This window comes from Schistocerca serialis, chromosome 2 (genome assembly GCF_023864345.2).
Source record: "Schistocerca serialis cubense isolate TAMUIC-IGC-003099 chromosome 2, iqSchSeri2.2, whole genome shotgun sequence".
Taxonomy (NCBI): Eukaryota; Metazoa; Arthropoda; class Insecta; order Orthoptera; family Acrididae; genus Schistocerca; species Schistocerca serialis.
In genome coordinates, this window is record NC_064639.1 from 789889420 (window position 1) to 789961508 (window position 72089).

A 72089-nucleotide genomic window follows, 5' to 3' on the forward strand; every position below is an offset into this window, starting at 1 on the left:
ATGCTAGGCGTTTACTGGCGCCAGATAATTCGATGTTAGTTGCATGCCGCCTTCGTGGTGTTGTAACTGTAATCGCCAGCAATGCATTCGTAGAGAAAACAGGTTCGCTGTTGACCAGAGTGGCAGTAAAAGATCTGTCTGTCGAGACAATAGACACTGAAGTTCTTGCCTACGTAACTCGCGCGCGGAGAAAATAATAGAAGGCAAACGAAATAATCTCCGATCTCATCGCAGCTGCCTGTTCTGGAAGGGAGTTTTTAACCATCTGACGTTTCTATGTACGGACATACGTCGACGACGCGCGTGGAGCAGTCAGTGAAAGCCTCGGCATTGACCCAGTTGGGGCCGCCGGTCGCAGACGCGTTGGCGCGGTGAAATGGAGAGTTGCTGAGGGATCCCCGCCGCTTTCTTCGGCGTCCTCCAGCTGCCAGCCAGTCGACTGCTGTAAGCCGGCCGCGGTGACCTCACGGCGTGACGTGGCGGCCGGCGCGTTATGTCAGCACTACCTGGGTCACTGACACGGCGCAGCCGCGCTGCTGCAGACGCCGAGAGATCGCCGGCACAAGCGGCAAGTGCCTCAGGGAACAACCTTGGATTCACTTCGTGCGCATGGAAATCTGCGTCGAGAAACGAAAGAGAGTGATGCTTGCTTGAACACTGATCATATTTGAAACTTCCTGGCAGATTAAAACTGTGTGCCGGACCGAGACTCGAACTCGGGACCTTTGACTTTCGCGAGCAAGTGCTCTACCATCTGAGCTACCCAAGCACGACTCACGCCCCATCCTCACAGCTTTAATTCCGCCAGTACCTCGTCTCCTACCTTCCAAACTTTACAGAAGCTCTCCTGCGAACCTTGCAGAACTAGCACTGCAGAGTGAAAATCTCATTCTGGAAATGTGGCTAAGCCATGTCTCCGCAATATCCTTTCTTTCAGGAGTGCTAGTTCTGCAAGGTTCGCAGGGAGCTTCTACAAAGTATGGAAGGTAGGAAACGAGGTACTGGCAGAATTGAAGCTGTGAGGACGGGGCGTGAGTCGTGCTTGGGTAGCTCAGATGGTAGTGCACTTGCCCGTGAAAGGCAAAGGTCCCGAGTTCGAGTCTCGGTCCGGCACACAGTTTTAATCTGCCAGGAAGTTTCATATCTGCGCACACTCCGCTGCAGAGTGAAAATCTCATACTGCTCATATTTGTATGTTCCCTGACCTCCGTTTTAAGAAAAATGTGGAAAGTAGAATACTCTTTAGTTAAGACATGAAGTCGCCCAGCAGGTATGCGACAACGTTGTAAAATTGAGAGCACTTCTTACATCAATGTTAAATGGCTCGCTTGATATAAACTGGTCACTTGGTGCTCAAACTGACGCATTTCGGGCGCGGAACATATTCAGAACGTCCGCTAAACGAATACAAAGCTATAAGCACAAGAATAAATTACAAAAGTGTTAAGTTATCGAAGGTATTACAAATACGTTTAAAAATAAAATAATCATACCAAATAGAACTGCCCCTCACACAGTATATCGTCATATGTATGGGTCTTCACCATCAGTTCTCAACTAATGAAGGGTCGCCATTATACAACCTAGCTAAAAAATATGCCACCAGATAACGTGACAGTATGGACATAGTGGTGATACTAGCGCCCACAGAAATAAATCAGCAACTTAGTAAGAAAATAATACTGGAAATCAGTACAGAAATAGGAACAAAGAACTATCTTTTCTTTCTTTCTTCTGCTTGTGCCGTTTTTCCCTCGTTTATGCAGGGTCGGCATGGTTAATCGGATGTGGCAATGTTAGTTGAAGGGGTGGCCGGATGTCCTTCCTGCCACCACCCCGTACCCCCCAGGAAGGAATCAGCGTACCCCAACTGTCTGCGACTAGTGTAATCTATGGAATAGTGCGAAAGTGTTCAGATGTCTGCGAGCCGTGTAACTGAGGCAGGACGCGAGGACCAGCCCGGTATTCACCTAGGGGGATGTGGAAAACCGCCTAAAAACCACATCCAGGCTGGCCGGCACACCGGCCCTCGTTGTTAATCCGCCGAGCGGATTCGATCCGGGGCCGGCGCGCCTGCCCGAGTCCAGGAAGCAGCGCGTTAGCGCGCTCGGCTAACCGGGTAGGTCAAATAGGAACAAAGAACTATATATAACACTAAATACAATAATTTAAAATTTATACCCAACAGTGCAGTAATGTTTCATGTGGTTCATTTTGGAGCCGGTAGCGAAAGGGAAGAGAGAATAACAAGGGAGGAAAGGGGGAAGGAGAAGTATATTGGGGGAGTAACAAATCAATCGCAAAACAAAATTCATGCAAAGAACAAAAATACGTAAGGTAAAAAACTTTTCTATGTACTAGATGGCTCGCCGGGTCGTGCAGTGCTAAATAAGACAGTGGGTTTCTTGCGGGAGAGAAGTGCCCGGGCATTCAGGCTCATATTCCTTGGTTCCCTAAGTCGCTTAAGTTACACTCCGGATGGTTCTTTACTCTTGATGATTTTTGTAAGTTATTATTGTCATTATTATTATTATTATTATTATTATTATTACTATTAGTGGCAGCAACTACAGGATTAATGTTATTAGTTCATAGTCAGTGTTATTTACTCACATTACCATTTCAGGCACTCAAATCATTTTAATAGCTCAGACCATGATAAATAAAACAAGTATGTTGGGCTGCCCTACGGCATCGTAAATCTACCTGTTCCTAGCCTGATTTCAACCTCTATGACAACATTCCACAGCCAATGAAACTATTAATTTTGACGTACAAATTTTGATCTTTGTCTTCTCCTACAGTTTCTGTAACTAGTGTTTGATCCAGAGAAAAAGGGAATTATACCTAAATGCCGAAGTAGATGCGCTATCAACGTCGCATTTTGTCTAATCAGTGTTTTCCGTAGACTGTGTTATTCTTATGTTCTTTCTAATTTCTTCATATCGTACTTTATATTTAAAATTAATTTGTAACAGATTTCTAGAGAACAAAATTTCAAATGATCCTAGTTTTCAGTTTTTCCATTGCTACTGACGATGATGATTATGTTTTACTTGTAGGGCGCACAACTGCGCAGTCATCAGTGCCTGTACACATTCCCAATCTATACACAGTCCAGTCTAGTCACTTTCATGGATGATGATGGAATGATGAGGACAGCACAAACATCCAGTCCCCTCCATTGCTACTGTCACTTCTATACAGCGTTTCAGAAACTTCTTAAATTCTGTACCAGTGAATTACTAAGTATAGACTACTTATCTTGTTGACGTAACCAATTTCTGACATCATCTGTTTGGCTGTAATCTCTTCATTGCTTTGATCTTCCTGTCTCGTCTTATTGTCAGTTGACAGAATTGTTTCACTCTTTATTTGCGGCTTTTTGTTTAACAGATCATCTAATTTATTTTTATTGTCACTCGTGCCTTCGCTGTATTTTCTGTGCACTTATATTCGTCTCCTCAAATTTTCTTTCACTGCTTTCTTTCTTCCTTCGATACAAATTGTAAACGGAAATTACTTTACACTCTTTTTTAATACGCACTTGTCTTTCTTGTTTACCTGCTAGGCTAGTCGTGCGCAAAATTTTATTTTTGAAACGTGCAACTTTAAACGTGCCTCTTGTCCTCGCCGGAAATCTCTGCTGCCATAAACTGCAATACCTTTTAACGCAAGATGCCACCACAAGGGAATTTTAGAGGTGGAATTTCTAGGCTAGACTCTTAGACATCCTGGCTTCATGCTCTGGAAACAAATTATTCAGTTACACTCTGCGCGAGATTTACAATCCGTCTTCTCAACTAAGAAGTATTTCTACTTTCGCAATGCGGCTTTTGCTACTGCGGACTGAACATGTGTGAGCAGTGGATACTAGGCAGCTGGTTCCAGGTTGGGAATTAACATTTCGATCCCGCCGCCCTGATTGTCAACGATATTACTCGCTGCATCTTTTCGGCGAGGAGAAAGCTCACGTTTAACAAAGCAAGCTCTGTCCGCCACGCAAACGGCCTGAAGTAATACCTGTTGGAACGCGCTCGTTTGATTCCGGGTAACGCCGTGTAAATTCGCAGATGCCCTTTAGGCTAATGGCGTCCGCTGACCACTGCCCTTATTACCAGCACGTGCTCACCGAAGGCGCAGGGTGGGGCGCGCTTTGTCTGGAGAATGGAAGCGGCGGCGTTTCACATCCAGTTGGACGGGCCAAGCGATCGCCTATATAAGAGCAGGCGGGCGGCACCGCGGGCAGACACCACCGACAACCACACAACAGCATGGCCTGCAAGGTGAGGCAACCATATCTTTTCTCCTGGCGAACTTTACGTGCGGGCTGCTCTACGAGTAGGCAGCGCGTGAGCGTAAAATTCTGGGGCGGCGTATTTTGGAAGGGTCTCTTATAATTGGAGAGCTTTCTCTGTAGCGTATGGATTTGTGAAAATACTTATGTACGCCATTTACGAGATCAAAGTATCAGGCAGAATTCAAGATTTGGGACAACGTATATGTATATTTGATACAGACTGCTTTGTGATTAGCTCTCAGTGATGCTTGTGTTAGTGGCACTAGTTACCATTATAACAGTTTTGATTACTTTTGCAATGTTTATACGCGTCCCACAAAATATACGTACGAAAGGGAGCAGAGAGAGATACAGGGTTTAAGTCTACGGATACAAGAACGTCAGTTAAGTTATCATGGTCTCACAATAAAAAAAAATAAAAAATAAAAAAAAAGGAAAAGGAAAATACCCTTGGGCGCTATGTTTCACTGAACGGAACTCATACTGCATATAGCAATGATATTATTTTTTTATCGTGAAACTATTAGCAATAACTGTTGTTGTATGTTACACGCCACGAAGTACTGAAGTGTACATTGTGTGAAGAAACAATACATTTGTTTCCAATAAGGGAGTGAGTTGATGCTGAGGTTAGCACACTGCGCTCAAATTTTGTAGGATCGGGGTTCAGATCCTCGTCCGGCTATCCTCATTCAGATTTTCCGTTAATTACCTATACTGGGAGTTGCGCGAACGATTCCTTTGAAAAATAAAACAGCCAAGATGATTTGCTAACCATGTTTTAGACCATTTGTGCCCATCGATATCAAAGGACATCCTTGTCAGTGGAACGATAAAACCTTAAGCTTACTTCTGCATTCTTAGCAGTGTTCGAACGGACAGTTTTTTTGGAAACTAAAGGGTGAACCAAACCAGATACGCAAATTATAGGACGAACAAGACCACTTGGAATTCCATTAAGAACGCATAGACCTCGAGATTAAGCCCGAAACGCTATTTCTTAACCATCAACTCTCATTCCTAGCGATTATCCCATCGTTCAGGGTCCGCTGCTTTATAAGTTTATTTTATTTTATTTCACCCTTGTGGTCGAATGCTATCCCTGTTGCTGTTGCCATCAGTGAACCTAAGGGGCGGAAGTCGCTTATGGCAATCTGTCTCTGAATCGTGAAACCTTTTTTTTTTTTTTTTTTTTTTTTTTTATATCATATTTTCTGATGCAGAGATTGGGGACAGCCTACTATTTCCCTAAACGAGCTGGGATAATCGACTGAAAACTACGTTTAATCTGGCATGTTTACATGATCTACTGTAATTAATCCACCGAATAGACTCGGGCAAGATCTGAGAAACCTCCCTGTCTAACTAGCTAGCGCGCTGCGCGTTAAGCTGTTCGGAAAAACCTGAGCTATGAGTGCAGATCTTCGCATTCTAGATCTTCTGTGGTAAATAGCCATTGGCTTAACCTGTTGTATCGCGTTGTAAGGCAGTTTCCAAACCTAGTGAAAGGTATCTTAGCTGTGACCGAAACGTCGGACTTAGTTTACAACATGTGGCAACACTTAGGTGTCAGAAGTACACCAGAACACGGAAAGGACAGAGTTCAGTACGGTAAGCGGCGTGACAACTTGCCACACGTCTTGTCTCTCGTTCGCCAAAACGAGGTCTCGCAACCAACTATACATCTGTTTATTAGAAGTGCTTATATCTGGCTTAGTTTGCTGTGTTATACACTGCAGCCATAATATCTATTTGGAAATAGTTACGAATTAATATTCGGATGTCATGTCACAAATACGAGATGTCAGAAAAAGTGTGGAATATTTTCAGTGTCGAATATTCGTCTAGAAAGACAAGTCCAGTGATCCTGAGTCCGTAAAGGCATGTTGTCTGAGATTTGAACACTTCTTGCGTGATTCGAGTTGTGTTTACTGAACTACTTTTCTCTTGCTTCAAAATATTCAACTGTTTTGAACACTCTGTTTATCATATGTTCCCATTATCGTAAATGTTCTTCAGTTTAATTGCTGATGATGTTTAGGACAGCTTCCAGAGATGTCAAAACGTAAAGTCATAAAGGGGTTTGAAGCAGTCGTTCCCCACGTCACCACTCCACGTTTTTCTATACAAAACCGAACAATCAGCAAAATACAACCAAGCAAAACAATTCTAAACAACAAATCGAATCGCGTAAAGTGTGTTCGTGCTGTATATAGATTCGGGAATTTCATTTACGCGCTGTCCGGAGAGGAGAGGCGACGAGTCAAAGCTAGGGAGGATGGCTGCGTGCTCAACAGGTTGTACAATTTAAGTAGGAGAGACATTTCTCAGATTATGACAGTGCGTACTGGGAACGAGATACCTATCGTGAAAATGTATTACTTCAGCCGTGGCAAGACAGAATAGCAGCTCTTGGTTTATAGTGTTGAAGTCTCAAGCTGTTCATGGTGGCGAGCGTAAACTTTACTAATGCATCAGATGTCAGTCTCATACACAGTATATTGAGGCAGTACGTGGGACGAAGCTAAAGTTCACATAGATAGTGTGGTTGCTGTACAGAAAATAAGTAAAGAACAATTCGTCTTCCACGTATTATGTCAGTACACCCTTTATAGGACTTGCCGGTATTAGTAGGAAACTGAGTTAGCCACTGTCAGACAACAGTTTATTTGTAGGCCCTAACATTCGTGTGGCTCGGTAGTATAGTGGTGTAGTCTTAGACTGTAGATCCAAAGGTGCCGGTTTCGATCCACGGTAAGTTTTAGGACCTTCATCTTTCACTTACCATATCTTTTACCCCTGGCAATGTTTATTTATGTGAAAAACGCGCAGATGCAGTGTGATTCACGCTCCACCTTAACCAGCAGGCCCTCTTATAACTGGAGGAGGAGGAGAAGGCGATTAGTGTTTAAAACGTCCAGTCGACAACGCGCTCATTAGAGACGGAGCACAAGCTCGGATTAGGGAAGTATGCGGAAGGAAATCTGACGTGTCCTTTCAAAGGAACCATCCTGGCATTTGCCTGAAGCGATTTTGGGAAATCAAGAGAAGCCTAAGTCAGGACGGCCGGACAGGATTTGAACCGTTGTCCTTCCGAATACAGCCATAGCCTCTTACAAATGACTGGGTAAATAACCTCAAAGGTCGGAGGAAGAGAACAAAATACCAGATTCACTAGAACGGTACTCAGTTAAGTAGTACAGTGTTCAAACTAACCTTTGGGCTGATGAGCGCATTCCTCTTTTTACCTCTAAGGGTGATGAAATTGGCAGTGCGATTCAAGCTGGTCTTCCCTGTCCGCAGCTGATCGTCCTCGCCGCCCTCGTGGCCGTGGCCCACGCCGGCTACCTCGGCGCCCCCGCCGTGGTCGCCCCCGCCGGCCCGGCCTACGCCGCGCGCGCCTACGCTGCCCCCTACGCCAGGGCGTACGCCGCCCCCGCCGCCGTGGCCGCTGAGTACGACCCCAACCCCCAGTATAGCTACGCCTACAACGTCCAGGACGCCCTCACCGGTGACTCCAAGGCGCAGCACGAAACCCGCAGCGGAGACGTCGTCCAGGGCAGCTACAGCGTCGCCGAACCCGACGGCTCCATCCGCACCGTCGACTACACGGCCGACCCCGTCAACGGCTTCAACGCCGTCGTGCACAGGGAGGGCGGTGCTCACCCCGCCCCCGTCGTGGCCGCCGCTCCCGCCTACGCTGCCGCCCCTGCGCTGGCCTACGGGAAGGCTTATCACGGCTAAACGCTTATCCGACCACAATGCATTCTCATAGCCATTATGTACAAACTTTTATACCCACTACTATACATTAGCGCACCTCAATAAATAGTCGCTCAAATATAGTACTTGTCAAAGTTGTTTTTGTAACCATGTCATACATACTCTTTCTAGATGACTACTTTTGGTACTCGCCTACATAGCTGATCCTGTCCACATGTATAAGTAACGCTGTGGCTAACGCTCCCAGTTTATTTTTTTTGTTTATTTAGTTGCAGGGTGCTCCACAGTAAAACTACATGTATGTACTGCGTGTCTGTGTGTGTGTGTGTGTGTGTGTGTGTGTGTGTGTGTGTGTGTGTGTGCGTGCACGCGCATATATATATATATATGTGTGTGTGTGTGTGTGTGTGTGTGCGTGTGTGTGTGTGTGTGTGTGTGTCTGGAGTCGAGTGTATGTGTTTGATGATGACGTGACAAGCGAGAGGGTGTAACCCAGTGCCGGCAGATAGCCTATTCCTTGCGAATAGCACCAAGGTGGTTGCCAAGCATAATGTTCCCATCCCACGGACGTATCACCATCAAGAGTGTCACACGCCCTAACTTCATGAGATACACTGGATGCGTCTGGAATTCAAATTAGGACATCAGTGCAAAGTCTGGGGATCAGGAACTTTACACCACCACCTCTCCCTCCCCTGCTGGCCAAATACTGGCAGTTCGAAATGGTTCATATTGCTCTCAGCACTATGGGACTTAACATCATAGGTCATCAGTCCCCTGGAACTTAGAACTACTTAAACCTAACTAACCTAAGGACGTCACACACATCCATGCCCGAGGCAGGATTCGAACCTGCGACCGTAGCAGCAGCGCGGTTCCGGACTGCAGCCCCTGGAACCGCACGGCCACCGCGGCCGGCAATACTGACAGTGAAAATGATTACCACCACTAGCAGTAGAACCCGCGTACCCCCGGATCGACGCTCCGAGTTGTAAACGTTTGGACACAAGAAGTTGTTGACACTATTGTTTGACCAGGAAAGACAATTGAAATTTTGTAGCCTACAATTTCTTATACTCAGACACTATATGAGTACATACCAAGTTGTCCAGCAGTCTCTAAGGAATTTGGGCCTGTGGCAATGTATAAATGTCTGCTGACGGAATTAAGCCCTCTATCCATTATAATAGTATTCAAAACGAGAAGTTGACGAATCTATGTCTCATTCTCGTCGTTTTCCTTCTCTCATATACAAATACATCATCTACTACATCATGTAACTCTGTAAGCCACCTTGCAGGTGCGATAGCATATACGTTGGCAGTAGCATTTTGAGACGGTGAGGTGGGAGGAGGGGGAGGGCTGCGGAATTCAGCGGACAAATAGCAGTTTTGTAATACTCCAGTTCAACTTTCCCAGCCTGTATTTTCACCTCTGTGTCCTGATGCGTAGTGGATACACCCAAACCTCTGCTTGCAACGGGTGCAAAAACATCTACAGCAATCAACAAAACTCCAGGAACGCCGCTGGGTCCCAGCCCGGAATGAAGGTAGCTGAATTAAGAGAAGACTTGATTTTATTACGACAATCACGCTCCATTTACAACACAATAATCATATGCTTGTAGGAAGCACAAGTTAAATTCTACGGTAATTATTTGTGCTAGAATGGTTATGCCACAAACCCATCCTGGAGTGGGATGCCCAACACCAATCGAGCAAGGTAACTGATATACGAGTTTTAAATATTATTTTTATAGTACCTACGGCTTAGAAAAGTAGTTATTCTATGCAGATGATCTGGTGGGTGACATTTCTTCTTCCGCTATATATCTTGAACATTTTATATGCTATTTATAGCAAAGAGCGCACACACATCTCAAATGCACTTCTGTGGTTCGTTGATATTGTTTCCTGGCGAGTAACAGTACTTAAGATGGCATGGCCAGCCTGGTCCGTTGCTCGCTGTACCACGGGCGCCAGCTCATCAAGGGAGTTTCTCCGCTGCGCATCCCTCCATCTTTTTACAAAAGTCTGTTATGACTTTTTGTCGCTTCCCCCAAGCCTGGCGAGCCGTCTTCTCCCAGTATTTTCCTGCATACCAATTTCCAATTCTGATATCGCCCAGAGATTGCGTGCCACGCCAGTCACAGATGTTAGCGATGTCTCGCTGCAGTCCGCAAAGCACGGGAGGCGCTCCTGAAGAGAACACCTCTCCTCTCAGCACGGCAGCGCCCTCACACTGTGGTCAGTGTAGTGTGTAGCGTGCAAGAACTCTGGCCAGTTCGTGATCTCAGCTACGGCGGTCCTCATCTTAATGTAGGATCAACAAGTTGTTGAAGTTTCTGGTGAACTTCTACTGTTGCAAATGTCGAACATTGTTCCTCAGCAGAAGAAATTGTTAATCTATGCATCAAGAGATGAATTCATAATCAGTGACAGCTGTTAGTTATCAGGAAATCCTTTGGTAAAGTGCTGTGTGAAAGTTATCTTTTATTCGTTTACGCTGCTGCTGCTTTCAGTAATATTTGGCCTCATGTTTGAGAGCCGGTTTTTGTGGAGGGTATTGTCTGTAGACATTTCCTCCTGCCTAGAGTGGAGTTTGTGTTACTAATGTTGGCCTATTTTAGATATGTCCTGTGTGTGCAGTGAACACGATTTTTTGTGTGATCTGTGGGGCAGATTGACGGTTTTCTTGTATTTTTTTGTTTTTTTTAATTACTTTTTGTTTTTTGTTTTTAGGGTGTTTTGTGCGTTTTTTAACATTTATTTTTATGTAATTTTTTTATGTATTTGCGTATATATATATATATATATATATATATATATATATATATATATGGGGTTTTCATGTTTTTAATTGTCGTTTAGTGTAATTATTTTTGGTCTCTTACACCTAAACTGTTGTGAGTCATATTGCCCTAGACCGCTGATGAGCTCATTTTGTGAGCGGTGGGCCTGCCTGTAGAATGCTATGGAGAGTTCTTTGAAGCGCTCTCTTAGTGGTTTTAGACCTGTTATGTCATGGAGGTCGTTTGTAGGAAACCGAGTGTCCACGTGTATGGCTCTTTTAAGTGCCCTATTTTGTATGGTTTGGAGCTTCTTCAGGTGGTATTTTGCTGCTAGCCCCACACTGGGCACGCATATTCTAAGATGGGCCTGACCCTGATTCCTAGGTCGCCGGAAAGGCCGCTACTGGCGTTTAAGATTGAATATAGAACCTGCAGCCTGGTGCTTGCTTTTTTCCTCAGATTGGCTATATGTGTTTGCCAAGTGAGTCGTTTATCTAGCGTGACCCCGAGGTATTGCGCAGAGTTCCTCCATGGTAGATTCCTGCCTTGGAATGTCAGCACAGAGGGAGGTCTGTATCTGGGAGGTCTTTTCCCTAGCTTTTTCGTCGACATTATCGCTTGGGTCTTGTCGGCATTGAGCGTGATCCGCCACTTTTTGGCCACGCTTCCGTCTTGTTTAAGATGCACTGGAGGCGCGCGGTAGCGACGTTGCGATTCACACTGAGAGAGATGAAGGCGGTGTCGTCCGCGAACTGTTCATTTTTAACATGTTGGGCTGTGGGGGTGTCTGCTGTGTAGCAGTTGTACAGGGTGGGCCCTAATACCGATCCCTGGGGTACTCCCGCTCGTATGTCCCTTTTGGAGGAACATTTGTTGTCGATTTTGACTACAAAAGTTCGTCGTGTGAGGTAGCTTCTTATTAGTTTGAGCAATGCCCCAGGGAAACCTTGGGTATATAGCTTACACAGTATACCTATGTGCCAGACCGTATCGAAGGCTTTTGCTACATCTAGCACAACCATTCCACAGTAGCCTTTGTAGCTGTGTGCTAGGGTAGCGGCCTCTACCATCCTCATCAGCTGTTGTGTTGCAGAGTGGTTTCTTTGGAAGCCAAACTGCTCTTTCGGTATTATCTGTCCCCTAGTGAGGTGCTGCTGAATAGGGAACAACAGAAGGCGTTCATATAGCTTGCTCAAGGTAGGGAGAAGACTAAGTGGCCTATAGTTTTGGCTCTGAGCACTATGGGACTTAACATCTATGGTCATCAGTCCCCTAGAACTTAGAACTACTTAAACCTAACTAACCTAAGGACAGCACACAACACCCAGCCATCACGAGGCAGAGAAAATCCCTGACCCCGCCGGGAATCGAACCCGGGAACCCGGGCGTGGGAAGCGAGAACACTACCGCACGACCACGAGATGCGGGCGCCTATAGTTTTGCGGGAAAGGGGGTCCTTACAAGGTTTCGCGATCGCGATTACTTCCGCGTGTTTCCACGCTTTTGGAAATCTGCGCGATCGCGTGATCTCGTTAAAGATGTCCGTTAGGAGCTCGATTGCAACAGGCGGTAGGTTCTTTAATATTTAATTTGTGAGCACGTCGTGGCCAGGCGCTTTTTTTGTGGGTAATGCTTTTATGGCGCCTACTACGTCTTCTACTGAGAAGGGTGGCAGTGCGTCATCTTCATCGTCTTCTGCTGCGAGGAAGACCCTGAGTTGTCTTCTGACTACGGCTTCGTGGGCCCTATCCTGTGCCTCTGCCGGTTGGAATTGTCTTTCAAAGACGTCTGCGAGTGCGTTTGCCTTGTCAGCAGCGCTAAACGCGAGGCCGCTCTCGCCGTGCAAAGGCGGAATTTTTGCGCGTCTTTTAGTAAATTGTTTAGTTGCCTGCCACAAGCTGTTGTCCTCCACCTTAAGGGCGGACAGACGAGCAGACCATTCGTTATTTCTATGCTCATCGAGCGCTGCTCTCAGCTCTCGTTGCAATCTATTTAGTAGTCTCCTAGTACCTGGATTTCGGGTTATTTTCCATTCTCTAGCGATCCTATTTTTGTGTCGTATTTGCGCAAGCAGATGCGGGGGGAATTGCCTACTTTCGGGTGCACTTTCGGGGGGCCTCGGGGTGGCCGCTTCCGCTGCTTGCAGGATCGTTCGAGTCAGGTGTTTGAGGGCCTGTTCTGTGTTGTCTCTGTTCGGAGGCGGGGTGTGGGCAATGTCTTCCGTTAGTCCGTCTCAGAACTGTTCCCAGTTCGTTCGTTTGAACGATGGGTGTCCGTTCTGGATCGCAAGCCATTAGCCCACGTCTACTTCAAAGAGTACGGGATTGTGGTCGAATGACATTTTGTTCAGCGAACTCGCGGACACAAAGCCCGTAATCCTTTTCGTTATAGCTATGTCTATAACGTCTGGGCGTGCTCCGTTTCGAGGGAAGTGTGTGGGTTCTTCGGGAGCCCACACATTGAGTTGGTGGGTGCGCGCGAGTCTCTGTAACTGGCGGCCAGCTCTGTTGGTTCGCCTGGAATTCCAGTCAGAGTGTTTCGCATTTATTGAGGTCTCCCCCAGTTAGAAGTTTGCCTCGTAGCTGGGTTAGTGCCACTATGTCGGGTTCGTGGAGGATGACACTTGGTTGCTTATAGACTGTCACTAGCGTGAGGGGGCCGGTGGCAGTTTGGATTTCTATGGCTACCGCCTCTATTGACTGTGTGTCAGGGAGAATTAACTGATGGTGGGGGATGCCTCGTTTTACGTAGAGTGCAACCCCGCCTCCGTGTTTTTGCCTATCCTTGCGGCAGCTTGCGTAGTTTGGTGCCGAAGCTCTCACCCCCGGTTTGAGGTGGGTCTCCGACATCAAACACACGTCTATGTCCTCGTCTTTCAGGAATTGCTTAAATTCCTGTACCTGTTTGTGAATACCTTCAGCGTTGAAGACGCAGATGGTTAGCCCTTGGATATGTAGGCGTCTATCCATGGTGCGGGGTGTTGGGGGTTTCGGTAATTTTCGCAGCTAATTGCGAGGACATTTTTGCCATTGTGGCTGATATTTCGGCGAATTGCGCTGTTAGCTGCTGCATCATGGAGAGTGTCGTCGTGACTGCCCCCATGAGCTGGTTCATAGAACTGGCTAGCAGTGCAATATCGCCTTGGTTTGCGGGAGTTTGGCTGTGCATGTTTGCCGGCCACTGGCGGCGGTGTAGCAAGATTACCCTTTGTTCAGTGGTCCGCTTATCATGCCTTCTGCAACCCGTGGCTGGCTGGCGGGCGCAGGTCCTTCCGGGTTTGTGGTTTGGTGCCTGTCGACGGTGAGAGGGCCAGTCGGATCGGTACTGGCTTGTTCTGGGGTGTAGTTGGTTGGGCTCAATATGCGAGAACATTGGCGCCCGTCAACTACACTTGTGTGGCGGCGGGTTGGAGCGACAGTCTCTCGCAACATCCGCTCTTTCCTGTTCTGTTCGGTTGGCTGGGGTTGGCCCCTCCAACCGTTTCTCCTGCCCTTCCTATCTTTCTGTGGCTGTTGCTGCGCTGTGTGAGCCTGCTGCTTTTCTATTGCTCTTAGGATGGTGGGGCATCCGCCATAGCTGGCTGGGTGTGGGCCCTTACAGTTATAGCAGACTGGTTCCCCTCCATCCTCTTTTTTGGGGCAATCTCTGGATTGGTGGTTTCCTGCACAGCGCACGCAATGTGGGGGCATTGTACAGTCCCTAGCTACGTGATTCACTCCCTGGCAGTTGTAGCATTCCCTATACTTGTTTTTCTGTCGTAGCTTCTCGACAGTTACGTCAAGTGATATGATTTTTTTTTACCTGGAATATCTTCCTATTCTGAGGAGTGTCTCTTAGTATCACTAGTGTCAGGGACCAGTTTTTCCTAACGTGTGTGACCGTTGTCACGTCAAAACCCTGTCCTGCAAGCTCTTCCTTGACCTCCTCATGGGACATCTTTTTCAGGGTACCTCTGATTACTGCCTTAATAGGCTTTTCATCTACTAACCTAAAGGTGTGGTAAGGGATGTTTTGTTCTTGCAAGACATCCCTTTCCTTCCTGTACTCCTCAGATGTTTTGACGAAAATTTTTACTTTGTCGCCGCCTCCCGATTTTGTGCTAAATTCTCCGTTTCCGAGAGAGTTTTTCAGCAAATCTTCGAGGGCCTTATAGGACTCTGGGCACTCCGCTATTATCGGCGGTATTTTGAGTTTTTTTGCTCCCGCTTTGACCGGTGGTCGTACTGGGGGGGCTGCTTGCGGGTCAATCGGTTCGAACCGATTTCTGCTTTCTATTGGGGGAGGGGGGGGGGGGCAGATGCTCCTGGAATGAGGAGCGGCGAACCGTCCTTCTGGCTTGTTCGAAGGGCGGTTCGTCGCTCGGGATGTCACCTGGGAGGACTATTTCGTTCTCTCTAACTGTTTCTTCCACCATCGGCATGTCTAAAAAATGGTTCAAATGGCTCTGAGCACTATGGGACTTGGTTCAAATGGCTCTGAGCACTATGGGGCTCAACTGCTGAGGTCATTAGTCCCCTAGAACTTAGAACTACTTAAACCTAACTAACCTAAGAACATCACACACATCCATGCCCGAGGCAGGATTCGAACCTGCGACCGTAGCGGTCTCGCGGTTCCAGACTGTAGCGCCAGAACCCCTCGGCCACCAGCGGCCGGCCTATGGGACTTAACAGCTGTGGTCATCAGTCCCCTAGAACTTAGAACTACTTAAACCGAACTAACCTAAGGACATCACACACATCCATGCCCGAGGCAGGATTCGAACCTGCGACCGTAGCAGTCGGGCGGTTCCGGACTGCGCGCCTAGAACCGCGAGACCACCGCAGCCGGCAGGCATGTCTAAGGGGGCAGTTTCCTGCGCCCCTCTTTTTGCCGATGGGGAGACCGCCAATGAGTCTTCCGATTTGCTCTTACGCAGCTCCTTCGGACTGTCGGCGTCCCTAGCGCTACGATTTCTCTTCAGGGAGGTCCTTTCCCTATCCAGGGACTGCAGTCTGGATGTGGAGGTCTCTTTAGGGAGGATGTTCCTCTCCCTGCGTTGTGGAGGATTATTCCTGGCTTTCCTCTCTGGGGGGAGTTGAGCAGGGGGGGGGGGGGCAAGGCTTTGGCGGGGAGGGAAAGTCCCTAGGTTGACGGTGGTGAGCTCACCAAACGTATTGGTGTATGTGGTGGTGGTGGTGATGGTGGTGGTAATGGTGGTGGTGGAGCAGAGTTCTGCTTGGTGTCACCGTCTACAGTGTGAATAATTGTGATTAGAGAGCCTCCCGCTTGGGGAACGACTCTCCCTCCTACTATCTTGGAGGGATCCATGTCAGGACGCCGAATGGGAGACAAGCCGCCAAGGGGGTGTCGGGTGTTGCCTTCGTTGTCACCGTCATACCTATCCAGCAACAACACCGACCCTATCAGCCTACCAAGCGCGGGTGACTGGCCAGTGACCAGGCCCTGACTTGGGAAATGCCCTACGCCTCGGAGGAGCAGGTGAAGTACCTGCGGCAGCAACAGACGCCCGAAATAGCCGGAAAACCGGTCCACGACACGCACCAGGCCGCGCCAACCAACAGCAAGCAAAACACAACGACAATTTGCCAACAAGCTGTTGCCCCAGCCGCTGGTGCCAAAGCAACTCGACGTGAGTGATCGTCTGGGCTTTAATAAAAGCGCAGCCGAAAACACTCCTGTTTTGTCTCCCGTGCAAGCGGGGCCTATGGCTGACAGTGCGCGAGTAAGAGGAGCAAGCTCAACCCTTGACTGCCACTCAGCGAGTGGTTTACGCAATACAGTGAAATAACATCTCATGTGTTCTAATTCGAGAAGCCTTCTCCCAAAGCAATCAAGGAACCCACAGTTATTCTCAGACGAAAGTAGTTTCGTCTGGTCACAACACCAGTGCTTTCACAGCACCTGACACAAAACTGGCTGTTTCTTTGCTCCATTCCATTTGTAAGTAGGCTGTTTATGTTTTCTCTATGTAAGTAGGCTGTTTAGGTTTTTTTATTGGTAACGCCACCTCTGTATGAAAATCACTGGCTGTGCTGTGTGCAGTCTGCGGCTGCTTTGCATTGTTGTAATACTCGCCATTGTAGTGTTGGGCAGCGGCAGTTGGATGTGAACAGCGCGTAGCGTTGCGCAGTGGGAGGTGAGCCGCCAGCAGTGGTGGATGTGGGGAGAGAGATGGCGGAGATTTGTAATTTGTCATGAACTGCTATATTTATATATGATGATATCAAGCTGGCAGTAGTGGTGCTCGCTGTATTGCAGTAGCTTGAGCAGCGAAGATTTTTGTGAGGTAAGTGATTTGTGAAAGGTATAGTTTAATGTTAGTCAGGGCCATTCTTTTGTAGGGAATTTTGAAAGTCAGATTGCGTTGCGCTAACAAAATATTGGGTGTCAGTTTAAGCACAGTCGTGTATAATTGTTCAAAGGGGACGTTTCATATGTCGACCCTTAGCCTAGGATACCTCACTGGAATCTTCTGATTTTTTTCTTGTAGTTTGTGTAATTAGTGTAGCTATTGTTTATTGCTAGCGCGTAATTATAGAGAGAATCCTTTGTAGTTGTAGTTTTTCATTGTTGTACAGTAAAACAGTTGTGGCATGCATGTAGATTTGCACCAAGTATTTCGCAGCTGCGCTGGCAATTAAGTAGACATTATTTCCATTGCTATGTTAATTTATTTTGCTCTTCAAATTGCGCTTTTCTGTGTTATCGTGTGAAATACTGTGACAATAATGGCGTGTGAAAAACGTAATACTAGGCTCCAAAGTAAACTGAGAAATGACAGTGAAGACGAAAGCAGTGTGTTAGCGCCGCAGAGTAATGAATTAACTAATGTTCAAAGTAGTAATTTGGTAATTGCGCATGGGGAAATGGAGCGGGCGGCAAACAATGGTGTAGACAGTGAAACAGGTTGTGAACAGGGAAGCGTTATCGATCGATTGGTCGGCAACAGCTCGCCTCAGGAATCGGGAATGACAGAACACAATATTGCAAATATTGCAGACTCAGGTTTTGGGTTCCCACCGTTTTCTCAAATGAGTCAAGACACATTTTCCACTTGTCAAAATGTGAATGTTGCCGGTGCAACTTCACTGCCGAAAAGCACTGAGGAACATGTTTCAGACACCATTGCATTGTTATTACAATTAATGCAACAAATGGGACAAAAGCTTGAAAAGTTAGACACAATGGAACAACATCAGAGACAAACACAGCAACTGTTAGACACAATGGAACAAAATCAGAGACAAACACAGCAAAAGCTTCAAAAGTTAGACACAGTGGAACAAAATCTTAAAAAGTTAGACTCATTGGAACAAACACTTGAACAAACACGTGAAGATTTAACTACTGAGTTACATAACATTGAATCGAAATGTCAAAAAGTCTGTAATGACGTAAAAACACAAATTTGTGAGCATTTTCAACCTATTTTTTCGGGGCATGAAAATGCATTACAGAATCACGAAGCAGCCATAAAAGAATTGCAAATTATTGTTCATGAAAATCATGAGACCTTGCAAGCTAAATTTGACTCAGTTGCATCTACCGATTCGGTTACGCAACTTGCAAAAACTCAGGAAAACTTTAAGGATACAGTAGATACTCTGAAACTTGGTTCAGAAAAACACACTGAAGAAATAAGTACACTATCGGAGAAAGTAGCCGAACTTTCGGATCAGGTCACTAACTTATCTACAAAGGTAGATGATGATCTGAATGACACAAGACCTGTAGCCTTCACTGACACAGAAGAGTATGAACAAATTAGAAAATTCAAACAAAATCAAAATCAAATCAATACACAGTACAAAAGAGAAATCCGGGAAGTACAAGATCATTTGGCACAAGTAATACAAGAATTACATATTTCAGAGGACACTCGCGCTCCAGTACGGGAAGAGGGGCATAGAAATACGGAACAGACACAAAATAACAACACAGGGCACTTCGGAAATTGTGAAAGAAGTTGGCAAGGTACGCCGAATTTTGAGATGGAACGGCCGACACAACCTAACAATGACCGATATGCGACTCGCCGACATGATGATTTTGACTATAAGCTGTTCATTACTACACGTAAATTCAAAACATTTAAGAATTCTGGCAACGACATTCATCCACAAGCATGGCTCCATCAATTCTCGCATTGTTTTCCTCCCAACTGGTCGTTAGAACACAGATTAGAATTTATGTGTGGCTACTTCGAGAATGAACCAGCTGTAAGAATGCGATCGGTAATTCACGATTGCCACAGTGAAGGAGAGTTTTACCATGCCTTCCTCTCAGCATATTGGTCTCAAGCCACACAAGACCGAGTAAAACATAGCATCATAATGATGAAACGTTTCGAACAATCTGAATTTTCCAGTCTTATGAAATATTTTGAAGACATGTTGCATAAGAATCAGTATCTTTCAAACCCATACAGCCCCTCAGAACTCATCCGCATTTGCTTAATCAAACTGCCTGAACATTTACGACATATTATTTTGGCAGGACGTTGCAAAGACGACATTGAAGCATTTCAGGGACTCTTACAAGAATTAGAAATTGACGCTGACAATCGCGGAACGCGAAACCAGGAGCACAACAATTACAGGTCACATCCGTCGCAATTCCGCGATGAAAGAAGTAATAACTTGACACGACAAGGCTATTCTCACAACACAAATCGTGACCAAAACAGACACCACCCGTATGACAACCGTTGGCAGAGTAGTAATAACTACAGGGAAAGATCACCTCTCCGTGGTAATGACTATCGCAGAGACAATAAGAGAAACAGACAATATGGGAACCAAAATAAATACTATCAAGGGAGACAGAATAACTTTAGACGCAACGGACCAGCGCGCAGTTACGATTCAGGGAGAAATTCTCCACCATTTGACCGACAAGAAAGAAACTATGGAATCTACCGACATGACGACAGACGATATGTTCGTACCGACAGACGTGAATTTCATCAGAACTGGCGGAACAGAGCTTGGGCCCTCTCGGCAAGGTGAATTTGTAGAAGTTAGGTCTCCTAATCCCAATAACGACGCGCGCCAACAAAGGAACAGACAATGACTCGCACCGCAGGCATCCGCGTGCGCCGGCTGGCTCTGCGAAAAATAATATAGACGCTAACTTTGAGAAAAATCCCAGTATTCTTTACCGACGTATGCCGCGTGACAATTGCATTCAAGTTCAAACTCTGAGTACTATGAAGAGTAAAGGATTGCACCACCCTTCACATGTAAAACCGCTTATTGAGAGATAATCTGCTTTTTAACTTAGTCTTTGTCATAAAATTTTTCGCTTCACATTACTAATATGCTTTGTCAGACTTAGAATCTGTTAACATACAACAATGTTTGAAGTTAAATATCCAATCAAGAACCAAGAGAACTTATTTAAACAGAAATTACTAATGCATTGTTATAGTGAACAGACGTCACAGTGTTATTGTGTGTGTACATTCTTGCTTGTTAGTTGCACGATCATGTAACGACTATAAGGCTTACGTACTTAGAATATTTACCAGTACTGCTAATGAGATTTTAATGCAACATTTTGGTTTATTTGAAAATACATTCTGAATTTAAAGTGCTTTCTGAGAGATACCAGATGACACAGAGGTTAGTTTATGTGACAGCTACACGATTTTTATCACGACGCTACTAATGAGTGACAATTTACAATGTTGTTTTTGCGGTGTATCTGTTTTATATCTGCACAGGTTTTCTGAATTCTTCTGGAAAGTAAAACATGTTTTGGTAGTAACTTTTGTGGTATAGCTACAATGAGACAGCCTTTTCTGTAGCTCAACAATACGTTACAGTACAGTACTTTCTTCATCACGCCAATAAGCATAATAACTACGATATCTATACGCAAAGCATTTCACTTTTGTTTATCATGAGGTAAGTACATTGACTTCTGCAGAACTTAGCTTTCGGAGGACGATAATTACGACACTTCCACAGAATTATCTTACAGCAAGACGCACATTTAGCGCTACAGGACACGCATTTGAGTGATTAATTTTGTACTTAAAACATTTATTTTTAAAGATATTTGAAGTACAATGATACGAAGTTTTTCCGTGATACATTTCATTCCTTTGCTGTAATCTGTAACACCTGAGGGTATAATTACATTAATCCTCAGGGAGGTACACGCTTACTTTGTGTACCATGTGTGTGGCAACCACAAGGAACCCTAGCTAATATGGTATTTGCTTATACAACTTTACACATCAGTACCATATTTCTCTAACACACAAATTACACAGCTATCTGATCATTTAACTGAGAGATAAACATTTTTTTACTACATCAGTGACACATGTTTACGCAATACACAGTTGGGTAACTTCACACTTATGAAACTGTATTTTGTCTGTACTTCGTAAACTGTTCATATTTTTTTTTTCGGAATCATTGTGATACTATGAGAGCTTTGAATGATGTATTTGGTAAGGGAGCATGATTTTAAAGTACGTTTGAGGTAGATGACACTATTGAAATGAGCAGAGAATTTTTTTAGGTTTTGAAATTATTGCAGAAAGCTACGACGTTTTTGAGATTTGACTGAGGTGTTATGATGTTATTATTACGACGACGATGTGTACTATGCTGTTGAGATATGCTTATGATCAATAAGATGATGCTACCGTATATGAGGAATAAGAAGTATGTTGGAAACCAAGAATCGTACTTTAAGAGTTATGAAATGCGCGTAAATTCGTGACTGTATCACAATGCTGACGAATATTTTATTTGGACACTTATATTTATAGGATTTTCTTTCTACAGATTTGCAACGCTAATTCTTGACCTGTGAAATATTCTTATGTGAGACTGTCACTGTAGCGGAAACTGCTGTCGTAAATATTTCCATAAGAAAGTTAAGTGACCACCTGCACGTAATGCGTCACGGGCACCCACCTGGGCGACAGCCGCCCGAAAAAAAAAAAAGCCATTAGCCTTTCAGAGGCGCAGGTGGAGAAAAAAAAAGAGACCATTAACCTCGCTATTGACATTCCTTTGTGGAAAGCATCGCAAATAAGACACGCTCATTACTTGGAAACATACGATTATATTGTGGAGCGCCTACTTTCTGCTACTTACTGAAATGCTTATAAACTGATGGGAAATATTCTTACATCTGCAAACCTGATTATGACAAGTGTCTTTCTACGAGAGTTGAGAGCTACTGACTTACGAAATGCCACATGACTATTGAATGATATTTTTATGCTTTGGTTTGCGTAATTGCTTATTTCATTTGACATCTGTTTTCCAGCTGTGTTGCAGCATTGGTTTCATAAAATAAAATTAAATGCATTTGCTAATGTGAACACTTTCTGTCAACAGATCTATTAAATAATAATTTTGTGATCCACATTCTTTAAAAAAAGGAGCACTTGGAAAGGAAAGAACAATAAGAAGGGACTAGTAACAGTAACTGGACACACAATTTTCTTTTCAAGTACATGGTAATATTTTTTTTACAATAAGTTGTTGTGGTGCACCACTTTAATTACTTAGACATTAAGATGTGATTATACATTTTCCTTATCTGCATTGTTATTTTTATTGTAATATTTTTTCTGCTTGAGCTATGTCATGTTTAGATATAAGCTGCTGTTTGCCAGGCATAGTGCTACTGAACTTTAATTTGTGTTACTCTGCTAAGCCAGATTTATTTTTTTGTTTGCTGCGCATTGCCTCATATTAGTTGTAATGTTGAATTGCTTGGTAATTTAGATTTACTGTAGCTTGCTTTGCGATTTTCCATTTTTTTATTGCTGGTTATATTAATTGTTTTATGTGCTGCTGCATTGCCTCGTCCCTTAGTTTAGCATCTGAGCTCAGTAGATTTAAGTTAGCTTAAGAGGGGGTAGACTATATAAGAAACTAACTATTATAAATTTATAAGAAATAGGATACTGTACAGTGGAGAAAAACTATTATTGACAGAGGATGTGAACAAAATACAGAAAGCATGCTTAGATAGAATTTTTTTGGTGGAAACAAAGGATGAAATAAGAGGAAAGATATATGAAGTTTTGGGTTGGACTGCAGTACCAAATGTTACACTGAAAACGAACCCTGTCCTTTCCTATTGGAATTATTCCACTATATGTTTGTGTACCCTTGGGTATTTATGTTTTTCCTGTATTTATATGTTTATCTGATAAGACTTATATTGTAGAATTTTTCTAATACTAAGCTACATTCACTATGATGAGGAATACTGTTATCCTCAAATATAATTTGCATTAATAATATGTTATTTACCTTGTAAATATGCTTAGACATTATTTATTCTGTTTTGTTTTAATGCTCATGTGTAAAGTTGATGTTCCAAAAGTTATTCTGATCTTTTATGTATCTACTTATCTCATAATTCCTGTAACATTGATGTATATGTCTATTTCTATTCTTTTGTAAAGCCTGTACTACAAATGTTATCTGTATTGTTATATTCTTTAATGATGTATTCTGTACCTTTGTTATTGTATTGTCATGTTATAAAATTGTAATTGACACCAGTTTATCAAACCAAGTAACTTGTAAGCATTCATTTCACTGCACACATTTCCGTTGGTCATAGTATATGGACAATATGTGAGAAGTAGGGACTGATAGTGTTTGCATGTGTGTTAATGATTCAGCAAGGGACTGGATAACAGCATTGCTGGATCTAAGGACAATTCCAGAAACTTTGTGAGTGCACAAGTGGTGGTTTATGGACTTGCTATATTGTCCGCAAGACTCTTCGATGGTGATTGTGCACCTGCACATTTGCAACAGATGGCTGCTGGCCGTCTCTACAAGGACTACAGTGGGTCTGCATCTTTGATGACCCACCAATACCATTATCTCTACCAGGACTACAGTGGGTCTGCTCTGTGATGACCTACCTACCAATATTCTTCAAAACTTCGACTGACTCTGCTGTGGGTTTGCTCTGTTGTGGCGCATTACCTGTCTGCATGTCAAGAGTCAGCACTGTCTTTCCATTGGAAGGACAACACTAATTCTTCAAGACAGCATGGAAATTCACTACTTCTGTGTGCATTTTCTTTTACTGCTCAGACTTTGAAAAAAAAGAAAAACACTGTAATTTTACTGTGATGAATCAGGACTGTCTTTATGGACTGTGACAAAATTTTAGCTTTTGACCAACATTGTATCAATAAGTGTGTGCATTTGATATCTTTGTTATTGTAATTATGAAAAATTTTTTCAAATCTGTATTGGGCACTGCCCAAACCAATTTGTAAAATTTTTTGTGGCGAGCATGGGGGCTATGTAAGTAGGCTGTTTATGTTTTCTCTATGTAAGTAGGCTGTTTAGGTTTTTTTATTGGTAACGCCACCTCTGTATGAAAATCACTGGCTGTGCTGTGTGCAGTCTGCGGCTGCTTTGCATTGTTGTAATACTCGCCATTGTAGTGTTGGGCAGCGGCAGTTGGATGTGAACAGCGCGTAGCGTTGCGCAGTGGGAGGTGAGCCGCCAGCAGTGGTGGATGTGGGGAGAGAGATGGCGGAGATTTGTAATTTGTCATGAACTGCTATATTTATATATGATGATATCAAGCTGGCAGTAGTGGCGCTCGCTGTATTGCAGTAGCTTGAGCAGCGAAGATTTTTGTGAGGTAAGTGATTTGTGAAAGGTATAGTTTAATGTTAGTCAGGGCCATTCTTTTGTAGGGAATTTTGAAAGTCAGATTGCGTTGCGCTAACAAAATATTGTGTGTCAGTTTAAGCACAGTCGTGTATAATTGTTCAAAGGGGACGTTTCACATTACACAGTGTCTGCGCTCACTACATCAACAGTCAGACTTTTAAACTATACAGTCACCATTAGATTTGTGAATAGTGTGATAATTTTGCCACATAGTTTCCTCCATCTCTTTCCATGTGTCCTGCATCCGTATGTGCCGTATAAAAGGAATAAAATAATTATCAGTCCTTTCTAAGACCCAAAGGATTCCTTTGTTACAACCCTCCACTAGTTCGTTCTCTACTTTTTGTGGTTCAAATGGTTCAAATGGCTCTGAGCACTATGGGACTCAACTGCTGTGGTCATAAGTCCCCTAGAACTTAGAACTACATAAACCTAACTAACCTAAGGACATCACACACATCCATGCCCGAGGCAGGATTCGAACCTGCGACCGTAGTGGTCGTGCGGTTCCAGACTGTAGCGCCTTTAACCGCTCGGCCACTCCGGCCGGCTTACTTTTTGTGCTTATTCCGTTGTTACATGAAGGGGTAAATTTCAGACGAAGCACTGCCTCAACGAGGATAGATGAGGGGATCGGACATGGCCATCTCGAAGGAATCACGTATTAGAATTCATCACCTCTCGTGGTTGGTTGGTTTGGGGGAGGAAACCAAACAGTGAGGTCATCGATCCCATCGGATTAGGGAAGGATGGGGAAGGAAGTCGGCCGTGCCCTTTCAAAGGAACCATCCCGGAATTTACCTGAAGAGATTTAGGGAAATCATGGAAAACCTAAATCAGGATGGCCGGACGCGGGTTTGAACAGTCGCCTTCTCGAATGCTAGTCCAGTGTGCTAACCACTGCGCCACCTCACTCGGTGCCTCTCGTGTATAAGGAAATTATCTAAATAATGCAATATTTACCCAGGACACTTCTCCAGGCAAATTTATAGGTGAAGTTCCATTTATAAACTACAATGGTTTTCCATAAATCAAGAGAACTCGTAGAAATATCAATTACTCTATGATTTATGTATTAATGTTCTAAAACTTCCCTGAATTTTATAATAAATGACATGGCATAAATGAAACATTAAAACATAGTTTCAGGTAAATAATGTGTGCTCTGCATGGGAACATAATGCACAATACAGCACATATAGGTCTGTTCAATTTATCTTATAGTATCACTGTGAAGTGAAGAACTGGGTAGTCTCTCGTACATCCATCAGCAATACAGCACACGGAACGATGTGTGATAGTGCCCTGGCCGCCTTATCATCTACAGTGCGAACTCCACAGGAAGTGAACGTAAAATGCCAAGCCGATTCAATCACTTTGAGAGAAGCGCAAAATTCAAACACACCATACACTAACTGACAATAGATTCCAACAATCTGTCCAATGGGAAAGCCTGCTTACTGTATGGACAAGTAAATTAAAAGCTAACGCTGAACGTCTTGCTCCTGCCGAGGAATCAGTACTTCACTTTACTCACTAGCACCATAGATGATATAATGGGAGAAAGTGTCGCATCAGCCACTACGGAATACCACGGAATTATAGCGCAAATGATGAAACTTACTACTGACACACTATTGCCGACAACAACGAGTATTTTCAACCATAAACTGACCACAAGCATTTTCCCGGTGGCGTGGGGATAGGGACTTGTCAAATCACTACACCAGGAGAGCTGCCGTCCCGTCTGCTTTGTTCTACTGCTGTCTAAGTGCTTAGAAGATCTGGCCCACAACCGACTATTTGAAGACGATTAACCACCTATTCGAATACTAATCAGTGTTCCAGAAAGTTCGTAACCAAGTATATGCTTTAGAAAAGTAACAGACGATCTTAGGATAGCTTAAATTGTTCCGCTCTAACGTGACGTTCCCCTAACAGTGCGTAATGTCTGGACCTGCAAAGTCGCAAAGGGAATATGTAGTGTCAGCGCCGACCACAAATTTGTATTAAGTTCATTACTCTTATCAAAAAATATCCGTGACTTGTCGTCATTTCTGTTTCACTACAGATACTACATGTACACTGGCTATATTCAATTAGACAAGAGAGCAATGTCAATCAAACTGAGAAAGACCATCCAAAATATCAATGCTCATCTGTCTCCATTATCACAATGGGCCGCAAATATCGTAAACAAGTGATGTGTACGACTCCAGTTTTTTTCCGCGGCGGTTGATAGAAAGGTTTCTCGAAAAGGTTCCCAAATCTACTAGCAAGCCTCTCGGTAGTTTCCTTGCTGACTTCCCCGCGCCGATTAAAAACAGAAATAACAGGTACGAGCTCACAAAAGAAAAAAGTTCAAAAACTGAAAGCCTTGTCCCACATCTTCTCCTGGAGCACCAGCTACGGAAAGTTCGTGCTGTCTGGAGCTACCGCTTGTGAGGTTTTCAATTGGCTGCTCTCAACGTAGCGTGACGTTCACATACTAAGGCTAGCAAACAGCTGGCTTTTACTAAGAGCCTTTGAAGCAGGCTTGTATACCTATGTGACACTCACCAATGCTATGTTCAGAGTGTGTCAGTTGAAAAGGTAACAAGTGATGTAAGGCAGGCTGAACGATCTGTATCGTATTGCTATTACTATAATTCCTATTAGTAGTTGTGACAATAATAGTGTATTAGTGTTGTTTTCATTATTGCTGCTTCTTAGTTATTGGTGCGACTAATTATTGCAAAGGCAGTGGAATTTATATGAATAATTTCTGCCTTGGATGCGTTAAACTGTTTCAAATTCTCTTTTTGATATTATTTTATTTATTTTTTCTTTACTGCCGATTATGTTAGGATCACGATAAACTGACAGCCGCTAAGGCAGTTGTTCTCATATTGTTTAATCGCTTAAGTCAAACGTATTTCATCAATTCCCTGTGGCTAGCATGCTTTATCCAACGATTAGGCAACAGTCCTCCGCTTGTCCTCTCAAAACATCCCATTATGTTATCACTTTAGGAGTTCTGGAGAAATTTTTGCCACAGTACATGAACATTTAATCCACAGGTTACCTTTGTTACTGAGACTGATCTGGTTCCAATATTTCATTCATCCCCCCTACCTTTTCGCCCTGTGAAGTACACCCCCCTCATTTTTGGCAAAGTTGTAAATTCCAGCAGTCATGTTCTACTCCAACGGCAAACGTGCGTAGAGGTATAATGTACAAAGAGCACAAGTGGAAGATTATCGATTGGTAGAATTCATGAGTTAATTATTAACAACGATCAGGCAGAGGTCAACAGACTCACATTCTAGCCGTGTACCAATAATAATGATTTTAAGACCTATTAGCATCGTGTATTAAGCGAGGGAAAAATTGCTGTCTATAAGCGTATGTACGCGTGCTAACCTCCTTTATCTCCTTCTCGTGATCAACACACGAGAAATACGGTGGTGGCCATAGAACTGCCCCACGGTCTATGTCAAATTATCGTTCTTAAATTCACATAGCAGGGTTTCGTAAGAATAATGTTACCTCTCTTAAAAATAATTCCCATTAAGCATCCCGAGAGTTTCTTTTACGCTTTCGTATTGGCCACATCGACCTGTCACAATCCCAGCGGAGCGTATATGATTTCGTTAGATATTCGAGTCTTGCATCGTTGATAAGGACTCTCAACACTGGACCTGAACTACAGAATTAGTCACACTAGTGCCTCGTAAGCGACTTCCGTCACAGATGCAAAGCACTTTCTGAGAACCCTTCTAACACATGTACCACTTGTTTACTCTACTGCAGATATCACTTGTTCTTTCTTTTCTTACTGAATCCTTGCATTATCTATAAGTATTCAAATTATATGTCAGGACCCAGACGTTCAGCACTAGTTTCGAAATCAGATACTATCGGGTTCCTTCCTGTTATAGTATTTACCTTGCATTTATCTACATTGATAGAGAGCTGCCATTCATTACATCAAGTGGACATTTTCCCTTTCTGCATTTTCCTACGGTCTGCCCACTACTATAATATCACATACTTATCAGCACAGTCAGCGAACAATCTGTATGTGCTGATGTCTGTCTCCTTTGGCTAACCTCATGTTTCTGTTGGATAATGCTGTCCGTTGTCAGAAGATATTGTTACTGTAGTGAACGAAGCTCCTCGTGAAGACGATCAAATTGTCCTTTACCCGAAGTTACCGAAAGATTGCGTAGAAGAGTAGATACCATAATCGTAGACAACCTGTTAAGTGTCATTCATGGATATCTTGCAGGTGATGGAGCTTGCTTTGGTCTTTCCGGACTTTAATCATCCTTTGTCAGTTACAGGATCTGCCTTGCATCCACGGAGCTCATAGCACTGTTTACCTCGGAATAATACTGCCAAGACTGGTGCATGGAACTCTTGTGAGAGAAACAAGTTTGTTTGTGTGGCCATCCTCCGCAGCAAGCATATAAATACTTGTTTTGTGAATAAAACTGCCTTTTGCTGCTGCTACTTAACTTTCTGGATATAACAATCAAAAAACAAAGCGATAAGCATATGTCTGAAATTTACTGTAAACCCACAGAAATGGTCGTTATCGAAACTTCCTGGCAGATTAAAACTGTGTGGCGGACCGAGACTCGAACTCGGGACCTTGCCTTTCCAGAGTTCGAGTCTCGGTCAGGCACACAGTTTTAATCTGCCAGGAAGTTTCATATCAACGCACACTCCGCTGCAGAGTGAAAATTTCTTTCTGGGAACGGACATTATTATTCCCCAATCCTCGAATCACCCACACTCACAAAAGCAAGCAGCAGTTCGACACGTGCTCCATAGACTCAACACAGTACCACTCACCAAAGAAAGCTACCAAAAAGAACTAGACATAAGAATGCTGATAGCACAAAATAATGGTTACAATAATAAGATAGTCACAAAGCCAAACAAAAAATTAATAGTAAAACAAAATCAGAAATCACCAAACTACAGACAGCGGCACAACATAACCAAACACAAACATGCAGTCCCATAATAACTACACAGGATAATCAGAAAAAGATGAAAGAAAACACAAGATGGTACACAATGACATACAAAGTCAAACTCACTCATAAAATCACCAACGTTTTCAAAAGACAGAGAATAAACATAGCACACACAACAGGCAATTCTATACAAAAATACACCCCAAAACCGACAAGAAACAGAGACATATATCAGAAAGCAGATGTATATCAACTACAGTGTAATACTTGTGAAGGCAGATGCATAGGACTAACAGGTAGAGCCTGGAAATATGGGACAAACCACAGCACATTTGCAGGTCACTTAAGAGAACATGACCATAAACCAACCAACAGAGAAGGTGACATGGAAAGAAGTAGAATCAACAATAAAAACACCTCCTAACCCTGCAAGAAAATTACCAAATACAGAAAACGAAAGCAGAAAGGAAAACCCTGCTGAATGACCAAGTATACATGCCAAGCAATTCATTATTTACACTAATACGTAAGATAATAGAATAAAGCTCCCAAAGAGGGTTGATATAATAATACTTTCAAATATAATAATAATACCCATCTTTACACTCACTTATCCATCAACCCTACCACAGAATATTAATACGAAGTCAGATCACTTGTCACCAAAGTTTTCAACCACTCGCTAACAACTAGTACAACACCATACAATTCAAACAACCAACCTAAAAAAAACAAAAACAAAAACCAACAAAAAAGCACTCGTCGACACTCTCTCCCCCCCTCTCCCTCTCTCTCTCTCTCTCTCTCCCTCTCTCTCTCTTATACAGACACACGGTGAAAACATCATGAATAGAAGTTAGTCTTGAACATATACTTCATACTTCGTTAGGTTGGCAACAAGTGGGTAAACACGCCAAAGAGGAGGAAACACGTAATGGAGTCGCAATATTTACGTTGTGAAAAGCAGGGTCCGGCGAAATAGTTATATAGAGTGGCAAAAACAATAGAACACCACAAAAAGATTGAGATACATGGTGAACAGTATGGAGAATGTCAGAAAGCAAAGTTGTTCAAAACTGGTTCAAATGGCTCTGAGCACTATGGGACTTAACAGCAGAGGTCATCAGTCCCCTAGAACGTAGAACTACTTAAACCCAACTAACCTAAGGACATCACACACATCCATGTCCGAGGCAGGATTCGAAACTTCGACCGTAGCGGTGGCGCGATTACAGACTGAAGTGCCTAGAACAGCTCTGCCAAGCAAAATCGTTCTTATATGGCAGTAATAAAAGTGGTAGTGCGACCTCCAGACCAGATGGGAGGAAACGCAACTCCGCAATTCGTAAGTAATTACTATTTTACAAAAAAGCCGCGACGTGAACCGTTTAACAATCTAAAACTAACAAAACTGTATTTTTATAGATCCCACTGATGGTGTCTTAGAACAAGACAAGGCGAACCGCGTAAGGGGTCAATAAATTAAGTAGCAACAGGAAAAGGCAGTTTTATGTTGAAAACAAGTATTCTTTCGAGACAAGTTTCACACTTCAAGAATGTGGTATGAGGCTTTTGTTTGAACTCACATTCAGAGTTGCTTTAACGAAAGCCTACAAAATGTACGTATTTGAACATTCACGTATCCAATTACTTTCTTATGTGAAATAGAATTGTATGTTGGATGAATTCCTTTATATATTTACTAGCCTCTTCCCCCGTGGCTTCACCAGTGTACGCGTTCGACACATAAATCACATACATCTCCTCCTATTCCCTTTCTATGACCATCTCTCGCTCCCCTCCCCGACCCCCTCCCTCACTCTGTGCGGGAGATGTGAAGTGTTTATTCATTCCAATCTGTAATTGTAAATGAAACAATGTGCATTGTCTTTGCAGTGTCATATCGAGAAAGTGTCATTTCCATGTAACTGAGACTGCAGAGTAGAAATTAAGAAATATTGACAAAGAGGATTAAACAAATGGAATACCAAATCTGTAGGAACATCATCCACAACAAGGAAAGTTGCACGCAATATGCACAGTTGACTAATTTTTATTGAACTCAAGATCTGATTGTACACAATGTTCCGTTACACCCGAAGGCGCTAGGATGAATAACTTCTGGGGTGAGTCCACCCTTGTGCAAGCAACGTATAGATGACCGTGAAAGAAACACGGAGGTGACAAATCACTCTGCAGTATATAATAGACTGCCCCTGTGCCTAATTTATTGCAATCGAAAGTGAAAGTCACAGGGAAAATTGCAGTCTCTGGAAGTTATTTGTGGGAAGGCGAATTTGTGAACGTCTGTATGGAAACGCCTCAGTGTTGCTGATGCCATACTGACAGCTATCGTTTTGGTTTTGTAGTTGATTATGCTTCAAAGTTGAAACTTATGAGGACATTACTTACGCTGTATCGACTATTGGAGTATCTTGTTGCCACTGTATATGTATCCACCGTCCATTTAGAACGTGTACCAAACGACTGTACATCTCCTTCACCCCCCTCTCTCTGACCATCACCATCTCTCTGTATATGTCCTCCACCACACTTCTCTGTGTCCATCTCCCATATCTCTGTTCATCTCATACTCCCTCTCTGGGACCACATAATCCTCCATCTCCTCCTTTCCTCTCTTTCTGTCCATTTCCCCCTCCCCAGTATCACAGGCCTACTCCCCATCCCTGCACTCTCTGTCCATCTCCTTCTCTCGCCTGCCTGGATCCATGTCTTCCTACCCTCCCTCTATCTGTTCATCTCCCCTCTCTCCGTCCAAATTCTCCTCTCCCCTCCTCTGTATACCTCACCCTTTCATCTGCATCTTTCCATCGCCTCCTTCCACTCTCTCTGCCTCTCCATCTCCTCCTCCCCCTCTCTCTAGGTCCATCTCCTGCTTCCGCCTCTCTGTCCAATCCATATCCTCTTACCCCTGGCTATGTCCATCTCATCCTTTCCTCTCACTATCCATCTCCTCCACACCCATATGCATGAGTAGCCCCTGCAATGCATGCCAAAATTGCTCACAGCACGCATATGTTGTGCAGTGCAACTTAGATGTCAGGGGATGAAGAACCTGTTCTGCCCACACATGTGTGCTGTGAGTTTCTAACCCCGAAGTCCTGATGCCCAGATAGCAGTTAGGATGTGAACCAAGTTTGGTTGGAATCAATCTAATGACTTTGGAGGAATTGATACACACACACACACACACACACACACACACACACACACACACACACACACACACACACATACATATATCATCATCATCATCATCATCATCATTTATTGCCTTATCGGGCCTTTAAGGCCTACAGCAAGAAGAACAAAAGGAAAAGTAAAGACAAAAAGACTTACAAAAGTACTCTATACAGTAGTAAAAGTTACATATGTACATTACAGCTTAAAGAAAAACGAAAAAATAAACAGGGCATTCAATCAAAGGTTTAAAAGGCAAGAGGGATACATTACAGAAACAAAAAAACAAAAAAAACACACACGCAGTGTCTGTCAATTACACGAGAGGAGGGAGCTGTTGCAGATGGCAGTCCATCTCATCCGGACTGCCATCTGCAACAGCTCCCTCCTCTCGTGTAATTGACAGACATATATATATATATATATATATATATATATATATATATATATATATATATATATATATATATATGAGAGAGAGAGACAGAGTAGCCTCTACCCCATTTATTACATGTCTTCCCCTGTGTGTATGTTCCACATACATTGTGGTAGCTTAAATCGGCCGCGGTCCATTCAGTACATGTCGGACCCGCGTGTCGCCACTGTGTGATCGCAGACCGAGCGCCACCACAAGGCAGGTCTCAAGATACGGGATAGCACTCGCCCCAGTTGTACGACGACTTTGCTAGCGACTACACTAACGAAGCCTTTCTCTCATTTGCCGAGAGACAGTTAGAATAGCCTTCAGCTAAGTCCATGGCTACGACCTAGCAAGGCGCCATTAGCCTTACATAGTTTGATAGTTATCGTATGAAGTGTCTCAACAAGAAGAACGATGTACAACAAGGATAAATAAAAGTTAAGTATTCGAGGAGCTGCATACTTTTCTTAATAGAATTCACTACTTATTCCGTTCCAGAAGTCACGCCCGTCTGCGTTAGATAGCGTGCCATTCGGCCTCCTTTATCTACAAGGTGTTGGCACATTTGCCAACACATCAGTTGCACACATGTCTCTCCTCTGTGTCCATCTCTTACTCCACCTATTTCTCTGTCCACCTCATCTTCTCACCTCTATGACCACCTCATCCTCCCATATCTATTAGTCTATCCCCTCTTCCATGCTCTCTCTGTCTCTTTATCTCCCTCTCCCCCCTCTCTTTGTCCATCTCCTCTGTCCCTTTCTCCCTCATATCTTCCTCTCATCTCCTTTTGTCCATATCCTCCTCATCCTGTCTGTCCATATTCTCCTCCCCCTCTTTTCCTCTTGTCCACTATCCCTCTATACCTTCCATCTGCCTCCTGCATCTCCCTCTCCTCTATGTCTTCCTGCCCATCTCATCCTCCGCTCTCTGTGGCTGTCCCCTCCTCATCCCTCTCTCTGTGTCCATCTTCCCTGCCCCCTCTCTACATCCATCTCCTCTTCCAGACTCTCTCCTCTACTGCTCCCATCTTTTCCTAACACCTCACTCCTTCTGTCCATCTCATCTTCCTCCTCTTTGCCTCTCTGGCCATCCTCTCCTCCCCTTCTCTCTTTGCATCACCAGCTCCCCCTCCCTCTCTTTGTCCATCACTTCACCTCTCCGTTCCCCCACCTTCTCAGCCTCTGTCCTCTGTCATTATTCACCTCCTCCCTCACTCTTTCCTCAGCTGTTCCCATCGGCATGTGCAGCCCTTTCAAGGCATATGATACTAACCCAGCAGCCTACATGTCAGAAGAAGGAAACCCCTTTTTGTCTGTATGTCCAGTCTTACAGTAGCTAGGAGATTGTAACACCCACAGTGCTGAATCTCATAAAGCAAGCAGTATGTGCGTAAAAATTTAGCGAAAATCGATAAGGTGATTTAGGAGATGATGGACATACACGCATACATGTATACTTACATGCTGCACATACGATCTGTTTTACATATACAACAATTCAGTACATTTTTTTGCCTAAGTGAACAATAAACACAAAATAAATATCACGCGAAACAGGGAAGGCTACTAAAGTTTTGTTGTCCCTCATCATAAAATTCAAGACTAGTTAAGTCCCTCAGGGATATATGGAAGTATCGTCCAACACAGTACTCGAGAGATGGTTCGAATATGTTTCTGATTTGAGAAAACTATGATTAATCTGAAACAAGATGCCAAGACAGAGACAAGACTTCCAATACCCTGTTTTCGGCTTAAATTTCTTAATTAGTGTATCACAGCTTCTGAGCTGTTATTTTGCCATCGACAGACTTCCTTGGCCCAGTTGCACATAGAAAAACATCTTAACCGAAAGATCTAGTTAGACGTTTATTAACTGAGAATAGAAAATTTTGGTTCACCTTGTGTAACTGTTCTTTCCAATGGTTCAAATGGCTCTGAGCACTATGAGACTTAACTTCTGAGGTCATCAGTCGCCTAGAACTTAGCACTAATTAAGCCTAACCAACCTAAGGACATCACACACATCCATGCCCGAGGCAGGATTCGAACCTGCGACCGTAGCGGTCGCTCGGTTCCAGACTGTAGCGCCTAGAACCGCACGGCTACTCCGGCCGGCAATGTTCTTTCCAATGCTAACAGTTAATACTGTTTTCAAAAGAGATCTACTCTTTTATCAACGTAGTTGGTTTTAAACCATTTGTTCCGCAATATTTCGAAAGTAATTGTCATTAATGTATTTATGTATAATTTTATCATGAGACTACGGCACAATTGATTGTAGGAAAGAATGTTTACCTTCAACGAATATGAGAACACAAATAGGGTAGGTGGAGCGCATAATTTAGTCAGTAGCTTTCTCTTCTCAGTAGTTTATGTTAAGATGGCGTTGTTGCTCCTACGGAAACTGTCGTTTAAATATTGGGTGTTCGTGCTGAAAGTTGGATTGACTGTGTGCCTTTTAAATCAACCAAATTTAGAAATTCCAGCTTAACTGTAGGCAAAGTATTTGATGGTACTTGATATAATTTATAGTATCTGAGTGATAAATAGATCCAACTTAAAAATTATTGGTATTGTTTGGGTATTTAAATTTCCTTTTTATAACGCAGCATTTGCACTACACAGTGAGCTGGATAGTTTAGTGTCCCAGACAAGGACAGTTTTACAGAAACGGTGGCAGTTTGAACCAGATACGTATAACAGTTATGGACCCTTGACACAGTGGCTCGTCCAGTATCTTCACTACCTCATGTCTAGGACTAATGTGATGGTCGAGATGAAATGCCCTTAGTTCTATTGTTTTACCCATCCTGTTTGCAACTGTCACTTTCGCCGGCCCTGTCTGGTCCAGTGACGTCACGTCCAGGAAACAGGATAAGCTGTGCTGTCATGAAGAAGGCAGTAGTTCCATCTCTCCAAAATTGTAGCTATATAGAATTCATTTGTCCTCCATTACAACGCATGTCTTCATCATAGGCTCTATTTCTTTGTATATGTAATATTGTAATAATCCCAGCTGTATTTCCTGATTGTTGGCCTCTGGTATGTCGTTTGTGCTCAAATGCCCGTGGCATAGTTCACAACTGGAAACTGGCGAGTTTCGAGTGTAGAGAGCACCAGACGAGGATGTTTCGCTGTATTCATGAACATAATTAGCGCTCAGTAACTACTTAATTTTAGCGACGCCTTTAGATACAATTACTTAATAATTCGTATGAAAGAATTCAGTATTCAAAGTTGATTGTTTTCAAAGAATTGGCAGTATGCTCCGTTTCATCAGCAGCAGCCAAAGCAACACACTATTTCTTGTGACAGAGAAAGTGATATGCAAATTCTCGTACACGCCGACTGCGCTGCTACTAAGGCAGGTAAATGGCTGCGTTAAACGGTCATTTGACTTTTTTTTGCATCGTGTCATTTGGCCGCAAAGTTTGCTCTGTGGGCCGACTCATAGCCCCCACCTGTCCCATTTGCGACACCACACGTTGAGCAGGTCAGATTTCGTACCAGGAATGCTAAGCACCTTTCAGATCCAGTTCGCCAGACAGCGCAGTACATTAGCGTATGTATATAAGCGCCGGTCGCCGACACCTGGGGCAGAACACAGCGATTTCTCACAGCAGCATGGCTTACAAGGTGAGGCGTCCACACTTTCGTACCGTTAGTAGTGAACTGCAAAAACGTCTTGCATATGATGCCGGTCAGTGAGTTAGAAAATGTTTTGAGCTGAATTAAAGAGGTATTTTTACCAACGAAAGATTTATGGGTCATAGACTGAGCTTTCTTATGGGCATACAGGACTATGAGGTAGATAATTTGATGCAGGCTGGGTTATGGATATGGGGGGGGGGGGGGGGGGGGCAGTGTTGTGAAATTATTGAAACAACGACAAACTGCCTATTGGCTTCTGTCTCGGGTTCTTCGGCCGACGTTCGTCTGTTGATTTTACTCGCAAAGAACCCGAGACAGAAGCCAATAGGCATTTTGTCAACAAGTGGTCACGAAAGCCTTAACAATCTTGAAACAACATTGCCCACGCTCTGTTCTTGTCGTTTGTGATACTAATCATAACGTTATTTTATTTGCTTGAACACAGGCGTTTTAACAAACTTTAATGGTTTTTTTTATCAGCGGTGGCAAGACAGGCCACGATCCCTCCTTCGCGGTTTGCCAGGTGTGCAATTTCTTTCACAAAACGCAAAAATGATCTAATAGATTTTAATGTTAAAAACAAAATATTGTTTAGTTATTCTTCCACGACCAAGGATAACTCACAGTATCGTTGCGCGCTTACATCTAAATGGTTTGTCGTAGTTGATACAAAGACGTGCAGAAATCTCCGTAAGACGTAAGTGGTACATAAAAATGTTCTTCGCACAGTTATGAGCCATTTTACTTCAACAGGGGTAAGGAGATTGACTTAATACTCGACAATGAATGATCAATAATTCACTATATAAAATATTGCTGGAACCCGTAAATTTGGTTCATTAAACAAACACACAGCCCAGCCAGCTTTCAGCACGATTACATAACATTTAAACGGCAGTATGCCCTTCTTGTAGCAGCAACAAATTCGTCTTAAGCTAAACAAGCGAAGGAAAAACGACTGACTAAGTTACGTATTCTATCTCCTGATTTGGGTTCTGTTATTTCAGCTGCGTGTACGTTATACACTGCAGTTTGAAAGAGGAGATCAATTCGTCACTGGCACAAGTGCGATAATAAACTGTCTGTAAACTTCAATCAGCTTGGAAGGACGTAGCAGACGAACTGTGGTCAATCTGATAGATGAATTCACCCCCGTTTCGACATCTTCTCCAGGGCTGCGAGTCTTAGCTCATTATTGTACTGGTAGTTCAGGTTATAGGTGACAACGAAGCATAGCATTGCATTAGCTAAAGACTATTTATTGTTTAATGTTCGGTGATGTTAGAATTTCAGAGCATAAACAGGGCGAAGTTCACATTGTTGGTTGATGCAACTAGTTTATTAGTTACATGATTTTAACTAATACATGTCCAATTGCAAAACAGAGATAAATCTGACTTGTCTTTGCCCCTAGGTCGAAGGTCGTATGTAAATAGCAACGAATAAATGAGCAGTGTTTTGTGTTTCGTTTAGATCCACCACCGAGTGTAAGACATGAGTTCTGTTTACAACCGTTGGAGAGTGGATTATTATTGGGAATTTGCTTGACGCGTAGCTGCTCCATGCAAATGGCAGCAACAAAATTTTTTCTGGATGTGACAAATATACACATAAATATTTACAAAAGTAGAGATATTTTAAAAGCTTGAGTTATTATTTCTTGTGGCGTTAGGTGAAAATACAATGTAGGTAAAGAAAAACGGGAGAGAATTGTTGAAGGTTAAATGCAATTCAATTGGTTGATACACAATAAGTTGTAGACCTTACCTTGAATCTCTAAAACAAGTCATATTAGGCCTACAACTTCGCTTCCGCCGTCCTTTCTCGGAGTTAGAGGCTTCATTGTGAAAAACTTTAAAAAAAATTACGACACAAAATGGGCCATCGCCGGCCACTACTTTTCGGGCAGCGTGAGAATTCCGAGGGGAGGAACTAGGAGTCTTTTGAGGAGAAACATGAGTCGATCCAATTTTGCCCTTGTTCATATGATCTGAAGTGCTGGTCAGCCAGACCGTGTGCCTGTCATCGAAAAAGGTGTTAGTCAGAGGGAGCAATCTCTAGAGAATACGGCGGGTCGGGTAAGACTTTCCATTTCAACGTTTCCAACTACGTTTTTTTTTTTGCGACATGGATGTCTAGCATTGTTATGCTGCAAAATTGCCCTTTCATGCCAATCGCTGTGTTGTGGCCGTTTGTCTTTCAATGCTCGGCTGAAACGCATGAACTGCTTTCGACAACGATGTCCTGTGATTGTTTCCATTGGTTTCAATAGCTTCGAGAACCTTCTCTCTTCCACCAACATGCCGGTCTTCTACGTCAAAATCACCATTTTTAGTGCGTTAAAACCATTCTCTGCACTTTCCTTCACTAATAAGAGCCTCATCATAATTCTTACCCAGCATTTTATGAGCCTCAGCGGCAGATTTCTTCATATTACAGCAGAAAATTAAAACTTCCCTCAAATGACAAGAATTGGACTCGTAATCGACATATTAATTAGATAATAATTTTACGATACAATCACAAATCTACTAACATTTTGGTAGCGTTATGTTTGCAAATGTCTAAGCTTATTGTATGGCGCATACGATCTACCGCCTGCACCATGACTTGCGGCTACTGCCATCTACTGCAAAACGGCGGAAACAAAGTTATAAACCTAATTCCTTTGACAAATTACATGTACCATAACAATGCACGTTATATAACACTACATATATGTTTATATAAAGTTATTATCGTTTGCAAATAATGGGGGCTATATCAAGGAGCCATGCTGCGGATCTCGCTTTAGATGCTTATCTCAGAATGAATCCGATCATATCCACAAGCAGCAGTATGTCAAAACTAGGGTACCATAATGTATTTCAATCTGTGTCCAGTACGAAATTTTCGTTCTGCAGAGGAGTGTGCGCTGATGTGAAACTTCCTGGTAGGTTAAAACTGTGTGCCGGCCGAGACTCGAACGTGGGACTATTGTCTTCCGCGTGCAATGAATACCGTCCCGTCCTCACTGCTATAAAGCTGTGAGGACGGTTCGGGAGTCGTACTTGCGTGAGTCAGTTAGTAGAGTACTTGCCCAAGAAAGGCAAAGATCCAGACTTGGAGTTTCGGTCCGGTACACAGTTTTAATCCGGCAGGAAGTTTCATATTTAAATAGGTCTCGGAAACGTAAGAAAAAACGTAAATTCTATACGCTTCTCTCGTTGAGTAAAAGTGATCTCAGATTGTACACGTGGAGGTATTTCCTGACTTCAGTTATTTAATAACATGAGGACTTTCATGTCTACTGTCAGTAAAAAACAATCTATAGAAAGTCTCCAACAGTTAGACGCAAATATATGATGTTATGTATGATAAGACTTGGGAGTTGAATGTCTGAAGGAGTTCACCAGAGCAGATCAGCGCAGCAGATGTGTGAAAGCGTCTTCCGCCCCACAGTTCGTCGTCCTCGCCGCCCTCGTGGCCGTGGCCCGCGCCGGCTACCTGGGCGCCCCCGCCGTCTACGCCCCCGGCGCTCCACTGGCCGCCCGCGCCTACGCTGCTCCCGTGGCGTACGCCGCCCCCGCTCTCCGCGCCGCCCCTGTGGCTGTCGCCGCCCCCGCCGTGAGGGCCGCCCCTGTCGCCGTCGCCGCCGCCCCCGCCGCCGTCGCTGCCGAGTACGACCCCAACCCCCAGTACAGTTACGCGTACAACGTGCAGGACGCCCTCACTGGTGATTCCAAGACCCAGCACGAGAGCCGCAGCGGTGACGTCGTCCAGGGCAGCTACAGCCTGGTCGAGCCCGACGGTTCCATCCGCACCGTGGACTACACGGCTGACCCCGTCAACGGCTTCAACGCCGTCGTGCACAAGGAGGCTGGCGCCCACCCCGCCCCCGTCGTCGCCGCCGCCCCCGCCATCGCTGCCGCCCCTGCTCTGGCTTACGGCAAGGCCTACCACGGCTAAACTCCAACTCTGCTCATTTCTCCCACTGTGACTCTGTAAATATTATTTATACCCTTTCGGGCTTTATCGTTAAGAATAAACGAGTAAAACCTGTGTCAGCAGTTTTATTCATTGCAGTATGGAAAAGTTATTACGCTTGCAGTTGCAGTTTTTGTATACAACAGGAGTTCCGACATTATCTGCTGCCGAAAACTGAAATATAATTTCGCAGTGATATACACTACTGGCCATTAAAATTGCTGCACCAAGAAAAAATGCAGATGATAAACGGGTATTCATTGGACAACTATATTATACTAGAAATGACGTGTGATTACATTTTCACGCAATTTGGGTGCATAGATCCTGAGAAGTCAGTACCCAGAACAACCACCTCTGGTCGTAATAACGGCCTTGATACGCCAGGGCATTGAGTCAAACGGAGCTTGAATGGCGTGTACAGGTACAGCTGCCCATGCAGCTTCAACACGATACCACAGTTCATCAAGAGTAGTGACTGGCGTACTGTGACGAGCCAGTTGCTCGGTCACCATTGACCAGACGTTTTCAGTTGGTGAGAGATCCGGAGAATGTGCTGGCCAAGGCAGCGGCCGAAAATTTTCTGTATCCAGAAAGACCCGTACAGGACCTAGAACATGCGGTCGTGTATTATACTGCTTAAATGTAGGGATCCAATGAAGGGTAGAGCCACGGGTCGTAACACACCTGAAATGTAACGCCCACTGTTCAAAGTGCCATCAGTGGGAACAAGAGGTGCCCGAGACGTGTAACCAATAGCACCCCATACCATCACGCCGGGTGATACGCCAGTATGGCGATGACGAATACACGCTTCCAATGTGCGTTCACCGCGATGTTGCCAAACACGGAGTCTACCATCATGATGCTGTAAACAGAACCTGGATTCATCCGAAAAATAACGTTTTGCCATTCGTTCTCACAGGTTTGGTCTCCGAGCTGATAGTCCATGCTGCTGTAAACGTCGTCGAACTCTTCGTGGAGATGGTTGTTGCAAACATCGCCGTCAATTGACTCAGGGATCGAGATGTGGCTGCACGGCCCGTTACAACCATGCGGATAAGATGCCTGTCATCTCGACTGCTAATGATACGAGGCCGTTGGGATCCAGAACGGCGTTCCATATTACCCTCCTGAACCCACCGATTCCATAGTCTGCTAATGGTTATTGGATCTCGATCAACGCGAGCAGCAATGTCGCGATACGATAAACCGCAATCGCGATAGGCTACAATCCGACATTTATCAAAGTCGGAAACGTGATCGTACGCATTTCTCCTCCTTACACGAGGCATCAAAACAACGTTTCGCCAGGCAACGCCGGTCAACTGCTGTTTGTGTATGAGAAATCAGTTGGAAACTTTCCTCATGTCAGCACGTCGTAGGTGTTGCCACCGGTGGCAACCTTGTGTGAATCCTCTGAAAAGCTAATAATTTGCATATCACAGCATCTTCTTCCTGTCGGTTTAAATTTCGCATCTGTATCACGTCATCTTCGTGGTGTAGCAATTTTAATGGCCAGTAGTGTATTAGTTCTGCTAGTGTATCCCATGAACAGTCACTATGACGGTTGATATCTTTTACAATATCTATTACTCCCTTTCAATGTTTATGTGATAGTCTTCAAAGTACGCCCCCACAGTTTATAGCGTCTCTGCTAGTCCCCAAACACATGGTACAAACCATTCTTTGTCAGATCGTTGAGAATCGCCTCACTTTTCTTAAACACTGGTTCAGACTTCTCAAATTGATTGCCCCAAAGCTTTGCCTTTAATGATGGGAATAATTAAAAAAATCACAGGGTGCAAGTTCGGAACTATAAGGCAGATACGGTTCACAGGTAATGGTGAATTGATGCAGTAACTGCATCATTTCATCTGTGACGTGAAGCTGAGCATTGTCATGATGAAGTCACCACCAAGTCCGAGAAAGTTCTGGTCGTTTCCTTGCAATGTGCTTCCTCATTTCAGCCAATAGTGACATGCAGTATGCTGCTGTAACAGTAGTGTGATGAGGAAAAGCTGTCCGCAGCTCGCGGTTGTGCGGTAGCGTTCTCGCTTCCCACGCCCGGGTTCCCGGGTTCGATTCCCGGCGGGGTCAGAGATTTTCTCTGCCTCGTGATGACTGGGTGTTGTGTGCAGTCCTTAGGTTAGTTAGGTTTAAGTAGTTCTAAGTTCTAGGGGACTGATGACCATAGATGTTAAGTCCCATAGTGCTCAGAGCCATTTGAACCATTTGAGGAAATGCTGGCTTGGTAAATCATTCCATAACAGTAAAACAAATGTGATCACCATCACGTTCCTTGGAGACGGAAAAGCTTTCGCCTTTTTGGTACTGGAGAACCTACCGATTTCTACACTGTGCTAGCTCGCTTTCCTTCAGGATCTTAATGATGGAGCCATGTGTTATTACCGGTCAAAATCGATTCCAGAAACGCATCCTCTCCATCAGCAAAGAGGCGCAGCATCGGACAGCTTGTCTCCGTTCGCACAGCCTTTTGTTCGGGAGTCAACAGACATGGCACCCGAAAGGACACAAACAAGAACCATATAGAGATGATCATGCACAATCGTAAAGACAGTACCGTACAAAATTCTCAACACTTCACAGAAGTCGTGTAATGTTATCTGCCGACCCTCACGGACAATCGCAGCAGCTGTGTTAATGTCTTCAGCCACAGCAGAAGCCGGAACAGCAGGCCGTCTGGCTTAACACAGTGAAGTCGGCATTCTTTGAAGTTCTTCAGCCACCTAAACACTGTTGCATCTTCACCGCAAACTTGCTACAGCTTTTCGTAAGTTAGGTTTAAACGACGACAGAATTTTATTGCGCCGTACTGCTTCTCTCGCGTCGCCTCCATTATTTGGTAGTACGCGAAAAGCAAAAAGTGTCTGAAAAATAAAGCAAGTCTCCGTTTTTGTTGATCAGCCATGGCAGAATTAATCATAGTTGTTCGTTACAGAGGCTTTCGAACTGCACTATGGATAACACTTGTTGATTCACTCCTGAAGTTCGTAGTTTATTTTAAGACAACAACTTTGGTGAATTGATCTTTCTTACAATAAGAAACGTAAATGTTCGTCTGGCTTAATCTTGTCCCAAGTAAATACAATAACAAAAATTAACATCTTAAATGACTTCTTGCTTAGATCTGAGAAACAAATTCCACATTTTCTACGGTTCTATACGTCAGTCAGTAAAAACAGAATCATTATAGTATCACTTTATTGTCCGTCTGTCTGGCCGTCTATTAAGACCCGTTTTTCTCAGTTACGGATAGAGGTATCAAGTTGAAATTTATGCAAATAGTAAAGTCTACAGTCCCTTGATAGTGTAAAACATTTAATCTTCTAAGTCAGTGCAATCAAAAGCTACCGGCCTTTATGTCACGCATTTTGAGACTCGGAACTCACTATCGAAAAAATGTGAAGAACTATCTACATACATAATTAAGTTTGTACGGTACCTTCAGAGCGAGAGTAATATTCGCACCCGTCCGATTTCGTTGTTTTTAAAACAAGCAAAATATTCGTCATACGTTGGCTCTCATAGTATTCTTTTATTTGTATATTAGTCTCAATTAAAATGTTCTGCACTTTGCCGGCCGGAGTGGCCGAACGGTCCTAGGCGCTACAGTCTGGAACCGCGCGACCGCTACGGTCGCATGTTCGAATCCTGTCTCGGGCATGGATGTGTGTGATGTCCTTAGGCTAGTTAGGTTTAAGCAGTTCTAAGTTCTAGGGGACTGATGACCTCAGAAGTTAAGTCCCATAGTGGTCAGAGCCATTTGAACCATTTTTTTTTTTGCTGCACTTTATTGTCTAATACCACAGCTGTGAACTAAAGTTGAATGACATCCGACAGCACTGACACTTGCTAATTGTAGTCCCTCATTTTTATTTATTTACAAGTCAAGTTCCGTATGACCAAATTGAGGAGCAATCTCCAAGGTCCTGGAACGTGTAAGTACATGAAATTACGACATAAAACTAATAAAAAATAAAAATAAAATATTTATGATCGCGAAAAAAGTAAAACCATAAGTTGAAGTAAACGCAATCAACAATACAACAACTCCTCGACAGAATAGAAGGAGTGACCCATGAGAAAACTCTTCAGTTTCGGTTTGAAAGCGCGTGGATTACTGCTAAGATTTTTGAATTCTAGTGGTAGCTTATTGAAAATTGGTGCACCAGTGTACTGCACACCTTTCGGCACAAGAGTAAAGGAAGTCCGATCCAAATGCAGGTTTGATTTCTGCCGAGTATGAACTGAGTGAAAGCTGCTTATTCTTGGGAATCAGCTAATATTATTAACAAGAAATGGCAGTAAGGAATATATTTATTGAGAGGCCAATGTCAAAATTCCCAGACTCGTGAACAGGGATCGACAAAAGGTTCGTGAACTTACACCACTTATTGCCCGAACCGCCCGTTTCTGAGCCAAAAACATCCTTTTATAATGGGAAGTTAGCCCAAAATATAATACCATAAGACGTAAGAAATGAAGATAAGCGACCTAATTTTCATGTCGAACGATCACTCACTTCAGATACCGTTCGAATAGTAAAAATGGCAGCATTAAGTCTTTGAACAAGATCCTGAATGTGGGCTTTCCACGACAGTTTACTATCTATCTGAACACCTAGAAATTTGAACTCTTGAGTTTCATTAATCATATTCCCATTCTATGAAATTAAAACGTCAGGTTTTGTTGAATTCTGTGTTAGAAACTGTAAAAACTGAGTCTTACTGTGATTTAGCGTTAATTTATTTTCTACAAGCCATGAATTTGTGTCATGAACTGTATTGTTTGATACCGAGTCAATGTTCCACACAACATCCTTTACTACCAAGCTAGTTTCATCTGCAAAAGAAATATTAGAGTTCCTGTAATACTAGAGGGCATATCATTTAAATAAATAAAGAACAGGAGTGGCCCCAAAACTGATCCCTGGGGCACACCCCACTTGACCGTACCCCACTCAGACCTCACATCACAACAATTATCGACATTGTGAATAATTACCTTTTGCTGTCTGTTGCTAAAGTAAGAGGTGAACCATTTGGGAGCTACTCCCCCTATTCTGTAATGGTCCAACATGTGGATCAACATTTTGTGATGGACACTCAAACGCCTCAGTTAAATCAAAAAATATGCCTAGCGTTTGAAAGCTTTTGTTTAACCCATCCAGTACCCCACAGAGAAAAGAGAATATAACATTTTCAGTTGTTAAACGACTTCTAAAGCCGAACAATACATTTGATAGCAAATCGTGTGATATAAAATGATCAATTATCCTTACGTACACAACACCTTTGGCAAACACTGATGGCATAGAAATAGGTCTAAAATTGTCTACATTATCTCTTTCTCCCTTTTTATAAAGCGGCCATACTACTGAGTACTTTACTCGTTCAGGAAACTGAGCAGCCGGCCGCGGTGACCGAGCGGTTCTAGGCGCTTCAGTCCGGAGCCGCGCGACTGCAAACGGTCGCAGGTTCGAATCCTGCCTCAGGCATGGATGTGTGTGATGTCCTTAGGTTAGTTAGGTTTAAGTAGTTCTAAGTTCTAGGGGACTGATGAACTCCGATGTTAAGTCCCATAGTGCTCAGAGCCAATTTGAACCATTTTTGAAACTGACAACTCCTAAAGGAAAAATTACAAACATGGCTAAATACAGGGCTAACATGTGCAGCACAGTACTTTAATTTCTGCTAGGCACTCCATCATATCCATGAGAGTCCTTAGTCTTCATCGATTTAATTATTGAGTGCACTCTGTGCCTGAAATCCCATGCGAGAGACTTCTTGTTGCTGCATACCGTCATTGGATACTGTCTATCAACAGCTCTGCTAATCTCAATGACGGACTGCCAGTCTACAGCTCTCTGCAGCTTGGTAACTCATACAATACCATCGAACAACGAGTCCATTATGTAAAAGATCAGTCAAAATAATGTTGGTTTGCGCAATGTATTTTTTGCTCATCAGTTCTTACAGACGAATTCTCTTTCTAATAAGGAAGTTAGGTTAATCAAGTGGATATAACTTCATCATCATAAGCAGCACATCCAGAAAATGGCTAGAAGCACCAAAATATTTTTGGGGCAACATTCTGCTAAATTTATCGCTTTACCTGCTATGACGGAGCGCTCTAGTTATCGCTAGTTTTCAGACAGTCATGAACCAGTATTCGTCGTGGATCGTTTGTGGGAAACTGACAGAGAGAAAATGGCGACAATGCCTGTAGTACCACTACAATTTAAGAAACTTGCTCTTGTAGTGAAATTCAAAATATTGGTATATCATTATTAGTGCAACGTAATGATTATAAATGATTTCTCTGATGCTTTCTTCACTATAAGTTATTTATTATATGGCTATTTTGTTTAACAGTATCGCAACAGAAAGGCGTTGTGGGAAGTGGAGCACGGATAAACTGCATTTAGATGTAACAGCATCTCTAAATTGGCATCATGGATTTAATAATACGAACGCATATAAAGCAACCAGCTCAGCGCCCTCTGTTTTGTTCGTGCAGACTGTATGGGATGCATAAATTTATTTATTTATTTATTTATGTTTTTCTTTAGCCGAATTCGTGTTTTGTACGCCAATTGCTCATGTGTAAATGTACACATTATGCAGACAGCGTATCTCGTCGACGTAGACAAATTTGCAGAAAGCGTATTAAAATTTAATAAAAGAATTCTTCGTATAAGATTTGTATTTCTTTTAATTTAATTGAATATATTCTTACGCACACTGTTCACACACAAATCAATAGTCTAGTCTACACAAACAAAGCCGCAGACAGGAGTTTGGAATTTATTGAAGTATTTCTTTGTGTATACCATTGGTGGATGTACTGTTTGGTGCAAAAACGTCAGGTTGCTGCTGGATCTGGGTCTTGTACAAACGACATAGCATTGCCCACGAGAGAAGGAATCCTCCTCCAGTCATTGTCTGCCACCTTTGATGATTGGCCCTGAGATTTACTTATCGTCATTGCAAAGCAGACTTTCAGAGGGAATCGCGTAATTAAAGTGTTCCAACGGCTTTAATTTAATTTCATGTAGTGCGTTAAAAAAAAGGAAGATATAAATATGATGTTGTTGTTGTTGTGGTCTTCAGTCCTGAGACTGGTTTGATGCAGCTCTCCATGCTACTCTATCCTGCGCAAACTTCTTCATCTCCCAGTACTTACTGCAACCTACATCCTTCTCAATCTGTTTAGTGTATTCATCTCTTGGTCGCCCTCAACGATTTTTACCCTCCACGCTGCCCTCCAATGCTAAATTTGTGATCCCTTGATGCCTCAGAACATGTCCTACCAACCGGTCCCTTCTTCTTGTCAAGTTGTGCCATAAACTCCTCTTCTCCCCAATCCTATTCAGTACCTCCTCGTTAGTTATGTGATCTACCCATCTAATCTTCAGCATTCTTCTGTAGCACCACATTTCGAAAGCTTCTATTCCCTTCTTGTCTAAACTATTTATCGTCCACGTTCCACTTCAGAAACGCTTTCCTTGCCATTGCCAGTCTACATTTTATATCCTCTCTACTTCGACCATCATCAGTTATTTTGCTCCCCAAATAGCAAAACTCCTTTACTACTTTAAGTGTCTCATTTCCTAATCTAATTCCCTCAGCATCACCCGACTTAATTCGACCACATTCCTTTTCCTCGTTTTGTTTTTGTTGATGTTCATCTTATATCCTCCTTTCAAGACACTGTCCATTCCGTTCAACTGCTCTTCCAAGTCCTGTGCTGTCTCTGACAGAATTACAATCATCGGCGAACCTCAAAGTTTTTATTTCTTCTCCATGGATTCTAATACCTACTCCGAATTTTTCTTTTGTTTCCTGTACTGCTTGCTCAATACACAGATTGAATAGCATCGGGGAGAGGCTACAACCCTGTCTCACTCCCTTCCCAACCACTGCTTCCCTTTCATGCCCCTCGACTCTTATAACTGCCATCTGGTTTCTGTACAAATTGCAAATAGCCTTTCGCTCCCTGTATTTTACCCCTGCCACCTTCAGAATTTGAAAGAGAGTATTCCAGTCAACATTGTCAAAAGCTTTCTCTAAGTCTACAAATGCTAGAAACGTAGGTTTGCCTTTCCTTAATCTATTTTCTAAGATAAGTCGTTGGGTCAGTATTGCCTTGCGTGTTCCAACATTTCTACGGAATCCAAACTGATCTTCCCCGAGGTCGACTTCTACCAGTTTTTCCATTCGTCTGTAAAGAATTCGCGTTAGTATTTTGCAGCTGTGACTTATTAAACTGGTAGTTCGGTAATTTTCACATCTGTCAACACCTGCTTTCTTTGGGATTGGAATTCTTATATTCTTCTTGAAGTCTGAGGGTATTTCACCTGTCTCATACATCTTGCTCACCAGATGATAGAGTTTTGTCAGGACTGGCTCTCCCAGGGCCGTCAGTAGTTCCAATGGAATGTTGTCTACTCCGGGGGCCTTCTTTCGACTCAGGTCTTTCAGTGCTCTGTCAAACTCTTTACGCAATATCGTATCTCCCATTTCATCTTCATCAACATCCTCTTCCATTTGCATAATATTGTCCTCAAGTACATCGCCCTTGTATAGACCCTCTATAAGTAGGATAAGTGGTTCTATAGTTAAAAATAGGATAAGTGGGTCTATAGTTATTTTAGTATATCTTAAAACCAGTGCTGAATTCTCTCCCTCTGACAGATATTCCTGTACATGGAATCGCATGTAAAAGTGGTATCTATTTTGTCATCGTCGGTGTTTAGTTTGTATTGTTATTACAACGAGAAAAATTTCGTAGACATATATTAGGCTTTCTGAAAAAATTATGTACTAAAGATCGAGTTTTTTCTATGCAATTCTGACAAAGCCTATTTTCTGCGGTGACTGTTAAATAGCTTCCTTTCATTCAGTTCGCAAATTACACCCTTTTCACGCTAAGTAAGGCCATGGAAGCAAGGCCTTTTCCGAATGTACGTCTGACCGAAACCGATTCTGGCAGCTCGAGTCGGAGGTTTCCGTTAATCCTGCCTTTTGAGTTCTTTTAGTGTTATTGCCCTAGATACTTTAATCCCCAACCAATATTCCATTATATCCATCCAAAACGTCAAATACCAATATTCGTAGATTTAGCTTTAAATATGTTTTAATGTAACGGAAAGTTTCATACAGAACTTTCGTTCCCTGTTTCACCCTACTAGGTGCTGAATCTGAAAAAACGCTGAGACACGTATTTTTCCTTTTGTTTCTAATCGAGAAGCCAAAGGCAAATTTTCGTAGATTTAAGCTTTAAAAATGCTTTCTTAATGAAATATTTTCCTAAAATTTTATTCTCCTACTTCACCCGCTTAGGGGCTGAATTTCCTAAAACAATGAAACACATATTTCTTTATTTCCGACAGAGAGTGAAATACGAATTTTCTTAGACGTGATTTTAAAACTGCTTTAGTGGTACTATAATAATAATTTATTTAAAAACAAATTTCATCTGCTATTTTACTTCCTTTGGGATTAAATTCCCACAAATGCTGAAACACGTAATTTTTTTTTAAATTTCTGACCTAGAAACCAAATAAAAGTTTTCCTGTTTTTAGCTTCTAAAATTTCCTTAATATCGAAGTATTTTTAAAAAATCTTTCATCTCCTATTTCACTCTTTTAGGCGTGGTATTTTAAAAAGTCACTTCTTAAACAATGTCTATAGTGTAAGGTGAAAACCCCCTCCAACTTTCAAGTTTCTATCCTTAGCGGCTTGAGTTGTCCGATGATAAGTCAGTGAACCAGTCAGGACATTTCGTTTTATATACAAGGAAGATTAAGAGTAATGTTGAAAATAAAAACAGAAATACACACGAGTACATAAAAAGTTAGGCAGCAGTAAAATATTTTCCAACGAAGTTAAAAACGAAGTGAAAAAGCATACTTCCACATTTGAAGACGAGTGTTCGTTTCAAGCATGTTGGACTTAAGAAAATTTGCTTTCGACATTGCAGAACAAAATGGATTTCCCCACAATTTCAATGCACAAGAAGTCATGGTAGATAGAATGTGGGCTGAAATTGTCCACGCAAGAAATTTCACCTAATCAGGGTGTCGGTGAGGAGCGTCTGAGGTGAAGAGCAAGACGTGTAAAAGAAAAATGGAGCCTCTGTGGGGAAGCCTCTACAGAAATAAATCAGACACCAAGAAAAACGTCCTGCAGTTGAAAATAGTATTGTTTAAATAATTTTGTTGTGACTTACTATTTATGTTATAAATAAAATCCTTAAAGTGAAACAGTTTTGGCAACTCTCCCACACATCCAAAATCCTGTATAACCTTTTAGGCTTATTCCTATTACTGCTCCTTCCAGGGTCACATTAACAGTTTCTGAATGCTATAGTAGAAGTCCTAGTGATTCGTCCCTTCTTCTGGTAAATGTTTTCCACACACTTTTGTTCTCAGTTGCTCTTTTAGTACTTCTTCATTTCGTGCTTTGTCGGCCTGTTTAGCTGAGTGGTAACGTGTTTGTCTCCCTTACAGCGGGCCCGAATTCGATTCCCGGCCGGGTTGGAAATTTTCTCCGCCCGTGGACTGGGTGTTGTGTTGTCCTCTCAATCCTGTCATCATCGAGGCGCAAATCGCCGAATGTGGCGTCACATGAAATAAGACTTGCAACAAGGCTGCCGAACCCGGACGGGTTCTCCCGGCCAATAATGCCATACGATCATTTCATTTAATTTATTTCGTACTTTAAGTATCTGAATAATTTTTAATATTCTGCGATAGCATCATATTTAAAAATGTGTGTAGCTTACTATTTTCTTGTACAGCTTAATACCTACAAGACCTTACTAGACCATGTCAGTCCATTGCTGATATAAGACTCCCCCATTTGTTTCTATTGTCTTCGTTTTTGAACCAACTAATACCATCGCGTTGCAGCTTCGCACCATCAAGCCATCTCTTTTGGCGTCTTCCGCTAACTCTCTTGTGGTCCTGTGACTTCCAGTGAACAATTCCACTTGCTCTAATCTTGTGGAGGTACGTATCCGATCCCTGATCGAATCCTATCTAGTTTACGAGCACTTGCCTTAGGCACAGTCGTAGTTACTAGACCTTAGGTTGTAACTGGCAGTATGCACATATTATAGACCTTCTCGTTATTTAGGCCATCCTTGAGGATGACTTTTAATTCCTGAAATGCTATTCATGTCGATCTTATTTTGCGAGGAATTTCTGAATTTTGAGTGTTTTTCCTTAGTTTACTCTTGTGAGAAAGGCAGATGTGTTCATGAACAGTCTCTGTAGATTGGTATCCGACTACAAGTGTGTGGTTGTCTTTACTTAGAAGGTTTGTTTTCCTGATGTTAATATGAAGGCAATCTTTGCAGAGGCAAGCTTTAGTCCTTCAGAATCTGCACTTACGACACAACATTATCGGCAAAGCGTAGATAGTTCAAATATGAGCCAACGATATTATGTTGCAGGCTATCAGTTTTTAAACAGAAATCTGTCCATGGAATTAAGCGTTGTCCAGGGGAAATGATTTTAGGTTAGACTTAAAACTTGCTTTGATGTCTGTATGACATTTTATGATATTGGGCAGGTGATCAAAATCTTTCGTTGTTGCATGTTGAACTATTTTCTGAGCCACTGACATATTTAATAATGGCTAATAAACGTCCTTTTGTAAGTATCGATATAATACTATTCTTCTTAAATTGTCATGGAATTTCTTTAGCGAATATGTTCATTGTGATAGTGCAGTTAAAATATCCAACTCCCTGAAGAAGTACGTACATGAGCACTGCGGTTGAATGCCACCTATTATTCTTACCACTCGCTTTTATGCAATCAATACTTTCTTTCTAAGTGAAGATTTGCCAAGGGAAATCATTCCATAAGACATTACTAATCTGAAATATGCAAAATATGTCAGGAAATTGATCTGTTTATTCCAAGGCTAGCAAATACACTGAGAGAAAAACTAGCTGACCTCAGTTCTTTGAGAACTTCAGTAATATGCTTCTTCCATTTCAAGTTGTCATCAGGAATTGCATACACCCAATAATTTTGAGCATTCTGCCCTATTTATTGACTCCTGTTCATGTGCTACATCAGTAGTTGGTGTGACTGTTTGTTTTACAGAATTTACAAGTTGTCCGTTTTCAAAAAAGCACTTAATAATTCTTTTTAAAACGGGATTAACAATGTTTTCTATTCCTTTTTCTCCAATGGGATTTATATAACACTAGTATTTTTTGCAAAAAATACCAGTTCTGGTTATTAAATATTAAGTGGAAGGTCATTCACATGTGAGAGGAATGGGGAGTGGACCTAAAACTGAACAACGTGGGACTCCCTTTGTGATTCCTCCCAAAATTTTCTATTTTTCCAATATTGTGTGAATTATGCAGCACACATTTTTGCATTAGGTTCTTTAAGTATGATTCAAACCAGTTGTGTGTAAAGCATAACACTTCAGTTTTTCTAAGAGTGTAACATGATCTATACAGTCAAACTCCTTCGACAGGTCACGTAATGAAATATGGCGATATTTTGTTATTTAAGGCTGCAATATTTGGTGGTTGAATGTGTAAACAGCAAACTCAGTTGGGTAAGCTTTCTGGAAGCCAACACTGGTATATTAAGCAAATTGTTTGTACTACGTTGAGAGTAGCCTTAAGCACCTTAGTTTTTCGATTTTTTGAAAGAAGATGTCAGTAATGAAACTGGATGATAGTTATTTAAATCTCTCTTGTCACCTGTCTTATGAAGAGGCTAAAGAGTTTCATATTTTCATCTGTCTGGATGAAGATCTTAATAAATCTAGAAGTCGGGAGAAAGACGTTATTCACCTATGGTTGTGAAACTGTGGATGATACTGCTGCTGATGGTGATGTACTATAGTAGCATATTCTGGAACAACCTTGAGAACTGACAAAGAATATTCTCAACCCAACGAAGAGCGAACGGATCTATCTGCGCGGCAGTTAGCGAACTTCGTATGGATCATTATTACTACCTCTTCGAATTGTAACTCTTGCATCTTAACGCAAAGCTTTAATGCCATATGGGTTTTAAAATGATCTATCTGAAAAGAACTGCTGCATTAACTCATGGTGAACAGAGAAATATTTGCATTTGTACAGCCCATTCTCAAAATCATCGAAGAGAAATGTGGACTGTTCTGTACACTGAATTTTCAATGTGCTTCTAATGAGACTGAAATATGTGTACAGTGAGTTTTGGATTTTGAAACACAAACTAAAGGAGTACCTTCTGACTTATTGCTTTTATTTTTTGAGATATTTCTTCGCTCAGAGCCTTTCACTATAAGGGGTTACCTACATATACATACAGTCGCAAATATCTTACCTTCATCTCTCTATTAAACAGCATTCAGAGAATTACGCATACAGAGACTACTCCCGCGTATCAGATAAGTGAATAACATCCCATTACAGAAATGTAAAATCTGCTAAATCCAGAATGAGGAATATCAAAAACAGGAAAAGAGAGAGAGAAAGAGAGAAAGCGAGAGAGAGAGTGAGTGAGTGAGTGAGAGAGAGAGGGAGAGAGAGAGAGAGAGAGGAATATAATCTTAGCTAAGAGCCGCAGATTCGATTTCTGTGACTAAGAACATAGTCCCGCTTAGAAATAATCCAACATTTAGTACCCTCATAGAATCTGGATTCTTTGTGGGCACCTCGACTCGTCCTACCCACGCTGGAAGCTTGTCGTTTCTTTGTAGCAGGATACCTCACGGTCAGCCGTTTTCACTGCCGTCCCAGCGACCATTACCAGGCGCTTGAATTCCTGCATAAGGTCCGGCGAGCAGTAACGGTATCGAGGCCGTCGCCATGACGCCAAATTGATGGTCGGCCGACCTCCTAGTCAGCGTCATCTGCACGGCGACGCCAGCCATCTGTCGCGCCGTTCTCTTCGCCCAAGGCCGCCGACGCCCTTGCACTCGGTGGACAAAAGCAGGTTGTCTCTCCTACGTCCTTGCTCCTTCTTTGGGGGGAATTTGCTTCTGTAAGAAAACCCTGCTTGTAGGAAGGCCGAGAACTGAATCATAACGCAGCGTTCATTGTCTTACTGGTGCAGGAATGTTAATCTGGAAGTTGGTATTTGATTCTGAATTTCCTCGTTAGTACATGTGTTACAGCCGCACACTTGAGGCAGGTCCGGTTTAAGTTCGCCTTGGGCCCGAGTACTGATAAAATGAGGGGGTCTTTATTAAACAACATACACGCATAATTGTTAAATGTATTATTGTACTTCCGTATAATATGTAACTGTTATTTTTGCTTCTTTCCCATCTGCCAGTGTTTGTTGATATGAAAATTGCTAAGTTGCCCCATGGTTCGGAATCCGTGTTAAACTGACGGTCTTTCTATCATTGCCTGGGGAATTAAGTTCGTTGATCTGGTAAAGGTAACGTACACCATCTCTAAAAGAACAAAAGTCTAGTGAAGCACCATGTTGTTGAGATCGATATTTGGACTGGTGACAGTATCACTGCATATGATATGAAGATCCCGGCTGTAAACAGTCACAAGGGACAAGTTGGTTGTTTTAAGAAACTACACAGTAAAGTTTCAATCAGATATCATAAATAAAACATTTCAAATGCGTACGTGCACATGCAATGCGATTTTTTAAATTCAGATAAATCATTGTTTTCCAAGATATCTACGTTAATGACATTTTTAAACTTGAAAATTTTACACAAAATTTTATTCTTAAAAATACGTCAGTTGGTACTTCCTCTACTTGCAAAACTGAATGCATTTAACACCGGTTAGCGTTGACTTGCTACTATTCTTAAACTGTCATGGAATTTCTTTAGCGAATATATGCATTTTGATGGTGCACTTAAAATATCCAACTCCCTGAAGAGGTACGTACATGAGCACTGCGGTTGAATGCCACCTATCATTCTGGGCGAAATAACGAAACTTTGCTGCCAAACGTCTCAAATATTCAGATTTAAAAGGTCCGAATCGTTTCAGTGTTAGATACTAAGATTTCCATTAGCAATTTTTGCAGTAATTTAGTGTAACAATCTCAAGAATTTATGTTTCAGCACCCATATAAAATTAATATGTACGAAGACACTTAACATTTCTACCATCACCCAGTCATGTAAATTCACTTAAACTATGGTTCAAATGGTTCAAATGGCTCTGAGCACTATGGGAGTTAACATCTGAGGTCATCTGTCCCCTAGAGTTTAGAACTACTTAAACCTGACTAACCTAAGGACATCACACACATCCATGCCCGAGGCAGGATTCGAATCTGCGACCGTAGCGGTCGTGCGGTTCCCGACTGAAGGCCCTAGAACCGCTGGACCACACCGGCCGACCTTAAACTATGGTAAGGGACACCGTATCGTTTGCATGCTTAAATAAATATTCTCATTTACATGACTAGCAACAACTTTTGAAGGGCATTTCCTCTCAGAAAAATATTCAGGGTCTTTATCCGAATCGTAATCATCTGCATCATTCTCAGGTTCGTAAAATCGTCCCTTGGCTATATTTTGGTACTTACCACTGTTTAAGTCCACCCATCCTGACAAAGCTGCCATTAGTGAGAACCTGAAATCTGAGATAGAGGAGCCATATCTCGTCTCATCGTGGAACTGTCAACTTATATGAATAAAGTGCATAGTTATCCATGTTTCAGGAGCCATAAATCTATTTCTCATCGTCTGTCCTTTACCATCGTTAACAGCGGAGGTCTCTCTATGTGAGGGTAACATCTAGTAAAATTTTGTTTTATTAATTTACGCGTAGTAAGTAGATGCTATGATTTTTGAAACTTTATCTTAGTACATTATCAACATTACTCAAAATACCCATCACAGTTGACTTTTATCTGTTCCATTCACATACTAATAAAAAAATCACTGTTTACGAATAATGAGTCTATGCATCTGAGAGTAAAATAAAATTTTGTGACCAGTACCTACCTAAATGGAAAGAATTAAGTACCGTACCCACTGCTTCGGGTTTTTACCATCGATCCAATAACCGGAAAGCAGAAACGACTGTACTCGCCATTGCAGGTGCTGAAATGTGCAGATTACCTTGAAATTTATTGTTTTTATTGCAGCGAATACTAAAAAGTAAAATGTGCTGTATTGCAAACTTATAAAGTATAGAAAAGCAAACACTGTTCCTTCAGTTTATAAACCGAAAATTGTACAGCCCATAAAGGACAACGTTTTCTTTTCTAAAATTCGCCGATAATTTGGATCATTATGAAAACAAAATTATTATAAAGTTTAGTACTCTAGATGCAACAATCTTTCGACTGTTCAAATAAATTTAGAGATTTCTGCCTGTAGTCCACAGTTATACTCAACGATATTTCAACTGGACACCTGCCACTCATTCTCAATTTTTTTATTATCAAATTCACTTGTTAGTTTCATGGAAATTCAGACGAGCATAGTAAAAATCATCAAGTAATATGAGCTAAAAATTAAGAAAACAGGTAATTATTAGCAACCAAACGAGAGAAAAAGAGCCTAAGCAACCAGAAAAGTAACCCACGGCCTATTGCTTGTTTTTAATACATTAATTTATTTGTGATTTTTTTATTTTGTGTTACATTTTTGTAAATTTTTCATGTGTATAAGGAAGAAAAGTGATGAAAACAATGCTCTGCGTGACTTGTACCAGAAAGATGGGGGAATCAAAGACCACAGGGGTACTTAACCAACATCATGTTGATTAAAAACAAGCATATTTGCAAAAACGCTGGATAACATGGGAACCATAGCCACTTCCAGTGCGCGGCCTCCAGATAATGGTGAAAGAGATGGGGATCAGGGTTGTTCCATCCATCAAAAACGTAGTGACCCAGGAGCCAGACCACCGTGTTTGTTTTCGTCTGAGGAAAAAAAGGATACGTCCGAACGAATAAGAAATTCATGGGAAAAAGCGGATTCAAGTTCTGAGGAAAGAAAGGCCAACTGTCGACGAATCCAGAGCTAATGATCCCGTCACTAAGAGACCAACCAGTGAAGTAAGGTATCAATGTAGTGATATTTGTCACACTGACCAGTCGGGTGAAGGCCTGTGCGAAAAAGACCGTCGCCAATCGGTATCGTACGATGAACGACCCAATATCATGGCGAAGCAGTCTCCATAGATAATATGAGAAGACTAGGATGAGGCCAGACAGTTTTTCAGTATGTTGACGGGGAAGCTATTTCAATAGGGAAGAGAAAAAAGCAGTTGATCCGAACTGGTTAATAAGTCGCCGGTAGTCAAGTGCGTCTTTGAAAGGATATCAGCACCTAAGAATCTGACGACTGTGAAATATTCGCCGATACGTCGCAATGTACGGGTAACACGTCCAGTATCTACGGGCGGAGCCCGACTGACAGACAGGAGACAGGAAAATAAAAGAGATGTAACGGAATATGGCGCCCATGTACATGTTAAGACACTGTGAAGTACAAACAAGATGGACGCCTTTACTTCAGTATCGGGAAGACCTAACCCTCGGAGCTTGTGGGGCCTTTGCCACCGCTTCACACTGAGCTAGAAAGATGTGTCGTCGCCACAAGAATCAATAAGAATAGTTGCCTGAGTCTGCGGGCCATCATCTCGGGAAGAAGGGCTAATTAATGAGCAATGTAATACAGTTTACTGAAAATGCATGTGTCTAAGAACGGCTCTTAGGGAAGGAGGTTAAGGGAACGGCGTTCGTGTTCAAGCATCGCTCCCTAAACAAGAGACGTAACCTCCTGCCAGTTAAAAGCCGTCATTTTGGTCGGGTTGCGATGTGTTATGATCCCTAAAGTCTTGTGGCGATCGACCACCGTCGCCATAGGAACTACCACTTAGTTAAAGCCCGTAACGACAGGAACATGCATTTGCGATCATTAAAGTGAGCACCAGCAAGGCAACGAAAGCAATTCGAAGCATCCTCGAGCCAGGAAATGTGGTGGGCATTTCGTAGTAAAACCCTGACGTCATCGGCCTAAGTGAGGATTGAGAATCGTTCTCCCAGTATAGTCCAGCCACGTAGTCGCGTGGCAATACGCCGAAGCAAGGGTTTTAAGAACAAAGCAAAGAGCAAAGAGTGACATGGATAAGAGGCTTGCTTCCCTCGGATAGACCACACCTGATCGAAATCCCTAGGAAGGGGGTTAAGGTGAGCGTTCACAACCACTGAGGCGTGGATACCGGTTTAAAATTGTCTAGCAACTGCATGTGCCGTGAGTTAAGCCCAAAGCGGTTAACACACTAATTAAAGGAACTGTGACTGACACAGTCAAATGTCTTGTGTAGGTCGAGGAAATGCAAGGTCTTGGAGATATTAGTGGCCACAGCCACCGAACAACATCTCGGCATTCGATGACAGGAGTCAGTATCGTGCGTCTAGGCGCACAACTTTAGTGAACGGTAATGCTCTTGTCGAGCAACTAAGAGAGACGCATGTTTCTAGCTCGAGCGACGGTTTTATATTCGAAGTTTAGGAAAGTAATCGGACTAAGTGACTCAAGATCAGGTCGACCCCTTGTTTTCGGTATGACGACCATTTCATCTTAGCAGTGCCAGTTGTGACAGTTCGAGCGGCGCGGTCTACTGCCCGACGAAATTGGAGCAGTTCTGAAGCGAATGGCCGGCCGCGGTGGTCTAGCGGTTCTAGGCGCTTAGTCCGGAACCGCGGGACTGCTACGGCCGCAGGTTCGAATCCTGCCTCGGGCATGGATGTGTGTTATGTCCTTAGGTTAGTTAGGTTTAAGTAGTTCTAAGTTCTAGGGGACTGATGACCACAGATGTTAAGTCCCATAGTGCTCAGAGCCATTTGAATTTGAAGCGAATGCCGTTAAGTATTTCCTTCAGCTTAGAAATCGAGTTGAACTTTCGAGGGCTTAAGTCAGGGGAGTGCAGCTGGTCGTAGGTTGTGTTCCAAAAGTGAACAGCTTACAGACAGAAGTGATGACACTTTCTGCAGGACCTGACCATCATTTTGCAGGACAATGCTCAAGCACGTACAGTGCAAGCTCTTACTGAATTGTTTGACTGATGGGGCTGCTAAGTGCTATACTACTTACTGCACTCCCCTGACTTAAGCCCTCGTGAGCTCAACTCGATTTCTAAACTGAAAGAAACACTTCACGGCATTCGCTTCAGAACGGCTCAAAATTCGTCGGGCAATAGACCGCGCCGCTCGAACTGTCAACACAACTGGCACTGCTAAGAGTATCCTACAACTTTCACATCGCTGGCAACGGGTTATACACAATGCTAATGACTACTTTAAAGGTTAGTAAAACTTTGAAACACGTATCTATTTTGCACGAGCTGTAAATTAATAGTTGCCACTATAAAGTTCCAACCCCCGTAGCTTACTCCACATTAGAAGACGTGGTATCATACGAAGTTTTACGAACATTATACTATTTGAGCTTCTGCTTCCGTTGCTATATAACAAATAGAAGCGAATTTATCAGTGATGTGAAAAAGTATATCAGTTATAGTGTACCGCTGCTGTACGTACATCAACTGTACAGCTGCAAAAGAAAGAAAATTTATTTTGACCCTTCTCATAAGCCATCCTCAGAAGTAAAGTTCATTGTTTCAAAATCTAGGCGATACGGTCAAGAATGAAGAGATACAACATCGTGGCTATAAAAGACGTCGGAAGAATTTTTCTCACGCACGAAATAAAATCCCTGCACAACGGCTTGATAAGAAAATGCAAGAAACTGCATACACATTAAATGAAATACGCAGATTCCAAACTTGTATCGGGACTCAATTGTAATGAATTTTGTAACACATATGTAACTTTCCGAGATCAGTCACACCGTTGTATCGTCACCGTTACACCGACTATACTGTATAAATTACAATATAATGGCGTCTGTGCGTGGCAGGACCTGTACAAAATTCTAATTATGTGCCTTTTATTCGAATCACGAGAGAGTTTTGATCTCGTAAAAACAGAAGCATTAAAACTGTTTAAGTATGATTTTCCAGAATAGTTCGAATACGAACGTACTAATGCCTACAATTTTCCATTTAATGAAGAAACTTCATTCACGTACCTCAGTGTCAACATCAACCAACAAAGCCTTATGGAACAAGCGATAGTAACAAGAATTCAAGCTGGGCTGAGATGTCTAGGAGCTAAGCACAACATCATAAGATCGAAGTTACTGTCTAAGCAGGCAAAAATAAGATTATATGAGACCGTCATCAAGCCAATAGTGTGCTATGCAAGTGAGACATGGACCCTGACAAAGAAAACAGAGGAAAAACTCATCACTTTTGAAAATAAAGTACTGAGAAAAATATATGGACCAGTGAAAGAAAATGAACAGTGGAGAATAAGGAAAAACAGAGAACTCAGTTATACACACTGCCTGACGTCTTAGAGAGTGTGAAAATTAAGAGACTAAGATGGTACGTGCCGGCCGTTGTGACCGAGCGGTTCTAGGCGCTACAGTCTGGAACCGCGTGACCGCTACGGTCGCAGGTTCGAATCCGGCCTCGGGCATGGATGTGTGCGATGTCCTTAGGTTAGTTAGGTTTAAGTAGTGCTAAGTTCTAGGGGACTGAAGACCTCAGATGTTATGTCACATAGTGCTCAGAGCCATTTTAACCATTTAAGATGGTACGTACATGTGAGGAGGAGAGGGAAGAACACGGTAATAAAGGCTGTAATGGATGGAGAAGCTGAAGGATAGAGAGCACTAGGACGGCCGAGAATGAGTGGAAGGATAATACCATGGGAGACATGCAATTACTGGTCTGGGAGATGAAGGTGCAGAAGTGTGGATGGCTGGACTGAGTGAGGCTACGGACCGGCTGCAGTTTGTGTGGCCAGTGTAAGTAAGTATGATGAAACTTTCCGATATATAATCGGAAACGGAATTTATTCACGTGATAAGAAGAATCTTGGAAAAGTAACAACAATTAAAGAATGTAATTATCGAAGAAAGCATAAGTATTACAGGCAACGACATTTTGGAATACATGAGTAAAAATTCAGTTAATAGTATCAGTTGAATCATACTAGGCACATTTGCATCCACTTGTACAACTCTTAACGGGATGGACAATGTCTTGAAAGGAGGATATAAGATGAACACCAACAAAAGCAAACCGAGGTTAATGGCATGTAGTTGAATTAAGTCGGGTGACGCTGAAGGAATTAGATTAGGAAATGGAACACTTAAAGAAGTAAAGGAGTTTTGCTATTTGGGGAGCAAAATAACTGATGATGGTCGAAGTAGAGAGGATATAAAATGTAGACTCTTCTAAAGAAGAGAAATTTGTTAACATCGAGTATAGATGTAAGTGTCAGGAAGTCGTTTCTGAAAGTATTTGCATGGAGTGTAGTCATGTACGGAAGTGAAACGTGGACGATAAATAGTTTAGACAAGAAGAGAATAGTAGCTTTCGAAATGTGGTGCTACAAAAGAATGCTGAAGATTAGATGGGTAGATCACATAACTAATGAGGAGGTATTGAATAGAATTGGAGAGAAGAGAATTTTGTGGCACAACTTGACTAGAAGAAGGGATCGGTTGGTAGGGCATATTCTGAGGCATCGAGGGATCACCAATTTAGTATTGGAGGGCATCGTGGAGGGTAAAAATCGTAGAGGGAGACCAAGGGATGAGTACACTAAACAGATTCAGAAGGATGTAGGTTGCAGTACGTACTGGGAGATGAAGAAGCTTGCACAGGATAGAGTAGCATGGAGAGCTGAATCAAACCAGTCTCTGGTCTGAAGACCACAACAACAACTGTACAATTTTTATGGAAATCTAGTCTTAGTATTTCTAGGAAAATAGTTTTTCTTTCTTTCTTTCGTACAGATAATTTCTCTTACTGAAATAGCGTCTTACAGAAGTGGCCAATGGCGTAGCCGTTTGTATAGTTGTTACATTCTAGGTGTAGATGGAAAACATCCTGCCAGTGAACTAGTCATAAACACAGTAACAAGTAGTATCTCTTAGTAAATATAGAAATCACTGATAGAATTTTACTATAGAAGTGAATAATATTACTGGAAAACCGGACGAAATAGTGCAGTCCGACGATATGAATGTACCAGAAATTGGTAACGAGTCGACAATGGAAACTGCGGCAACACAGGAAAGCAATGGAAGTAGGGCAATTGATAACCGTATTTTAAACAGTAAAAATAACAAAGAATGGTTTGTCAAAAATAGATGACCCACAATGATAACTTAAGATAAGTGGCCGTCTCGATCGACGCTCACAAGCGCATTCGCGCGCCATAGTTTTTAACGTGATGATTTACGTGAATTACATATCTTTACTAGTCTGCAAATAGCGGAACAGGAAATACCAACTGAAAAGAAACAACACCAAAGAGTAGGAAATCCCGTCTTACCGCCATCTAGGGGTGACAGTCTTATACTACAGTATCTGGAACAGATGTCTAAGTAGTCTGAACAGTCTAAGCAGTTGGATCAAAATGGTTCAAATGGCTCTGAGCACTATGGGACTCAACATCTGTGGTCATAAGTCCCCTAGAACTTAGAACTACTTAAACTTAACTAACCTAAGGACATCACACACATCCATGTCCGAGGCAGGATTCGAACCTGCGACCGTAGCAGTCGCGCGGTTCCTGACTGAGCGCCTAGAACCGCTAGACCACCGCGGCCGGCGCAGTTGGATCAAATGTCATCTAGATTTGACCGGAAACTTCCGAGTTTAAAACAGAATTTTCGTTTTTAAAAACAAGATTTTCGAGTTTTGAGCGTAAGTTAGAACACAAGTTTGCTCAAAATTTTTCTGAAGTTATAAGTGAACAGAAGAAAAACACTCAACGGTTAGATGAGATTGTCTTAAATAGTTTACATACAGTACATGATAGCTTAGCAAATGCATTATCTGTGGTGCAAATTAGCATGTCAGATTTACACAACACATGCGGTGATTTTCCAGATGAAATGCAAAAAATGTCGAAGGATACGGGATTTCTTAAAATAGAACAAAAACGCGTCGGTAACGATGTGCAAAAATTAAACAATCGTACTGATGTTGGGATATACTACACTTGTAGAAAAGGTGGCAGAGCAACATAGCACTTAGGAGTTGCGGAAGTCGAAAGGATGGTAACAGGAATGGAGGATAAGATTATCAAAATATCCACGGGTGTGCTGCCGGTCTATAGTGTCCAACGGGCACAATATTTCGGCGATCATACATGTCGCCATCATCAGGTGAACTGACGGACTGAGCTCCTGTGAACTTGCCGGCACGGAGATCCGTACGTTATGGCTGCTCAGAGGGAAGTTCGGTCGCGCTGACGCTGACGCTGCACAGGTGAGGGTGGACCCTCGGCTTGAGACGGAAGTTCTAGCGCTGGAGCGCTTTGCCTTCCTCATGGCGGTGCGGTGAGTGGAGTCTTGGCGGTAGAGAATGGCTTGGCGGTGTGCATGTTGCTTTGTTTTTATTTTTTTATTTTTTTTTTACCCAAAGAAGACAGGAGAGTGAGAGAGAGACAGTAGAAGTGGAGGAAAACGAAAGGCCTCATGTGGCTGGCCCGGTGTGGGTATCTTTTTTTTAACAGTAAGAGAAGTAGGAAGACGAAAGGCTCAATTGACAAGCCGGTCGTTGATGAGATTGAGGAGAAGAAGCAGAAGAAAGAATGAGAGATGAAGATTAGGAAAACTAATACCAAGAGAGCTGGTCGGCGACTCTGACGGCGAGGCAGACACTCTTAGATTGAGGGGTCGGAGGCATGGAGCAATTGGCAGGTAAGGGGGGAGGAAGAAAGGAAGGGAACATGGGTAGTGAGGAGGGGTTGGGAAAAGGGGGCGACCCGTGATCAGGCGGCAAGGAGGTCAAGCCATCGGGTGGTGGCCAGACGGTGGAGGCGAGTGCCGAGGGAAAGGATAAGAGGATTGGCAGAATGGCGGGAGTGGTGATAGAAGGAAATGGCAGAGGAGCAGACGCGTTCGTGAAGGAGGGGGATTCCAGCAAGAAAATGAAGTTCACGGGTGGGGAAACGGTACGGGAGGTGGAGGGCAAGGCGGAGAGCACGATTCTGTACTGTCTGGAGACGGTGGAGGTGTATAGGGGCGGCATTACCCCACACAACGGAAGCATACTCGAGGATGGGGCGGATCAGGGATGTGTAGAGGAGGACGCCAAGATGTCGGGGAAGGGAGGAAGACGGGTTAATGAAAGGATAGAGCTGACCTAGGCGCCCCAAGGCCTTGCGCCTTATGTCCTCGATGTGGGGACGCCAGGTGACGGCCCTGTCCAGGGGTGCCAAGGACAGTGACGGGGGGATAGTGGATGGGCCACCGGCGCCGACACATGATGAGAGCCTGCGTTTTGGCAGCGTTAAATGCCAGGCGCCATTTTTTGGCATACTCCATGAGAGTTTCGATGGCTGATTGGAGATGCTGTCGGAGGAGGGCCTTGATCTGGGAGCGAGCATAAACGGCCATATCGTCAGCATACAGGGCAAGATCAACCCGCGGAGTGGTGGGCGTGTCGGCCGTGAAAAGGCTGTAGAGGACAGGGCCGAGCACACTCCCCTGCGGAACACCTGCCCTGATGCACCGCCTGGTGGAGGTACCGCCCAGGATTCGAACATGGAAAGTGCAGCCTTCTAGGTAGGTGGCGATGAGACGGACATGGGAGGTGGAGAAGCCATGCTGAAAAAGCTTATACAGCAGACCCTCATGCCAGACTGAGTCGAAGGCCCGGGAGACGTCGAGGAAGATGGCCCCGAAGTACTCCCGACGCTCGATGGCGTCCAGTGCCTCCTCAACGAGGCGGAGGAGCTGGTGCGTGGTGGCATGGCCACGGCGGAAGCCAAATTGAACGTCGGGGATCATGCGCTCCCGGGCGACATGTATTAGGACTCGCTTGAGGTACAGCCTCTCAAACAGCTTGGAGAGGGCGGGAAGGAGGCTGATGGGATGATAGCTGGAAGGGGAGCGAGGGTCTTTACCAGGTTTTGGGATGGCAATCACCTCCACATGTTTCCAAGCGGAAGGGAATTGCCCGGAGGAGAGGACGGAATTGAAGGTGGAGGTAAGGATGGCGACGGAGGGTGGGGGAAGCTGTTTGAGAAGCTGGTTGGTCAAGGTGTCAGGGCCGCCAGCTTTCCGAGGATGGAGGTACTGAAGCTCCCGGGTGACCTCCTCATCCGTGATGGGGGTGATGAAGTCGTCAGGGTCATGGGTGCCGAGGAACCGGTGGACATGAGCCGTGACCAGGTGGACATGGGTGGGGTCAATGGGATCATCGACCGGTGTGAAGCTGCGCGCGAAAACGTCAGCCAAGGCGTTGGCCTTAGCGTCAGGATCGCACACAGCCTCAGCACCGACCAGGAGGGGGGGAAGATGGGGACACTTCCGGAGGAACTGGGAGACCAGGCGCCAGGCAGATGCTTCTTGGAGATTGAGAGTGGAGAGCTTTGCCTCCCAGGCTGCATTGCGATGGGCTTGAATAGTGGCCCGTACGTCGTGCTGCATTCGATTCACATGCCGCTTGGTGGCAGGGTCGCGGGTGCGTTGCCAGTCACGGATGGCCCGGTTCTTAGTCGTGATGAGGGCACGGATGGTCGGGGGTAGAGGACGCAAGTGGGAGGGAGGATGAGGGGGATGGGGAGGGGTGGCAGCAACAGCAGCAGCTTCGGCAGCATCCGTGAAGTGCGCGAGGGTGAGGTCAGCCCCCACCCTAGCAGCGTCGGGGATTGTGGGCAGAGCCGCCTCGACACGCCACCGATAGGAGTCCCAGTCTATGCCCTGCAAGTCCAAGGAGGCACGGGGTGGCTCCAGGGACCCGACAAGGTCGATGGAGTAGATGACAGGGACGTGGTCAGAGGCTAGGGCGGCACGAGTGGTGGCGTCGATAGGGAGGGGGAGACCTTTTACGAGGGCGATGTCGAGGACATCCGGAGGGACACGATGGGGGAAGATGGTGGGGTCGAATGGGCTGACGACGCGGGCACCATGTGCCTTGACCACGCGAAGGAGGCGACGGCCATGGGAGTTTGTGAGGCGGCTGTGCCAGGCAGTATGCTTGGCGTTGCAGTCGCCCCCAACGAAGTGGTCGCCGCCTAAACATAGGACTGTGGCGAAGGCAGGGGCATGGAGGAGGCCACGGGGCCGACGGTAAAGGGCCACAAATGTTATAGGGCCTTGCACAGTGTGCACGACGACGCCGGTGGCCTCAAGGGTGGCAAGGGCGGGGAGAGTAATCGGGTGGTGGCGGAGGGATGCGCGGACATACACTGCGGTCCCGCCAAAGGCGGTTAGCCGATCGGTCTGGTGGCAGCAGAAATTGGGGACCCGGACACTGACCCCCGGCTTAAGATGGGACTCAGTGAGGAGGCAGATATCGATCCCTTCGTCAAGCAGAAACTGCCGGAATTCCCCTTGCTGGTGGTGGATGCCATTGGCATTCCAGACGAGGACGGTGAGGCCATGGAGTCTAACAGCCATGACGGTGGGTGGGGAGGGTGGCGGTGATGGGGGAGAGGGAGTGGGAAAGGGCGGCTGCAATTTGTTGGAGAATGGAATGTAGGAGAGCGTCAAGGGCCCCAGTGATCGCAGATGTCAAAGCGTCCACGACACTGGAGATAAGGTCTCCAAAGACCGGGGGGACAGGGGAGGAGGGGAGAGGGTGGGGGGAAGGACCAGGATGGTCACGGGGAAGGAGGGGAGGGGGCTGGGGGGGAGCTGGGGTGAATGGGGCTGGCTGGGGGTAGGGGGAGTGGGGGAGGTGGTCAGGAGGGGGAATGGGGGTGGTGAGGAGGGGGGTGGGGAGGGATGGGAAGGTTGCAGGAGATGGTGGGGGGCGGGAGGGCGGGAGGGAAGATGGGTCGGGTGGACGTGACCATGCAGGGGGACCCGCAGAGCCAACCTCGTGGCGCTCCACGAGGGAAGGGGCCGCAGAGCGTCGCTGATGGGCGCGAAACGACTTAATTTTGGGACAGCCCTGGTAGTTACCTGTGTGGGCGCCACCACAGCGAGCACAGGTGGGGGGGACTTCCCGAGGTTTAGAGCAGGAGGTGGATTCGTGTCCACCGGCGCACTTAACACACCGCACCGCACGAGTGCAGTCACTCGCATAGTGCGCTAGGCCCTGGCACCGGTAGCAAATGAGAATGAGGCGCCGGGAACGGGGCTTCTCGATGGTGACCGAACATCGGTCGATGGCAGGTAGAGTCAGGAGGACTCTATTTTCTGGTGTGTCGTCGGCAGAGACAAAGTAAAGGGGGGTGGGGAGTTTGGTGCGGGGAGAGACGACACGGGAGATGACAGCAGGGGTGATGTTGAGGGCAAGCAGCGCCTCCCAGAGGTCGTCGGCGGCATATTTAAAAGGGAGGCCGCGGACAACAACCCGGAGCCGCCTCGACCTCTCTGGGGAGGTGGAGCAGCCGATGTTCTGTTCTCCAGAAACATGAATTACCTTCTGGAGGTCGGCGGGGGATTGTAGGTAGAGGCGGTAGAGGTCTTCGCCTGTCTGCCTCACACGGTAGTCGGAGTCAATGATGTGGTCCAGGAGTTTTCGGAGATTAGTGTACGGTTATGTATATTCCACCAGAATGGGAGGGGGCGGCGGAGGTTTGGGGTGGGAGGGCTGGGTGGGGGGGGGGGGGGAGGAGTGTCTGCCGTGCCGTCAGAAATCGGCGCGTACTGATTGTGCACCGGGACTGTCGGCGGCACGGTAAGGTGGCGGCGAGGCGCCGTCTCGCGGGGGATGGTGAATCCCTCCACGTCAGATGCTGCCTTCTGCTTCTTTCCCCGTGCAGCGGCGGTGGGGGTGGCTTCAGAGTCGGAGGAGGCCGCAGCAGGCTTCCTCTTGCGAGACTCTTGCTCGACCTGCATGGTGTCGTCTGCATTGTCGGCGGCAGCGGCGTGAGGGTAGAGAAACCGCCGAGCTCCCAAAGCGGGGTCAAACGGGTACTCTCCCTCCTCTGCAGCGTCACGGAGAGCGGTGAGGTGTTCCTCCAGGCCCTCCGCGATGTCGCTGTCGTCCATGTAGCCGCCGAGCGAGTCGCAGTCCGAATGCTCGGACACATTGACAGCGTCCGAAATGTCCAGCATGTCTAGGGCGGACGAGGGACGAAGGAAAGTGGAATCCTGCCTTTGCCTCGGCGCGCGCGGGCTGGTCCCACGTGAAGGGGGCCCTGACGCGCCATGTGCCCTATCTAACCGCCTAAGGGCGGCGGCATCGATTCCTGAATCGATGCCACATCGCCCAGAAGAATCAGCAGAAGAGGTCGGCGTCGGCGGCAAGCCGCCAGAGGAAGAGGCAGCACTCTCAGGCGAAGGTGCAGAGTCCAAAGAACGAGCCATCTCAGAGTCCGGTTGAATAGGCCGGGTTGTCGTTGGTGGGGGGCCGGATGGGGCCGCTGACGAAGCTAGCTCTGCCAGGCGGCGATTCGCCACACCCTCAGCTCCAGAACACATCAGTCGCAAGTGACATCGCAGCTCGGAATGGGTTCGGTCGCGGCGGCGGCCGATTTAAATACCCTCCGCCCGCGGCGCGCTCCCTCCGCCGTCCGCGCCCAGCGCCACGGTCGCGCGGTGGAACAGATTGCGACGGCGTCTGAGATGACGTCGGTGTGATGGCTCTGTCCGCCGTGGTCGTCACAACTATACGTTTGCTCGATTTACTCTTGATTAACCCAATCGCTGGTTCCCAAGCCTTGCTAAGATTATAGCCACAGTCACGGTTTATGAGGTCGTCATTGGTGCGAATTTCGATGGCCTCTCTAACAACGCTGTCCCAGTATCTCGACGTCTGTAAAAGAATCCTCGTGCGGTCATACTCCATGGCGTGATTTTCCGACAAACAATGTTCAGCGACCGCCGACTTGCTCGGATACATCAGTCGAGTGTGCCTCTGGTGTTCACGGCATCGATCCTCGACGGTACGCATCGTCTGACCAATATACGACTTGCCACATTGACACGGAATCTGGTACACGCCGGCCTTCCTCAAACCGAGGTCATCTTTGGCGCTCCCCACCAGTGCACGAGTTTTATTTGGAGGACAAAAAACAGTTCCGATCCGGTGTTTCTTCAGAATGCGGGCGATTTTCCCCGAGAGTGCGCCTGTGTATGGAATAAATGCAGTGCCTACCTCCTCCCTCGTGACTTCATCCATCTCAACAGGTTGTGCTGCAGTGGTTGGGCGGAGAGCACGTTGAATCTGCCAGTCTGAGTACCCATTTTTTCGAAATACAGTTCTCAGATGTTCCAATTCCTGGGGTAGACTCTCTGCGTCAGATATAGTGCGCGCCCTATGTACTAGAGTTTTAAGTACCCCATTCCTCTGTGAAGGGTGGTGGCAGCTGTCTGCGTGCAAATACAGATCAGTGTGCGTAGTCTTCCGATACACCCCATGACCTAGGGTGCCGTCAGCCCTTCTCTTGACCAAGACGTCAAGGAAAGGTAATTTACCCTCCATTTCAGTCTCCATAGTGAATTTGATGTTGGGGTGTATGGAGTTTAGATGTGTAAGGAAGTCAAGGAGTTTATCCATACCATGTGGCCAGATGACGAACGTGTCGTCCACGTAACGGAAAAAGCAAGTAGGTTTCCATACAGATGACGACAGGGCTTCCTCCTCGAAGTTCTCCATGTACAAATTCGCTACCACCGGTGAGAGTGGGCTACCCATGGCGACTCCCTCCGTTTGTTCGTAGTATTCTCCATTAAAAAGAAAATACGTAGCAGTCAAGACATGCCTAAAAAGTTGCCGGTCGCGGTGGCCAAGCGGCGTAATGGTACCCCCTCTTTGTGAACCTTCGGGAGTCCATATAGTCTAGGCGGTACAGGACCTTGGGGTAACAATTTCTTAGCGTCACCCCCCGGTAAATCTGCGTCCTTGAGAAGCGCCCTCGTCTTGTTCTCCACCTTCTTTGTAGGGTGGAAGGTTCTCAAGGAGGGGGTACCATTACGCCCCATTGTCGGCAACATCAGGGCACCTACATATTTGTTGGCCAAATACCTGACGGGAATATTAAGTCCTTATGTGGGTAAATGCCCTCATCACATCCGTAATTCCGTGAATTTTGTTAAACGCCTTGAGAGCTTCAGGATGGATGAGTCAGATATCATGGTGAGTTCTGACGTCGTTTCCTTGTTTACGAGGGTACCCCTGCGAGAGTCACTAGAATTGATTAGTCAGAAGTTTGACGAGAAGACCACTGAACTTTTTAGGCATGTCTTGACTTCTACGTATTTTCTTTTTAATGGAGAACTCTACGAACAAACGGAGGGAGTCGCCATGGGTAGCCCACTCTCACCGGTGGTAGCGAATTTGTACATGGAGAACTTCGAGGAGGAAGCCCTGTCGTCATCCGTATGGAAACCTACTTGCTTTTTCCGTTACGTGGACGACACGTTCGTCATCTGGCCACATGGTATGGATAAACTCCTTGACTTCCTTACACATCTAAACTCCATACACCCCAACATCAAATTCACTATGGAGACTGAAATGGAGGGTAAATTACCTTTCCTTGACGTCTTGGTCAAGAGAAGGGCTGACGGCACCCTAGGTCATGGGGTGTATCGGAAGACTACGCACACTGATCCGTATTTGCACGCAGACAGCTGCCACCACCCTTCACAGAGGAATGGGGTATTTAAAACTCTAGTACATAGGGCGCGCACTATATCTGACGCAGAGAGTCTACACCAGGAATTGGAACATCTGAGAACTGTATTTCGAAAAAATGGGTACTCAGACTGGCAGATTCAACGTGCTCTCCGCCCAACCACTGCAGCACAACCTGTTGAGATGGATGAAGTCGCGAGGAGGAGGTAGGCACTGCATTTATTCCATACACAGGCGCACTCTCGGGGAAAATCGCCCGCATTCTGAAGAAACACCGGGTCGGAACTGTGTTTTGTCCTCCAAATAAAACTCGTGCACTGGTGGGGAGCGCCAAAGATGACCTCGGTTTGAGGAAGGCCGGCGTGTACCAGATTCCGTGTCAATGTGGCAAGTCGTATATCGGTCATACGGTGCGTACCGTCGAGGATCGATGCCGTGAACACCAGAGGCACACTCGACTGATGTATCCGAGCAAGTCGGCGGTCGCTGAACATTGTTTGTCGGAAAATCACGCCATGGAGTATGACCGCACGAGGATTCTTTTACAGACGTCGAGATACTGGGACAGCGTTGTTAGAGAGGCCATCGAAATTCGCACCAATGACGACCTCATAAACCGTGACTGTGGCTATAATCTTAGCAAGGCTTGGGAACCAGCGATTGGGTTAATCAAGAGTAAATCGAGCAAACGTATAGTTGTGACGACCACGGCGGACAGAGCCATCACACCGACGTCATCTCAGACGCCGTCGCAATCTGTTCCA

The 72089-nt window shown here is 44.2% G+C and overlaps 1 protein-coding gene across 1 annotated transcript; it reads left to right on the forward strand.

The window, feature by feature from the left end:
• The first annotated feature begins 4265 nt into the window (after window positions 1-4265).
• Window positions 4266-40718, forward strand: LOC126456415 (cuticle protein 19.8-like). The gene is made up of 3 exons (XM_050092167.1): window positions 4266-4286; window positions 7604-8029; window positions 40129-40718. The coding sequence occupies exons 1-3, from the start codon at window positions 4275-4277 to the stop codon at window positions 40690-40692; spliced, it is 1002 nt and encodes a 333-aa protein (XP_049948124.1). The 5' UTR covers window positions 4266-4274; the 3' UTR covers window positions 40693-40718.
• The last annotated feature ends 31371 nt before the right edge of the window (window positions 40719-72089 follow it).

Coding starts and splice junctions, on each gene's coding strand:
- LOC126456415 (XM_050092167.1), top strand. Junction 8,030..40,128: donor CTGCGCTGGCCTACGGGAAG/GCTTATCACGGC, acceptor GAATGTCTGAAG/GAGTTCACCAGAGCAGATCA.